Raw genomic sequence first — 72,089 nt, forward strand, 5'->3', positions numbered from 1 at the left:
GCCTGACGTACGATTTTATGGACGACATTTCAGACACGGTTATATGTTTCAATGTTACGAATGCGATTTTCTGAACTAGTAGTTCAAGATATGCCTGAATTGAATGAATTTTTGATATACTACTTTAGGGTTAGGAGTGGTCAATGTGTGTGTGTGTTGAGTTTCCCTCTTCATATTTTTTTCGTCGCGTGCGAAAAACGTAATTCATAAATTTTTCAAACTGCGGAGTTTGTACCAAGAAAACTATGCTATTGTGGCTCCTTTTTTTTAAGTTTTCCGCATGTTTTTAGCTCATGAATATCAAAGTGAATTGTATTATCATATTTTGTAAGCAACTAGTTCTAACATGCTTCAGTTTTAATCCCCCGCGGTAAAATTTTTCAAAGCGCCGAACAAATGAGTCGCGTAATTCGTGCAGTCAATCCAAAACAAATAGCCAAGAGACCGAAATCATAGGTTGCTTAGCGTTGTGATCTCGTCTTCAGCTTATCAGAAATTTAACAGCTTTTTCATCGCCCGCTATAGTTTCATTTGAAGAATTAATCAGTCGATTACTTGTAGCTGTCTGTGTGATATATCATGAGAATCATCTTTTCTATTCCCTCCAAGATGTGAAGTTGTTCTTTAAGTCTTTCCGTTTGTACTTGGAACTCAGTGGACCTAACGGAAGGGGCCTTGGTGGAATTGTGTTTTGGTAAGTTGCCTTTAAGTATTGCCTTTAGCTTCTTTAACTTTCGCCACATATAAAAACCGAGTGTTAGCATCTGTTCTAAAATGTGTGAAGTCCTGACATTGGTGTTTTATAGCATAGCAGTTTTTGTTTCCATTATATTGGTTTTCACTGAAAAATGGATCTTACCTGGGAAATGTATTTCCGACTTCATTAGTTTGCTTATGTTAAATATTTCGTGGAACGTAATCACTTGCTTGGGATAGAAATATTATTTTTTCATCGACTGGATCAGTATCGTATTACTTGGAGATTCTCTTGAAGTGGTTACATAATTTTTACCTCTACTTGAGGTTTATGCACTCATAGAATGGTAGGATTATCACGTTTTCTTCGATGTAAGCCTACAATTTCGATAAAAATCTTCATTTATGTCTCATTTCGAACACTCAGTCTTTTTGTTAACCATTAAAATTTTGTACATCTGCCGTCATCTGATGAAAGGCCTAGAATATGTTGGTTTTGAAAGTTTAGGAATACTTCCTTGAATTGAACAATACTCCAACAGCAATTTTTTGTCAATTTTTAAGAAACGACGCGCGGGTCTTACATTACAAGATTGTTTTCGACATTCGTCCGGAAGTGGACTCTCAGTGGACTGGATTGGAAATGTCATTGATAGCGAGAATATTCTTTTTGTTTTGTGACGCTGTTAAATACTTATTTGATTTAAAATTATTCATGATATAATAATACAATATTTATTGCAACTTATTTTTTTACAATAACATAGATACAAATACAGACTTGATGATAAGCTGACCCGAGAGGCTTTTGGCTGATCGTGGGATCACTTTCGGAAAATAATCGTTATGCTCTGGTGATTTTTGCTTGATAAACCATTATTACCCAAGTAATAAACTTCAATCATACTTTTAAGGAAAAATAACGGAATAGAAATTAATATAACAAAGGAATATAGTTTAAATATTTTGAATAAAAGAATATACCTTGACCGTTAAAAACGAATATAGTTTGAATATACCACTGAAATATTCCATATAATACTTTTGTGGGTTAATAGCCAAATTTAACCTGATGTAAAGTAAGCTTCCATTGAACAAATTAACATTTGGTTAGGGCAATACTTGAGAATCACTTGTTCGTGTGGACATTACATGTCATGATCATCATTAAAATATCCCGCTATGGGCAAGGAATTATTGACACCCCTAATATATGATCGATATGGCAGACATTGAAAACTGTAAATATCAACAATCATACTAAAATGCTCCTCAGTTACAGATTGAAGTCCTAATTGAGACGGAATGTGTACCTCCGTCCAAATTCTGTGATGGTATTTTAACTTCTCTTATTCATATCAGGTCTATGTTAACATTTGTCAGTGCATATGTGATTCCCTTTAGTATCAACCATTCTTAAAAAAAACTTTCTTTGCTCCTTCTTGTATCAACCATCCGAAGATGATGGGGACCCTCGAAACATCCGACTCATCGGAACATGTCCCTTAGGCGCAGTAACTAAACCAGATATCACGTCATTTACTAGACCCTTGTCCGCAGCCCTACTGGGTAGCGCCTCCGTAAGCTAGTAAACGAATAACCTAATTCTGTCAAATGGAGAGTTAGTGTGAGGGTGTTTTAATCCAAGGGTGCAAGTGCTTTTTAAAAACGGAGCTAGAAATTAGGTAATGAAAACAAACGAGATCAACTAAATATTTAGTATTGCATTTGATTTTCCACTCAATATCAGCAAATAACGGAGACTCAATCCTATCCCTTGCCCACCAAGTTTTTGAATATTGCCTTTTTCAATTTCGGTACCTAACTATGTTTATAAAAAAATCACTTGTATCCCTCGGTTTCTCACCCCCTCACTTTATTTTCTGCAACTATTTTCATCATTTTTGGTAATGACAGAAGACTTCCGTTTGATATGACCGATGAATCTGAGCAAATTAATAAGCAATTTGAATGGCTGGTGAGAGAATGAACAATATATTACCTTTATTTTCATTCCATATGTTATTTTGCTTGTTCTCGTCATCGAATATTCGGTTGCGGCCTGGATAGCTGACAAAATTCGAGTCACTAGATCTGCTTGAAAGCTTTTCAGTGTTATGAGCATCAGTTACGTGTATCGCCGCATTGCCTTGCGGAATTTCCCAGGGGAAGAAAGTTTCATCGAAGACCCCAAGTCGAACACGTGGATGGACGTGCACGTTATTATGCCCTCCCAGATGAGAACGGCGATCCAAGAAACTTCGCTCGTGTTTGTAGTGAGTGGACGTCACTTCACGCCATCCTAACCTGTCTTTTTGTCGTGTCAACAACGCGTGTAACCAGGGTGACCAGTGTTGAGGTAGGCGTCAGCCGCTCGAAAAACGAGTAAAAGCCGCGCTACGGTGCCGCAGCCAACTCAGCTGATAAAGACCAGTCAAATTTTTATCACAATTTCATTGTTACAAACAATGTACTTTTTAAATAGCTTTTCTACTTAATTCTGTTAATTATAAGGCACTTAACATATCGAAGAACTAGCTTTTCTATTCCGGCGTCTTAGAAAAATGCCGCCTGTGTTGACAGCCACTGCAAAACTGTCGTTTTTATGCTTTCATCGTCATCATGATGCTGACCTCCTAAGTGTTTCTTCGGATGAAAAAAAAGCGTTGCAGTCATTTGGCGAAAATAAGTTCGTTTTTGAAGAATGGAAAAGGAAGCTGGATCCTGAGGGAATATTGAAGAGTATACATTGACAAATGAAAAAAAAGATATCATACTGTCCACTTATTTATTTCTCAGCTCTACTGGAATGCAATTATTAGGTTCTTTGGTGGACAATACGATAGCTTTTGTTTTCATTTGATGTGGTGTTCCATAGAAAGTTAGCAATATTCATTGGCGTCTGGTTTGCTTGTTAGGATCAACAGTTATAGGAACCTGTGAGTAAGCTGTCTTTTCGTTGCTTCTCCTTATTACTGCTGAAGATTTTATGTAAGTAGCTCTCATTTTGTCCAGGTGGTCAAGGTTGTCCTTTTTTATTGAGTTGACTCGGAACAGGTGAGTATGAAGGTGTTTTCTTTGTAAACCTCCTCTAGGTCTCGTGGGATTTCTTGAATGGCTGCTCGCAGCAATTACATAATGGATTGCCGGAGGATCCTAGAGGTACTATGATAATGAAGATGAATTTTGAGATCATTTGATATGATTTTCCCGTCTCCATCGCTTGGCAGGAAGGCAAGTTGAGAGAGAAGGGATGACTTTGTGCAGCGTAGGTGGTCCAATTTCTCCGGTCCGCGACGGTAATTCCTTCAGTAGATACTATTGCATCATTTGGTAAAAGGTTACGCATGTTATCATCTTTAACCAATAAGTGATTCATCCTACCTTTAACCCAGCTGTAACCTATTAAAGCTAAACAGATGAGTTTTGTATGAACTAAAGAGAATTCATAAGAACTTAATGGCTACTATAAACTCAGTGTTGCACAGGTTATGACGTGGATCATTAGCCACAACAATCAGATATAGTCTCTGTTTATGTGACCTCATCTCTTGAGAATATCCCTAGTCAACAATCGACGGAACTGTTCGGAAGAAAAGGTTCGGCATAATCAATCTCGGCTTCGTTGTCAGTGGCTGTATCGCATTCACGTTTTCCCTCTTGGTCAGTCATTGCATCGTTATTAGCTCATGATCATTCTGATCAATGTTTGATTCCTTAGTTATATTCACCTGTTGATTCTTGGATAGCTCCTAAATTGTGATTTTGCATCTGATACTTGCTCAATTACGTCAGTTAGTCTAAATGTGCTGACGTCTTCAGCCATGGAGGCCCCTCTCTGACGCTCAATCGCAATGAAACAGGCTAATTATTTGTAAATTACAATTTTGATGTTATATCTCTTCCTTCAGATCATCTCTGTGCAGATTTCTTTTATCACCGAAATCTGCATCACTTTTAAGTAGTATTACTACCTGGTTGCTCTCATTAAGTGAGCACATCTTGAAAATAATTTGTCGCACTTTTGGTGGCAGTTTCAGAATAAATAGAGGAGGATAGAAGAGAGTAACGAGGAAACATTTATTGCACGGAAAATACACTTCGAAATTCACATGGTCAAAAGTCACTTGTTCAAGGAAGTTTTTCCCGCAGTAGCCCGCAGACACTTGCATGTACATATGTTAGTCACAGTTTAAGGGCTGGATAGGAGACTCTTGATCGCAGAGGATCTCTTTCTCCCTCCACTAGGTGGCAGCATCGACGCCACACTAAGTAGACCGTCGAATGACGCAAACGCCACAGATCGCCGCGATGGCTTTAAGGGGACTACGGGTCTGAGGCGCAGTAATGTAGCACGTTCTGCGGCGATGACAGGAGAATTCAATTACACCTTTTTGGCAGCCACAGCCATCCCTTAAATCTACACACCATACACACCCTCTTTCCTCTGGACCCCAATCGCCACAGCAACCCTCTCTCGTGTGGACCCTGTTAGCCACAACAATATCCTCCAACGCTAGTTAATTATTTGGTCCCTTCCCTAGATTCATCGCCCACTCAGCGCCCGGAGTTTCAACGCTCTCGTACGAGAATATATGGAGGAATCATTGCGGTGTTGCTCTTTCACTCTCAAACTCGCAATCATTAGGAATAAATTAAAAATGTTTCAGGTTTAGCAAAACATACTCCGAAGGCAAATCGTACAAATAGCGATTCTTTACCCTATCCCATTTCCCGCACAACTGTTTACCAAAATCTATTTCAAATTACAGCATCTCAATTCGGTAACTTTGTCCCTGCAAGGTTTCAGCATGTTTGCTCTATCCACGCACTTAAAAATCTACTATACGTGAGTCAATGAGGAACAAAATAAAACTTGCTGTGCTCAATAAGACACAGCCTGCAATTTTAAGCTATTTAAAAAATTTGTATTTTTTCTTTGATATCCTCTCTTAGTTTTTCATCGTTAATGCTGTATCTATTCTTTTGTTTCCATGTGCATGTACATGGTTACATTTTCATGCGCATATCATTACATATACGCTTTTTATTCTCATACGATTCCAAAGTGTCTACCTATCCCATAGTCTATTCCCGTAAGCCTTTGCAGCCATTAATTTGGTTTTCAATCCCTCTCAAGACCTCGTATATCTTTAGTTTCCGTGAGCCCTCATTGGGCATTGCGCTCCGTCGGTTGCAGTCACTAGTCCGTAAAGTCATCAATGTATATCTAGCGAGTACCTATCGAACGCACAATGATAAGGGCTGCAAAACTAGGTACAATAGCACGTTTGCAATGATCAATTTGCTGTAAGGCAGGATGATTATCTTGTAACTTACTGCCTACCGCGAAAATGATGCCATTCGTAAACAAAAGACGATTTACCGTTTTCATCATTTTGGATGTCATAGAAACTGAGAGACGTGCTGTGAAAAGCAATAGCTGCACGTGTAAATCGTGAGGAAAGTCAATGAAATGAAAATTGACCTCCTCAGTTTATGTACCTCATTGAAATTTAATCTTCCATGTTGTGTTTAACTAAATATCATCGTGAATCTCCCAAGAATTACGGCCTAAATTAATAAAGTCGAACTAGGGATAAACAGGCCTTTTTGCGTATGCTATGTTTAAATAAGATGCTATGTATGTCACAGCGAGTATGTGCAGCTATGATTATTACATGCTACCCAGTTAATCCTCCACCTTCTTTTAATGGGCTTGGAAACGCAATTATATAGGGTAGAATGGTGAACGTAGTGTTTCGGAAAAGGACATTAGGGTTGAGGAAGGGATCCTCAGTTGGCACCTTTAGTTCCAACTGCGGCTCCAATTAAATTGACGCGCACCGACGATTTCGGCTCCCTCGCTCGGAAAATATTTGAGAAGGACAAAAAAATAAAAGACAGGCGCCCGTTTGGAATAGAGAGCCCCAGCGGATGATTCGTAAAAAATGCGAAACGTTGGCCTCGGGGATGACGTGACCTGATAAAATGAGCAAGGATACAATAACAAAAGACGATCGGAGAAAAGTCATGCAATCGCATGCAATCGAACAAAGCCGTCCATAGCCATCGGGATAGCCACGAGAACACGCACGTAGTTTCTCAATTAATACCCTTGTTCTTTCTGAGCGATTTCAGAGATATCTTGTATGATGTTGGGCATGATATGGTGGAAGTTCTTAATATTATTAAAATAAGACATGCAATATTTCCACTGAGTTTTATTTTTACACAACGTGTTTCGTCGTTGCCAGCAACACACACTTGATCACACTCGACACACGTCGTCACACTTGATAATGTTGTTTGTAACGACGAAACGCGTTGTGTAATAATAAAACTCATTGGAAATATTGCTATGCCTTATTTTAATAACATTTCAAAGGTACTTACGGAAAAAGATTGAATTCTGGATTCATTTACTGCCCTTGTTATTTCTTAGGGATTTAAGTGATATTTACGGAAAAAATAGTTATGTCATGAATAGCAGAATAAATTTATTTTTATTAGTAATATTTGAGCCTCACAAATTGAGGTTTTCTCTAAATGTGGAGTCATTTATTTTGTTCGACATTATTAGAAAGAAAATATTTTAGCGTAGGTTAGTACAAAAATTGGAAGCCTTGAAAAGCGCCTTAAACTTTTAACGTCGATTTAAATTCACTACAGCGTCTTTAAATCAATGTAGACGTTTATTTTTTTTTCTATTTTTTCCATTTCATTATGAAGTTACCCGTTAAAGCCTGAGGCCTTGTTTTAAGGAAAATATCCGGATAAGATTGAAACCATGTCCTATGCCTCGATCCTTCCAATGCCGGAAACACCTGAGGACTGCATGTTTTTGGACCAAGTGCCGCGGGTTGCCGTCCCTTCAGCGAGGAAAGAACTGAGTAATCAATCGTAACTACTGTTATGATAATTAACAGAGGCGACCGACAACTAGGGTCAATAACCACATGAAGTAAGGGTGGAGAGCAGTGGCAGATCTATGATCCCCTTGGTTATTCAGTCTACACTAGATGGAATGGTAATTTTTTCCGACCCCCACTACTGCTGGAATTTTTAACCCCCCCTCTTGTCCCTATCCTGGATCCGCCACTGGTGAAGAGGAACACGACGTCGGCATTAGCCTGCTCCTAATGGCAAGCGCTTCGGGGTTCCCGGCAAAAAGGTAGTAAATAAGGACTTCGTAGATCAAATATATTTTTGTTCCCTCCTGCCGAGTTATTTAGCTTCTTTAGAAATGAAACGTAAATATTCAATGAAATTGTTTAATTCTACTTCTCCATCAAATAGTATTGTAATACATGCTAACAATACAGTTGAAGGTATAGGTGATATATAAAACGTCGGAGGACGTTTTATATATTCTTTTATATATTATTGAGCCTACAGCAGAAAAAAACGCCATTAAAATTAAATCAGGTACGGCGATCATAGATACAATTTAAAATTCCCAAATTATGGAATATGAATATTTAGCACTCTAGAATGAAAAAAGTTAGTCCTGGACTAGTATTAGCATTTGTATTTAGTGCTTAAAAATTGTATTTGAAACTGGCAGATCGTTTATTGAGTTTTTGACTACACAACGATGACTAATTTGTAGGAAAAGGATATCTCTTCAAAAAAGAATTACATTGCTAACGGGTACCATTCAATTATCACCTTTAGAAAATATATAGTTCGTAAAATACTTAGGGGTCACCATCACTCCTTTCGTGGGGAAAACACACAACGAAGTTTGCGGGAAAGCCAAGCGTAAAATGGAGTCCGTAAAAATATTTCTCGGTTTAAGCCACAGAAAGGTGAAAGAGTAGGGAATATCTGGCTTTAGTAAGCCCTAACATGGAATGTGCTGCTAGCCTGTGGGACCTTTATGAAATAGGACTCATAGCTGAAATCAATAGGGTACAGTGCAGGCCGGACAGATTAGTGATGCTACTATAAAAAGTGCAGCCATTCCAGTATGATAGGCGAGTTAGGAATGCAATCTTTACAAGAGAGCAGAGTTAAGGGTAGGCTATATGCATATTCGGAGAAGATTTTTTCTCAGGCGGCGTGAAAGATATCATTCGTTTACCACAGACGATGGGATCGAGAAGAAAATAAATGAAATAGACTGCAAAATAGAGAGACTTGAAATTTCATTCTTTCTTCGCAATATTAAGGATAGTAACGGTGTGCGGATGATAGAATAATGCCACTGAGTCGAACTGGCGATTGACACCATGGTGTCAATCGTCAGTTCGACTCAGTGGCGTAGCCAGGGGGGTCCGGGGATTCTGGACCCCTCCCGAAATATTATTTTCCTTCATAAAACAAAACGAAGTACTGAAAAATCATAAATTTTAATAATATATTTATTTAACAAATAATGTATTTTCTATTATAAAACGTGTTAAAATTAGTTAAAAACTCTCTACTTACAATAAGTACCCTGTTTTTTTTTAATCCCTCCCCCCTGGTTTTGGACCCCCCCCGAACCATAGTTCTGGCTACGCCACTGGACATCGACTCATCGCTTGTTTTTATTCTTTCCATTGTTCTAACCTTGCATGGATTTGATTAAGAAATTAGTAACCATTGGCAAGTTTTTCCTTTTCGTTAACGTGCACTTATTTTTAAAATATGAATTGTATTTTTACGGCTGTGTGGTGTACAGTGGCGGCCCTCTTAAATACTGACTATTAGTGATTGATCACCCCCTGCCAAACACCCTAGGGTTGGCTCGAGGCGTATTAAGTAGATATAAATTCAGTATATTTTGTCCCCAAATAAAGAAAGGAAATGCTTTCATAACATTAATATTGGTTTATGCAACGCTTACTTGCATTCGTTTTTCATTACATTAGTACTTAGTATTAGCACTCTCATGTACTCGCCTTATTGCCGCTTATGATGCATAACAATTTTAACGGTACTGGAAGTTAAGATGTTATCTTAAACATCGTTGGACGCGTAACGAGTCCCTATCAAAATTAAAAAAACTGCATGTGAATAAATTATAGCAACGACATTGATCAGAGTAGCACTTAGAATTTCGCAAATTTAGAGCAAATATTCAATAATGTGAAATCACTATAGGCATTTATTGATTAGAAGAAGAATTTTAGTTGATTATAAATAGATTTTAAATATACCGACGAGTTTATGAAATACCTTTAGGATCATAAAGAAATATATACGTTACATAACGTTTTTTTTTGTGTACACGTGACATAATTGACTTATCTCTTGAATTATATTAAAAAACGTAATATGTGCTCGGCATATTCTCATATCTGACGTAAAATCTTTTTAAAACTTTACCTTTACCATATATCCATGAGTGAATGGCAATGATGTGAGGTCAAAAAATAGCGGAATCGAGTTTTCATCATATTTTTTGATATAATCAGACGGATATAAAATAATTATACTCCACATGTTAATATCTGTAAGTGATTCGTGTCATTTTTTCTCGTATTATAAAGGATAGCAACGATGTCTCGATTTATAGATTTAACGGCGCCAGAATCATTTTTGATATCACCCCTTGGAACAATTAGGCTCCTCTAAAATTTTTTTGGAAGGATCAGCTGAATGAGACGCTTTCTTGACGATCGACGCCGTGCCTTTTCGATTTATTGCCCTTAGAAAGAAGTCACGAAGTCTCTCACTCAGGACGGATGATTTCATCATAGGCCGGCAATGACGATGTTGAGTGCAAGACTACTGCAAACCTAAAAATCTCTAACTGATTCCTATCAGCCGTGATTTATTGAACTTGCTGATGTTTTTAATTTTGGCGACTTGAAGAGAAGAATTCAGGTGGTAGCCATTTTAGAGCTACGAAAAGCCCCAACTCTCAAGTTCCTGAATCAGAAATACATTGACAGTAGAGTCCCATTCCTTTTCTCTCCTCGGCGTCTAAAAAAAACAGACTGGCGCTACCTGGCGCCACTTGGCACTCAATCAAACATCTGATAAATGAATTCCACCCTGAATGCAAAGAATGAGAAGGAGCGGGTCCCATTTCCTTCCAAAAATAAAGCTGCTGCAAAGCGTTCGAAGTCCGCCTCTTGAAGGTCTGTTTCTCAGGAAGAAAGGAAATGTTTTCATGAGAAGGAAAATAAATGTATACACACGAAGTTTCGCCCGTTCAGACACGTTCACGCGTGCATACATCACATTTAAAAACATAAGGAAAGGCTGGGAGATGGATGGGTATTGTAGCATCGTAGTCGGAAGACAGCTGTCAAAGGGAAATGGAATAAAATAACTCGATTTCATTCTGAAAGGCGACGGAAGAAAAGCAAGGGTGAGAACTTTCCTTTGTGCGTGCTCTGTGAATTATTACACACCGGTTACTTCCGTCTATAGTTCCCAGTGCACGGAGAACTTGGAAAGATCGAAGACCGAGTCAACTCCGCCAAACAAATACGGAATATTTCTATCCTGTCAACGGACCTGAACTACTGAAATCCATGGAGTGAAGAACGGAAGTTTATCTCAGAAAATACACGGCAGCTTGTTTCTCATTACAGTTTCTAAATAACTCTATTCTTAGCTCTAATTTTTCCCTAAATACTTAAAGAGAAAACTTATTTCAATCGTTCTTTTTTGCTCTCGCTTTTTGTCCATAATACATAAATTACCATACAGGACAAAAACAAACTTTCAAAGAAAATTTGTCATCTCTTAGCCAATTGAAAAATTATAAATCAAATCTGCAATTAACCACTAATGCTTCATAATGAAAGATAAATAAAAATTAAATTCTCCCAAATATTTTTTGAAAGCAAAGCCTTTAAAGAACACTGTGTTGCAGTAGGTGGAGTGGGAATTTATGTATAATATGACTTCAAATATTTGGAAGTAACCTCAATTCCAATATGCGGTCACTTAAGGTGAAAGATTACACTTGGGGGTCCTTCCATGTCTTTCCAACGGTCACGCAGCGCAATCATAATGCCTTTTTTCCACGGTCGATGAGGGACTTTAATGGCAGCGTTAGTTCTTAGAAATAGGTTAGTTGACTCTTAGTGTAGTTTACGGACTTCTTTACTCCTTAATGCCAGTTTCTGAAATTTCACAGCATTTTTAACCGATTTTTTTGCATGTAATAGCTTCATAGGCGGATTGACTTCGTAACTAGAGTATTAATTAATCCCATAGCTTATGTGTCATATATACATACACACAACACCTTGCCAGCCACCTCTAGGGTGTTTGGCAGGATGATCAATCACCAGCATGCAGGATGCCAGAGGTTACCCACATGTACACCAAGTCAGAAAATTAGTACGCATGCTTGCAAATTATACTTCTTAATTCATGCGACAGCAAAACCTACCAACTACTTGTATGTAGCGTATATGTTGCGTAGTACGTGCTCATAAAGGTAAGTTTGAATTCTATAGTGCATTTTGCTGTTCTTTCATTCCCTTCCAAACACCTCTGTAAGTGGCTTGCAGGGTAATGTGCAGGTTTAGATACTCTATTTACGTAAATTAAATTAGTTAACATAAATATTGGCCTGGGTTATTATTGAATATCTAAATATTGGCTTGGGCTATCTCATTGTATATCTTAAATATATATCTTCTTCGCGGAATCTCATATTACGTTGGTCAATGTCTTACCTAATTATATGAAATTATCATTGAGTATCTTAAAGATCTATTTTTCGTGGAATCTGTGCTTACGTTGGTCAATTTCCTCCTTAATTATATGAAATCATTATCCACTTGTTTTAGCTCTATTCACGAAGTTAATTTTCGGATCGCGATGAATTCCGCTCTTCGTTTTCAGCCTCGCTCATTTCACTGCCTTCCTTTCTCTTATTTTAATCTTTCTAACCACCCCTGGGAACCCTTCAGAATCTCTCTTTGTTTTTTGCACCGCGTTTACTTGGTATATTTCGAAATTTTCTCTAGTTTATAAAAAAAAACACAAATATGAGTGCCTCTTTTCGTGGGCTTGCAATGCGCTGAATTAAGTTAACCGTTCTCATGGGGTTTTCAAAGCGGCGTTGCACCGCCCCAAATTGACTAGTTTTTCATTTATGTTGTCATCCGTCGTTAATTTGCGGCTTCCTCCTTCGTATCCCTCTTTCCTTCTCACTATTAGCTAGAGAAGGACCTGGAGAATAGGTTATGTTGTAAGATGTAGCAATTACACGTATAATATAATGATGGATAAAAATGAGCTGAAAATCGAGTCAATTTACAAAAACTCTAACGACGTCAACAACTCGGCAAGATTGGGCGGCCACTTTCACTGGTTCTTGATGGAGACTAATCGGAGAATGGCTGGTTGGGATACTTTTTCTTTATCGCCATAGACATTGTTTCCCCTCAATGCACCGAAGTCTTCGAATTTTTTACGATTTATGGTCTGAATGAACAACCCTATTGCTATCTAGGGTGTTCGAAAATGGAAAACAGATCAAAACAATCTGAAACTAAAGATATGAACTGTAATTGAAAAATTATTCCCACTTCGGTGTTTATTTCGACATAAGTTTATTGGATATTATTCAACTTTGTGCAATATTTTCTGCCATTGATTAGGACCAAATTTTTTCGACACAATAATTTCCACGTATAGTGGCACCTATATGATTAACTGATCTGCCCAATACTTCATCCATTAAAAAAAATGTAGGTTATTTTGTAACTTTTGTAGCGCAAAGTTGAGCATAACGGTACCGTAATAGAGAAACACGATGTCAACTGGGCATACATTTTTTTGCGAACGTCTACAAATCATTTTCTCAAGGTAAACTCAGTTGCTTAAGTACCTTGTTCCCGTTTAACTTAATTCTTCCTCGAAATATTCTGTTATAGGAAAGAATGTGTCATTTGATGTCTGATACAAAATGAAAGCACTAGATTCAGCAAAAGAAAAGTTATTGGAATACCTCAAGTTGAAAATAATCAACCTTTGCCGTTTGCCCGAAGCGACGGGAAAACAAAGGCGAGTAGAAAGTTGGCCGAGGCTGAGATGAGGCAGTTCAGCGGCGCTTTGCATGACGGAGAGGAAAAAAGGACGATCGCACTCGAAGCAAACATTTGAACTGGTACTGTGGGGGAGGACAACTTCTCCGTAAGTGCTTTGGGCTTTGCTGAGGTCAACCGCGCGCATTTTCTGCCTTCATTCTCCTCCATGATTGTTTTGCACTCTTTTTCCTGTGTGAGGAGAAAATTTTGAAATTGCGCAAAGTTAATTACTGAGGAACGGGAAATTCTCGGAAAAGTATGACTTTGGCCACTCTCCTTTGCGCCAAAATGTTTCCCTCTTTGTGACCTCAAGTACTCTAAAAAAAGGATAAATAGGGCAGGGTTGAGTTTTGGTCCTTGTCCTATATTCTCGCGTTGGGTATTTTTTTCCTTGTACCTTCCCACGTCTTCTGATTTCCATGGACCGTCACTTCACTCGTAAATGACGTCATCTCGTACCACACTTGCTATTCCTTGATTGCTCAGTTTGTATTGATTGGCGGTAACTACAGAGAAATTTCGTATTAGCAGATTCTAATGATAAAAATTTCACATTTTATTTACTAGAAACATAAAAATTGGTTCCTCGGATTGGTATTATCCAATTTTTAAAAAGGTGTGCATTTCCATTTGTTGAAAATATGTATAGACTTTTTCCCTTTTGATTTAGCAGGAATTAAATTCTTATTGTGCTATTGTATCAAACATATATCACCAAAAAACGACTTATTTTCAATAAATCACAACCCCTTAATAAACCAAAATCATACTTGGAGCCTATAATGTTCAGTTTTGTGCTAAATTATTTTCTGAAATTTAATTTGTTTTTTTTTAATGATAGAGGGAAGATTTATAGGGAAAGATGTTAGATACCCCTACTCTCTCACAATCTACGGCTTACCTTAGTTTAATCGCTACTATCTCCATTCTAAACCAGTTTTAGAGATGAAACTTTGAGTGATTTTAGAGTCCCTTTAATTGCAATTAAGGGAAATACGCTTGATAACTCTACTCTGAACCCTGAAGCTTTTGAGATGAAACTATGAGTGAGGTAGCCAAAGACGTGAACAAACCCAAGTGGGTTCTCCTGACCCACGACTCGTACTTTCTTAGTTGTGTGGGAAAATTGTTTTCCCCACGAGATTTTGTTTCTTCGATTAAACCTTCTGTGTGCCCTTCATCCTCTCACAATAATTCTTTCGATCGTTTAATCGAAACCGTCTTCATATTCATATTTCCGCCAGTCCTTGCAATACATCCGAGGACGTGATCAGACTACTGCCGCTTTCCCGAATGGAACCTTCGAAAAGTGGCTGCCGATAAATTCGATTGTTGATAGTGGTATTTACGCAAGTACACAATCAATTTAATTTTTATTTATTGGCGCCCTTATTTCGAGAGCATTCCCTTGCTGGAGAGGGAATCTTGGATGGTGGAATAAGGCTTACATTCCTTCAAAATGGGTTAAAATCATAAATTATATTTCTTTCCGATTAATTTTCAAAGTATTAATTCCTGCATTAATCATGACGTGGAAGGTATGAAACGATCTATTGAGTTAACTTACGAATTTCAGTTTGATATCATACCATTAAGTTGAAGAACATATCAGGAGTCTCATCACTCGAAATCAAAATTGAAGTAATTTGGTATCCATCATATCAGGAATATTTGCAAAATATCAATTGATAAGCTGATACTTTTATGCAAATATGGGGCTAATACACAGAATATTACCCTAATAAGTAGTTATATATGCTCGGTATTCCAGAGTTTGGGCGTTATTAGAGTTCACAACGCCCATAGTAAAGGTATCTCCATTGCGATGTTTTGATCGCAAAATCTAAATTATCTTCAAATTTAATTTGAAATTCTTTATCACCTCGATCTTAAAAATGCTTTTGTCCCAGGAGGACAAAATGGTTTTATCCTTTGTGTAGCAATCAGTAATCTGTGTTGATCAATTATCCCCATTCATTATAGATTCTGATGGTTTTAGTTCCATTCGTCCTTATACCTGCTATCCATCTCTTAGTATTACTGATGGAATCTTCCTCCTCACTCGTCACTCACTCCACATAAATAAGTTTACGTGGTCCAAAGAACCTATAGAATTTCGTCAAGCAGATATTGGATCTTCAATATTTGTCATTCCTGACCTTGCTGTATGAGGCTTTTGCATATCAACGAGTATCCGTGAATTGAAGGTCAAGGGTCGTGTGAATCAGATTCAGAGTGCTGTAAATTCTGCAAGCATTCTATACTCTGTTCATTTTATCACTGCGGGTGGGCTGGTGTGGCCAAAGCAAGTGGGGATGAGGGGAGGGAAAGTTTCTCGACATGTGACTTGGCCATAGCCAATCAGCAAACAGTAGGCGTGTCCAAAGTGAGTCGCTCTTATACCTTCGCCCAGTTAACTTCGTGAATCTGCTCGTGGAACAGTGTTGCCAAACCTCACGTGTTCTCCTTGTATGTTACAAAGTATGCCTTGCACCAACGGCGTTCAATTCAGCGCGGTAGCTGACTATGTCATGGGCTTCTGTGAAAGGATTATCCCCAATGCCTTCCAAATGTGTATGTATATTGTCTCGGGGCCGGGGCCAAAAAACCTGAGGCCACCTATGACTCACACGTTTTCAGTGACAAAGTAGGGCGGCTATGTACATTTGGCAACGTTATGTTCGCTCCTCCTCTCTTTCTCGGTACTACCCCTCCCACATCAGCGCAGTCTTCCGAGAGTGTCCGGACTCTCACAAAAGCTCACCCGCAGACATAAAGTGAATAGACAATAGCTAGCGTGATTGTCCTCATCAATTGCATGGTATTCGGAGGAGGCGACCGACAACTTCGGTCATTTTCGCCATAGGGAAGGGTAGAGAATGAAGCGTGGATAGAAATCTGGCGACAGCAATAGATGACTTCTAACAAAGTACTCCAAGGGGATCACGGCGCAACATCCCATCTGACGGACGGTGTAAAGTGACGGAGTGAGCTCTTAAAGCATGCTCCACACAGTACTCAAGCAGGAATTGAATTTGAATCCTTTGAAAAGTCTCTGCCTCCGCCGGGATTTAAACTGGGGCCGACATTGTGGAAAGCCACCACCCCTACCTGATCTTCTATCGAAAATGGTGCTAGTTTCTTCATTTTCTTGCAATTAAAGGCTATAACTTATTTTCCTCTTTTTATGTTTGCAATGCGGTCTTCAATTTTTTGCCTTAAAACAATGTGATACATTTTAGTGAGACATATCCTGTGTCTCTATTTTATCACATTTTCACCTTCCAATATCTTCGTGACTTTTGCGCGGAAAACAAGGCTTTTCATGGTAACATAACAAACAAATATGTCCAAAACTTATTTTATCACATTTTAATCTTTCGTATATCATCGTCTCTGTTTCTCCAAAGTTATAGCTTCACATGGTAACGTAACAAACGCAAACGAACCTTCTGCAATTCCTGGTAAAGTTCGATATTCAGGTATTATATTCTTTGTTTTCTTTTTTGGTCCAGGGCAGGTGCATTGAAGCGTAAGTCGTTAACCCTCTCCGGAACGTCTCTTTCGGACTGCCTTTAAATTGAAACGCAGGAGTAACTGGCCTTTTGCGCGTGTCCTATCACACTTTCCTCTCCATCGCACCTTCCCTCCCATTTCCTCTCCTCACACTTCGTCCGTCCAAGATTAGATTCTCATCCCTTTCGAGATTGAGCGCTGATCATGTCGGCCCTCCTTTCTCCACTTCCCCGTCCTCTCGTCCCCAAGAAGTTCTTGTTTTATTCCTCCCTAACGACAGGAATCACCGGAGTCATCTCTTCCGTGCCTCCTTTCCACGAAATTGGCCGATTCAGGAACCCAACACACTCTCCGTCCACCCGAATCTCCTCTAGTCTCTCCGTCTCTTAAAGAGGCACCCTTCCCATGTTTTATTGTACCCCTTGAGTTTCTCCTCAGAGGTTCTTCTCATATTTCCTCTGTCCCATCCCCTTCTATATTCTATTCATTTCCTTTTCTCCTTCCTCCTGCGAGTGTCTCTGGTGTCCCTTGGGTGTGCCCTGGCAATGAGTGGGGAAATCTTCGTCTCAGGAGAAGGTAAACGGCCGCATAGAATGCGAAGGCTGGGAAGTGGCTGAGCCGTGGGTCAGAGGTCAAAAGAGAGAATCTGGGGACAGTGCTAGGTCCCAGAAAGAGGCACCTGTCTAAAAAAATATGGGTACGAGGGAGTAAAATTTCCTTCACCTTACATGAAATGTACCGTTTGTGGCGTAATTCGGTGGAAATATTTGATAAATAACATGATTAAATCATTGGTGTATTTCCACACTTCTTTATTTCTAACGACCCTGGTTTCCGGCATAATCCCATTTTTAAGGCATGATGCCATTTTCATCTTGAAAATGGCATTATATCGAGAACCTGGGTCAAGCACATGATACCATTTTCAAGGTGAAAATAGCATCATGTGCCGGAAAACTGAGTCGGTAGAAATAAAGAAGTGTGAAAATTGATAAATGCTTTCATCCTAATCCCTCACCTTAGTTCTTGCTCCATGTTTCTAAACTGCGGTGAGCGTATATAGGTAAGGTTAGGATCACCCTAGACTAAACCACATGTATATAAATACCACATATTCTCATCGCTTTCGAGATTAAGGAAAGTGGTGGGGATAAGTTCCTTTCCCTGGGGCCTTTAATAAAGGGAGGAGGATTTTATAATATATGTCGTACAAAATAGTGAAGCTAGGGATATCGTTTTCATATACTGTGTAACGTAATTTATCCGTATGCTGCATATTTTCAATTAACTGTGGTATGACAAGAATCTGTGAGGTATTTTTTAAAAGTGTTTTTGAAAAAATCCTCAGAATATTTTTACGTTTAAGTATCAAAGGCCAGGGTACGATGGAAGAAATACCTAATGATGCTGGCATAGTCAAGTTCCTTGGGCGCGGAATCCTGCACATAAAATGATTACTAACATGTATTTTGCCTCAGTTGCTAGTGATGAAACTAATACAGTTTGGAGGAACTGCTACGATGGGTATGATTCGATGTATACGAGTTGAAAGTAGAAGATTTTAATTATTTTATTGTGACATTTTTTTTATTATCTACTCTGATATAAACTGCGGTTGGTCCTTCTCAATATCCGTACTTCTATTTACAGCGTTTCAAATTTACAGTTATTGGCCTAATAGATTTTTCTAATTTCAATAAACGCAATACTGCCATGATTTTGTGCTCAGTCTGCTTTTCATCGAACTTTTATTCCTTTTCGAATTATGTCCTGCGAGGTGTAAATATAACGATATACCTTCCTAAAATGATTACTAGTCTCAGCAGTTAGAGCAGGTAGCATTAATCATAATGGCACTTTTTTACTGTTTTGTAGGTTATGCAAGTGGTGGATTAGTTCTTTTCTATGGCCAATATTCATTCACTACGCCATGGCTGATGCCACTTATTGGCTATTCGAGGCATAAGCTGCTAATCGCCAAATAAAGAAATGGTTATGCTTCATTATCTTTCTACACAATCTCCGTCAAATTATTGCGAAATCAAATCAAATTGCACTCATCTCCCAGTGACGAAACTTCTAATAGTGATTGGTTCGCAGAGGTTGCAAATGTGATTCGGGGGAAAATATGCCGGCTTGCAGCAAAGATGGTGAATGTGGAACTACTTCCTGAGGGAGAGGAGCAATATCGTTTAAAAAAAATCTTATATATACCCTTTTCAGTCGCCGGAGCAGGAGGAATTTCCAAGAGTGGTGATGCGAAATTTAAATAGGTATCTCTTAATTAAAGTTGAGTTTCATTGAATGAAGAGGGATAACTTAGGTGCGGTAACATGGGGTTACTTTATCCCACACTCCAAAACGAGATTTCACTTTTTAAAACCCTTTTTGCAGTCAGCATATTGTCATAGAATATACTGTTACCCTTTGGTGGCAGCACTAACTAGAGAATCCTACAGTTTTCTAGGCTTCAAGGTATGGAAGTGTGAACTGATGACTTCCTTCTTGGGGTAGCATTGACCCGTAAGGAAATAAAAGCATCATAGCCATGAAATATCATGCATGGGACAAAGTAATCCCAAGTTGTGGCAGCACTGGCCCAACTTTAAAAAGCCATCACAAGGGAATCTCTGTATCATTGCTGCATGTGAAATTCATATTAAACAAAGTTAGAGCCCCAAAAAGTAATATGGAAAATACTTTACATCGCATTTCATCAAATTTACGGATTTTAACATATTTTTCGTACGCAGAAATAGTTAAGTGGGCCAAAATAACCCCATCTTACGGTACCTACGTTGACATTTACATTTATTTCGGACGTTTTATCACAATAACGCTCTTTTATGCCATACATAATTTTTTAATAGTGCGCGCTCTGAGCCATAAGTAATTTCTTTCCTTTCATAATATTCATGAGCTTGTTTCAATACCAAAGAAAAAATTCATCAATCCCTATTTGTCTCGAAATTGGTGTATAATCTTTATCCTGGACCACGTACATGATAAAAATGGCCCACATGTCTGCAAGTTCCTTTTTGCTTTGGCAGTCATATCGAATTATGCCCTTAGGAGGCACTGTCTGCAGCAATATCTCTGCTGTTAGGGGCTATAAACCACATGCACGGATTAGAGCTGCATGCACGTCCCAGACTCATTGATACACACAAACGTGAGACTGCGCAAGGGGTGGCAATTACACACTTGACCAGGGGTGGCAAGGAGATACGTATTGCTGTGTAAGAAGGAGCCCCCGGGGAGCAATATCCGAGGCTAGTTGTGAGTGCTCTAGTTTCCACGGCTACGCGCCACTGGCTAATCGGCTAGCGGTGTTATTACCTATCACGGGTATCAGGCTTGATCTTCGTAACTAGATATTGCTGATCCGAGTATGGTAGGAAAGAGCGGAAACAGAATCAATAGCATAAAGGAGTCAAACTATATAGTTTTCTTCTCCAAGCAATCTATAAACAAGCGAAAAAAATCTCGAGAGAATACTACACGTGATCTATATTGAAATAAATACTTGAAAATTTCCAAGATTGTAAAATTTGTTACGACCTAAGTTTTAATGTCACTACATAATCTTCTAGGCAGCATTGGTGAGGATGAGTAGCATTGTTAAGATCGGTAATAAGGTGAATACTGTTTTAAGGATGTAGTAACATTGAAATCTAGGTCGTAATAATTTTTATAATCGTAGAAAATTGCAAGTATTTATTTAAGTGTGGAACATTTCCACAGTCCATCACGCATGAATCCTCGGATTTTATTCCATACGTGATAGGCTACTATATGTATTGACACCTGAACATTAAGTATGGGGACTCTGTGTACTGATACTCTATGCTCAGGAGAGGAAGAAAAATGTTTTCTTTTTCCCTCATAGGCTTTTGAAGGTGGAAAAAAATTTGGAAGAGGGTCTTCAATTACAGTAATGTAGGTTGTTTTGAATGATACTTTTCCCTAAGGCTACTTGTTGTTATGGTTGAAACTTTTCATTTTGGAAGCATGTTTTTTTAGCAATCAAAGCTTACGGTAAGCAATCAAAGGAGCGGTTTACGCTACTGTTGGCGCTAATTCATGAAAAGTTACTACGCTGAATACTTTTTCGCGCCATGAATTTCACAACCTTCACAGTGAAACTCGGTTTCTCTGGTGAAGTGAATGCAAATGAATGAAAATGTATGCATAATTTTGATATATAAACTAGAATTTTGATACATACCTTTTCTGCAATGTCCATAATTTATTATGGTAAAGCTTATACAATTTATATTCCTGTCAATTTGCTCTTATGTTCCCTTACGCTAAATTTAAAAATGTGCCGTCAAAACTGCACTTTTTTCAACTCCTACAATCAAAGATAGCGATGCAAATGTATAAATGTATAATGAAAAATAATGATACAAATTTTCATTGATATTGGCCCATATGAAAAAATGTTACCTTCAAGTTCACTCATTGGCTATCTTCAACCTAATATTTTATATCCACTAAAGATTCAAGTATGTTTAAATGTTTTCTTGGATCATTGATTGGCAAATCTAAATAGACTGGTCAATGTTTATTTGAAATTGCGGTATTGGTGCCGTCTTTCATCATGGATTTTGCAATACTTATATTTGTTTTCTGCTTTATATCCTCTTCTTTAGAAGACTACCTTTGGACCAAAAGGATAGTCGATGCGATATCTCGAACGTGTATGCATGTGAATTAAACCAGAGGCTGGAACTTGAATCTTCTCGGAAAAGGGGTTGGTTCTATAGTATTCGGTCTAGAGTCTAAATGAGAGAAAGAGAATCAGGTCAACCCTTTTCGAAATTTAATCTACCGAGTTCCGGACACGGGAAGAGGCCTTTCCCATCCTACCCTGCCTGAAAGATCGGACAATGCACATAAACACACCGCAGCGCACTTCCTCGCCCGCCATAAAATACCCAATTACTTTCACTCTTTACTACTTACTCGTCTGTGCGTTTATTCTGGTGTGGAAGACTTACAGAGGAAAGCGAATAGATAAAAGACTAAAGGAAGATCAGTGGTAAAAAGAAAAGGTCGAGTACGGATGTGTAACGCAGAGAAGAGAAGCCTTTGTTCTTGAATGATTTTGGGTCTTCGGGAGAAAGCATGGAATTCTGGGAAAGCTTCCTCGACCTCTATTATTTTTCTTACTTTTTCCACCTTGTGTCCGACCTTTAGGGGGTCAGCGGAATCATTTTTGCTCCCCTCGCCTGAAAACAACTCTTTGGCCAAACATGCGCGCAGCAGTTCCGCACAAATATCCGCAGGGTATTGGGTATCGACGCATGAGAGATAGCCAAAGTTTTTTTTATTGGAAATAGGATATCCTGACTGGCGGAAACTCTTTCTATCCACCGAGAATTGCGTCGGGTTCTTGCCCCATCAGGACGAAATGCCAACAAAACGGTAGTAAACGACGGTAAGTGGAGAAATACGAGGTGTGTTTTTTTAGTAAAAGCCATTTCGAGATATATGAAATAAACAGTCAAAGTTTAAAAAATATTACTACATAAAAACTCACGCTCAAAAGAACTTTCTTTCATAATTTCCGTTAATATTGAGGCACTTTTGGTTTCAAACGACAAGCCGCCTTAGTTGACAGCCATTGCTAAACGGCTGTCCTTACTTTTTCGTTAATAGTAAGGGAAATTATGAGGAAAATTAAAGCGTGAAATTTTATGCAAATAAAATTGTTTCAGATTAGTAGGTAAATACTTAAAAAACGCGCCTAGCAGTTGGGAAATGAGTGATAGCAAAACTGAAACCCAATCCTTAAGTGCCTGAAAATTTGGGTCTGAAAGAAATTAAATGCAGCTAGGGTTAGATTCAGTTAATGAAAACATCATTGGAAATTAGTGTCTTTCCTGAAAAATTAAAAATTTCTTAATTAATTTTTTTAAATCGAGTTGCACTGACCTAACCATAAGCCCCAATTCACAACAAAATATTTCCCAAAACCTGTCCGCGATCTTATTGAAACCTTAATGCAATATCCCTATGTCAGATTGGACTAGGAAATAAATTACACACGACCTTGCATGTTTCATAAGAAACGTGTGTGCTCATTTCAATATTGTATCAGTGAAGGAAAAACAAATCTTTATTAAAGCCAACATGATATTTCGGCAATAAATGAAGAACAGCAACAAAAAGTACCCAAAATCCCTTACCTTTGACAAATATCTTCTAGAAATGCCAAAACCTCGCGTAAATGTGAAATGAAAGCAATTTTATGCATTGGGAATGGTAATTGAATTTATTGGGGAATATCAAAGGGAAAATAAAAGAGCAAAACACTTACCAGCTTAAACGCAACGATTGCGACAGTTGCTATTTAAGGGAAACTGGTCGGGGTTTCCAAAATGGAGAGCTGGGGAAACAGAAAATTAGACTGTTTTCTTTCGCTTCCTGTTGGCTTTCAAATCGACATTTTGTCGTTGAAAGCATGTGCTGAAATGCGAGTGTTTATGTGATCATGAAATAAGAGAGCTTCAAAGAATACGAGTGATGCGTAGTTTCCTGTTTCACGATTTAATGCACGTTTCTTTGTAGATTTTATTGTGAATATTACTCGAAATCGTAGTAAAATTAAAAGGTACTTCCTTACTTACTTAATTTATCTGATTTTTTTGTGGGAATTACTTAATTGGGACGATGATTGGGTAGCAATGTCGATTCTTTCACCAAGTAATCATATCGAATTAGGTTTTCATCGCAAACTCTTGAAAAAATTTAGGCAAGACCTCTCACCTATAAAAATGTAATGAACTTATCATTTAAGCCTCATCCAAGATTTAAGGATGTTTCTTGAAATAAAAAGTAGTTCAGAAGTCTTAAAATTTTATTTTATTTTTCATTGAGAAAAATATCTTTTGGAAGTTTCCCCTGTGGCTGAAAGACACCGAAACTTTCATTTTTTTAAATGTCAATGGAGAGAGGCTTTGATCATAAATTCGAGATTTGAGGGAGATTATTTTCGCCACATATACAGTATCAGTATTTTTTTTCATTAATAGAGTGGTGTTACCCGTGCTAAAACTTGAGCCGCCACTCCTTCGGCTTAATTTTATCCCCTCCTCTTGTCCAGCATCCTGAAATTAATTATCAAAGTTACCAAACTCTCCGCTTTCTTCATCCAACTAGTGTGCGGAAGGAAAGAGAAGCCGACTACCGAGTAGATACCACGCAGCCCCCCTTCTCCCAATAACATCCCCTCCTCTCGGGGGTTGGAAAGTGCGTTTGGGGTACTCACAGACAGGTGTAAGGGCACTGCTTGGTCAGACACTACATGCGTTTGAGAAAGATCCATGAAAGAGCAGTGTTGAGGTCGGTAGTAACACTTGCGTTGTTCCTTGGATGGAAAACGAGACGGCTGTGGGACTGACGGCCTTATATGTGAGTGATTACGTACAATCACCGATCTGGGAGGGAGAGTTGAGAACTAATAATCAAATTGAGGTTGTTTGCTGATGCGTAAAACTTTGAATGACCGATATAGTAGCGCACATCTCTTTCGACGAAAAACACATTTTGAATTTCGCCTAATCGTCCTCATATTAATCACCAGCGTTCCAGAAGGGATCTCCTCGTTTCTTAAACAGCATTCCACTCTCCCCATCTAATATATAGGGTATAGAAGACATTTTCAGGAAATTTTAACCCTAACCAGATATCTAAATCCACTGTAATGATTAGATAGAAAACGTTCCATTTTTAAACTACAGAAACTTTGAGCCGAGCGCTCCAATTCGCCACGAGTTTTCCCTGTTGCCGGATGCTCTGAAATTCTAATTACTTCGAATGCTTTACCTGAAGGAGATCGCGATGAATTCCGACAACAGGGCAAACTCGCGGCCAATCGGAGCGGTCGGCTCAAAGTTTCCGTATTTAAATAATGGTGCCTTTTCGACCTAAAAATCGCCAGTAATTTTGGTTCCTACTGACATCAGCTATCATCTAACGATTTGATCGTTGGATTATTCTTCCCCATAGAATAATCCTCCAAGGTCGTTAGTATATTAATTGCGTATGCTTGGTTTCGCTTATAGTAGGGCCCGCCCGCCTTTGTGACGGTGCGGGAATCCTCGTCCCCTCCCTTCCTTTCCTATCCTTCCCCTGGAGGCGTCGTCGGGCTCTCATCGCGGCGGCGCCTCCTTCCTAGTTCCTTCCCGTCCTTCCCCTTCTGGGTGCAGAGGAGAAATGTTCGCGCATATAGTCCCTGCCCCAGGAGTGTATCCCCGCGAACCCGCCCTAGGGTTTCGTTTCCATTGACATCAGCTATCCTGGGTTAACATTTCATGGTACAACTTTTCTCCACTCAATATTTTTTTAAGGAAATAGAAAGGAGACAACGCAGGAAAATCAGAGCAATCTTCTTCTTACTTATTATTTATTTATTCTCATTTAATCTTCCACAGTACTGGGGTAGTTATCCCCATTGGAATGGTTGGAATATGTTGTCGTGGTAAATATTGGCCGGTGTAATAGCGCAGCTTGGTTAGACAAAAGGTATAATTGATTTGTTCTGTTTAATGGAAATAGTTTTTTCAGCATACATCACCAAAATTTGGGCAGAATTATAGGCTTTTGCCTAGCTTTAGGGCTACTGACTCACTCATGTACAAGTACTACATTAAAAACTTTCTCTGCTGCATTCATTTTCTTTAGCTGGCACGTCATTGTGGGATTGAAAAATAAACCTAAAATTAGACACGTGCAATTAATAAAAACAATTCATTGTCGAAAAAGCATCTTATACAAAAAAGGAAAAGGTACAACACTTAATACTATCCCGGCGTCAATCTTCTTACGTTGACGAGGGCTCATATTTTTCCGTAAGTGAAAAAAATCTTAACGTCACCAGCCTTTCAAGCAACCAATGTCTGACACAGTTGCGTAGTGGAAAGTTTGATGAGGATAGATAGTTATCACACAGGTCGTAACGATTTTTGAAAGTATTATCATATCTTATTTCATTCCAGTGTTTTAACAGGTGTCTCCAAAGTAATCGGACCAATTAAATTTCACCTGTATTATTTTATCACTATCTTATGGAGAGGAACTGTCGATTAATACGGCAAGTTTCAATGATGATACATTATTGTAAATTTATTAAAACATCTTCCTGGGTAACTTTTTGTAGCTGTTTAAATACTATTAATACTATTGTATAAACTCAGAAAATATCATATCTAAGATAGGAGAAAGGGTGCCTGAAAAAAACGACGCGTTAGCAATTCCGAATGCGGAGTGGAACGGTCAAACGCGTCTCCGAAACCTAATGTTCGACGGTAATCTTGTCAACTTCGACCTAACATTTGTGCTATTATTGATATTATGAATTTTCTTTGGAGTAAAAACCTTCTAGATTACTATAAGCAAGCTATACAAAAATAATGATCTTTTGCAACGCAAGTTTTTCTCTTTCTTCATGGAAGTGTTGAAAAATGGAAAAAGAAAGAATATTGTTGCAGTTAGCCAATAGATATTGTTGACGATCCCCTTTTGCTTATTTTATGCAAAAATGACCTCACCTCTTGAATAAGTCGTGAAATACGTTCCATTGCTGACTACGCGGTCAGCCATCCCGAAATTGCTGAAGACCTGTTCCCCTCACACCGGTCCTAAAGGACGTTCATTCGTGAAGCCAATGATGGTGGCTGGGAACATATCTCAGCAAACGCATAGAAGTATAACTACTGCGTACGACGTCCAAACAGCGTCGTGCATACTTTGTCCATGGAGTTGTTGGAAATATGCGAAGGTAAATTCAAATAACTGAGACTGACGTAACCATGAAATATATATCGCGGAGAACACTTACAAGAAACATTTTTGGCAGTGTGAGGTAGTCTAATTCACCACTACTGTATATCACCATTCCAGCCACGTACTTCGGCCATTTTATTGCCAAATGGATTTACACATAGTATATGCAGTGGTGCCCCCACAGCCAATGGTGGAACATCCTATCCACATTTTCCAAATCTTGTGCGTTAGCCAGAAAAAATATCGGATAGGTTTACGTATCGAGAAAGAATGGGGTGGCATGTGCCGGCCGTTTTACTTTTGTTTACATCCGATTTAAGCTTAAGCCGATAGATATATCAACCTATCCTCATCGTTTTCATCTTGTTGGTGCATAATACGTTCACGTTAGAGGCGAGAATGAAATTCTCTTTCCTTCTCCTCTGACATACTTCTGCTTGGAAGAGGGCACTTAATCCCTTCCTTTCCTTATCTACCTTCCCTGTACTCTATTAATCTCAATTGCTGCACTGACCTTCCCTTCTTTCCTTATTTCCCGACTCTTTTGGTTACTTCGCTAAAACCCTTTCCTTTCTACGCTAAACACGCCCCCTTTATCATCATTCCCTCTTTTCTGATAGCAACGCCAATTTTTTTCAATTTGCGTCTCTTCCGCCATCTTCCTATACATCTTTCCTTCCCATAATCCTCTTCGGCTCTTCTTCCCACCCCTTCATTCCTCCCCTCCTTTACCTGTCGTGCATATTACGCTGCATAAAAAATTCAACTACTCTTTCGTCCATCTTATTGTTTTTGCTTTTATTACTAAAATCCGGAACGCTGATTTTGTAGGAATGAACAGACTTTATTTGACAGCAATTCTTTGAAAATCAGGAAAAAAGGTGTGTTTAACTTATTCTGATCAAATGAGATAATTCTGATTCTTTGAAAAAGTGTGAAATGGCAATTATGGACGTTGTTACTTAAAGTAAAAGGAAACACAAACATGCGTCTGCTTTAAACACCAATTGAAAGCATTTGGTGACAAATGTCGATATATAGCATATAGCATTTGTATGTACAAGACTCACTGTTTTCACTTGTTTGAAAATAATTGTATGTATTTGACCATCGCAGCTGTTTATTATTTAAGTTATCATATTGTTGAAGGTGAAAGTACAGGTATGATCATCTGAAATTCCTAAGACTGTCTGACAGTGAGATAAAAGCCATTTCATTAGCTTTTCTTTTCGTTTTAGTATTCGACTTTCAAATACTTTGCCTGTTATTTAAGTGGAAGGCTTCAGAGGCTATCAGAAGGCGTAAAACGGGAAATTTATAACATTTTACTTGACATTACTGATATTTCTACAATCAATCAAGCAAATTGCAATAATATTAACTTCTCCTTAGAATTTCTATTATTTGCGGGGAAGACCATAAAATATCTTCAGTGAGGTCTTTACACTCCTTTATTTCTCTATGTAGGAAGTATTTCTTTTGACCGTTTTCCGCTTCTTAGACTTTATTTTCAATCTGTGATCGTTCCTTCCTATATCACGGTTTATTTCACACGAAGATTTAATTTTATTTCACACCGCAAACTATTTCTTTTGAAATATTTTATCCATCGCGTCAACCAGCAACATTGTATTAACAACAGTGTCCTGTTGTCAGGGAATTTTTTATCCATGCGGTACTGGAAATTGACTTGTGACCCCTCGGTCAGTAGGAGAAAACTCTGCGAAATATGCTCCCACACTCCGCTATCACGCTGAACCCACCTTTCTTTAGTTAGCCTTTTCGGCCACCTCTGCTTACCTTCGAAGCAGTTTCGAAGTCTATGTATATGGTGGGCAGGAACAAGTGAAAGGCGTTCCCTTCGGAACTTCAGCGATTAATCTCTTCTACCTCCGGAACAACCCACCTTCAGTTCTATTCTCTCTGCGCCCATTCGTGGAGGGTGGCCAAGCCGGATAGAGGAACTAGTTGTACATGCGTGCCATAAACTGCAGTGACAGGAAAGAGAAGTACATGCTTCAGTCGTGGGCAAACCCATTAGGTCTCCTTAGAAACTGTTGGAGCCTGTAAGGAGCCTAACGATACATTTGGTGTGGTACTCGCGAAACTTACGCATTCAAAGAATTTTGAGGGTAAAGTACTTATAGTTATGGTAACGTCTGACACAGAAGATACTGTAAGAATTAGTGCCAACACTGTCGTCATCAGTCGTCAATCAACGCGGTGGAATCCCGGAAGCCGTGGCAGTATAAAGGGTGAAGTGTGTAAGGTAAGGCGGTCCAAATATAATTTTATTAAAAATTGAAAAAGCTGCTGTTTTTTTGGCGTAGTATAATTGGATATCAACACACTGAAAATACCAGATTTATCGCACAGTATTTGACCCTGCCTATTCGAATGCCCACGTATGCCTGAATTTTGACCTATGCCTTATCAAAAGTAGCCCACTTTACAGTGGCAATTCTCGGGTTTTTCGGGTTTCTTCGGCAGACACTGCGGTTATCAGTAACAGAAGTTACTTTAGATGATAATTGATATATACCGTTCCGTTAAAAATAATTGAATTAGTTAAAAATTTTCTTTAGCCTCGACCTTTCAACTTGAACCTCACCTTTTCCCTTCTCTTAGTTTCCCTTAGTTTTTTAGCTTCTTAAAATGTAACTCTTTTGTTCTATTGACTTTTTGTGTTGATTCATTTCTCACATGGAGTTAGTGAATTGTTATTATGATTTTTTTGTATTTTCAAATGCTTTTGTTCTTAGAGGACATCCGTACGTACGTACATCCCAGAGAAATTCTAGAATACCTAGAATATGTAAAGGTCAACATTAGTAACCACCCTCTTTCACGTTCTTTACTAGCATTTGTTGTATTCAGTCCTAAGAGTCTAGTCTAGTTCGAAGGTCCTTTACAAAAGCATATTATAATACCGTTTAGATGAACATACATCCTCGAGATTAGAGTTATAACTTCCGGCACTAATATTTCGCCTATGTAAGTGTGTGAGACTGGTGAAGATTCATCTCACCACGAGTAGTATTTGGGCGAGCGGAGCGAGGGTAACCGGAGGAAATACGCCCGTTGCCTCTGCAGAGATTACATTATAATTCCTCATTGTGTTGTAGATAGATTTTACGTGGTTCAAGGCTGGGCAGCTATAAAAAGGTGCGGAAAGCATAATCACGGAGTGCAGAAGGATTGAGTTTTCGGCTGCTGACTGAAGGGCCACGGGTTCGAATCCTGTGTGATTATGTCCAGTTAGGAAAAAATAGGAAGCGTTTCGAATATTCAAAGCGAGTGAAGTTGGTAATTTTTACACCTCTGCAGATATGAAATTGGTGGTCATTGTTTTGTAGATAGATTTTTTGAGGTGAAAGGTATTCGGCGGTTCTTCTACACGGCCCGGAGCAATCGGTGTGGCTCGCTCAAGAGCACACGAACCCCAAAAATTCACAATGAACTGAGATATTATACAACCAAATCCCCTCCATACCTCATTGCTGGGAAAAAAACGGAGGAATTGTAATTAATTCAAAACATACGATAACTTTCTTAAACCACACAATCAAGACTTTTCTGTGAGGACACATAAGTTACAATAAGGTTATCCTTGGAATATTTGAAATTAATGACTTAATTTAAATTAGTTCAATCTGAGAACCGAAACCTCTTTCTCCAGCCTCTCCAGCCATCCCCTTTCCCTATTTTACTCTCGTCTCTCTTTCGTTCACTTTCATTTTTAGATTTCCCCCATCTCTATCCCCTAACTTCCTCCCATTCCAGTCAAAATATTATATAAATGGAATGCACTACACACCGTTGTCACCTAGAAGATGATGTAGCGACATCGAAACCTAGGTCGTAATTAATTTTATAACCTTGGAAAATTGCAATTATTGATTTTGATATGGAAAAATTCCACTGCATCACCCTTAAATCCTCGGTGTTTATGATTAAATGTATTATGTCCCACTCATGAATCCATCATCGACCTAGTGTGACTCATGAAAGCACTCCGTTTTTGCCAATTTTCAGTCCGCCATTTTTTCTGTATACTCGACGTACTTTAGTGTCGGGGTCGGAAGGCAACGCAGAGCAACAGGTGGCCTCTATCGTCTTGAAGTTAATCTCTAAACTGATAAAGAAGACAGAATGGGCATTTGAGGTGATTATACGAAGATAACTTTTGTAATAAAAGATTTCTCTTTTTTTTATCCCCACACATTGCCATATTTTTAAGTAAGAATCAGGTAGTCTGCCCACATGTGAATTTAATAGTATCAGATAACTGAAAATTATTTAAAATTTTGTGTGATTATTTTATGATTTAAGAATAAAAGAATAATGATAGTCTCTCGGGTGATAAATGCCAAGTATTCCTTACAATATGTCCTTGATGATAGTCGGTGAGTATTTCCCAAGAGTTTTAAACCCACCTGAATTGCTACACCCCTTTCAATTTATTAAAATGTCCGATAGCGACATTTTTTCTGGTCCAATCATTTAAATAAATAGGAAGGGCATTTAGAGAGATTCGATGAGGATAGTTCTCGCTAAAAAAAAATGAATTTCATTTTACTGCCCACAACTTTTTCAATATTCAGTAAAACAAGACTTAGTATGTGCTCTCTAATATATATAAAGGTCTTTTATTTTTAATTTCCCATCATAATTTGAGTTTTTCAGAATAAAGGAAGCAATATCAAAGCAATGCTAACTCCGTTCTATTAATCACCTTTATTCTTTTCAGTTAATCATTTATGATCTTCCGGGAGTATTTCTTATCAGTTCCACAGTATTATATTCATCCTCAATATATCCACCTCAACTCTAAAATTGCCGTGCCACACTCCTTGCGCTTTTATTGGGACACCAATACTGGCTGTCCGCATAGTAGGAATGATATTGAAGTGCTACTCCTGAATTCAATCTATCGCGCTGTTGTCGCCATGGTTTCCGATACATGCAATCCTGGACCTCGTGAATTATTGATGTCGCCAACTGCGGACCATCGTGCTGAGAGTGCTGCATTTGATGATAACCAGCGGTCGATTTGTAAACCATGTTTTTGGGATTCACAGTGGAAATTAAGGGAGTAGCTGCTCTACCGGTTAGAATTAAAGTCCCATATTTAGCTTGCATGTTAGAAAATGTTAATAACTCGAAGTTTTTGGTTTAATTAGAATTTGTACTCCAGGATCCTTATTATATTAATATTTTTAATGAAGATGATTACAAGCGGGCAAATTTATTGGTGGTGACGGAAAAAATGTGATTAAGAAAAGAGGCGTTAAGCCCGTCTGGTTCCTTAAAGTTTTCTTTGGAATATTGACATATTTTCGGAAGGCCTCGAAAAGTCTGGTGTATTGTATCAGTCCATTAAAGAAAGTTTTAGCTTTTGTTCTTGGTGACCAACATTTAATTTCGAGCTTGTTTCTTTCGATCAGTTTTTTCCCACTAAGTTTGATTTCGCTATTTACTCCCTTACTTCTACCCCGTTCACTATTCCATAGTTTCTTTTCCCACATAGTCTGCTAAGTTTCCTGATAATTATTAAGATTTCTTATCCTATCGCGTTATGAATTTAAGGGTTTTGTGCGCCAAATCTTAAGAGTCTTTTTTCTCACTTACGTTATTCCTCAATACCTAATTCAGAGTTTTAAATTCCTTCTCAACGTTGAATCCCCGTCAACGAGATTTCGGATTTTAATTACCAATAACATGTAGATCTTTCTTCGGTGAAGATTTCATTCTGGTACTAATGTATGAGCATTTTCTTTCATTTATATCATTTCCATTCGATGATGCTATTAGTATGAATCTCTTGTAGTTGAATTCATGGTAAACGGCCAAGTTGGAATGAAAATCGTATAAAAGTAGCCTTGAAAATGTTTTTATAACGTTAAATTATTCAAGAATGGCAGTCTTCAATGCATATAAAATGTTTTATGTCCGCCGTATGTTAACGCTCCTGTTGACTATAAATAGGAATCAACACTATGGAACTGGGTAGCTTTACTTTATTTTGCGATGGCTTATAGATAATTTAGAGTTTACATTTTTGGCGATGGTTGGATGTAAGAGATGCGTAGGAGCACTGAAAAACTTAACATGTCTAGACAATTAATAGTATATTACAAAATAAATCCTCGAGGTTATAAACTGCCGGCAATAAAATTTCTCCCATTTACAGGTGAATTCCAAAATAGACAAATTGTAATGGAAATTTTCTCCTATTGTCTCATAGTCTGAAACTTGAAAACATATATTAAGTTTGTGTCGTTTTCTATAAAGTGTTATATCGCTTAGCGAAATTCTTATTCCGTGTCATTAATTACGAAAGTATTTATAATTGAGATGAGGATTATCATAAAATTGCTTCATGACCTTTTCACCTTTGCCAACGCCGCTCATAGAATACTAATCAAATTATGACGCTGGATTAAGAAGTTCCCATGCAGACTCAACCACCAGGATCACATTCTCGTGGGATGTGGACGCATCAATCCCTGTCATTGTTTCAAGATTGCCTTAATACTCATTCCATATGATGGCGTCGAGACTGTCTTCCCACGCATGTTAGCATGACTGATTTGATCCCCTTATAATTTCTGAATAAGTGACGCAGCTGATTGTAGCTTTTGAAGAGATGAAATTTGTTGTTTCCATCACGAATCAGGCTAAAGATATCGTTATAATGATATTAATGGTTAGATAAGGTAGTGACATTTTCACTTTAATAAATACTACAAATAGCACAAATAAATATTTATGTAGAAAATTTCAAAGCTCATCATTACTTCATATCTAACAATGAATTACCGCGATGTGTCAGCCTCCAACATTCATTTCATAAGAATGGTGGTTTGAAAAATAAGGACTTTGGATATATTTCTGAAAGCTTGCTCTCTGTGGCAAATATACGTGACAAATGCCTAAAATTTGAATGCCAATAAAATGAGAAAGGATATGAACTTTTATGTCGCCCAGTTTCTTTGTTTCTTTTTTCCTTAGGTGTTTACGGTTGTTTTCAAAAGCAGAAATTTACGTGGTTACGTTAAGCATCATCTTTATTTGTTACGTCTCGTCATTGCTATCATAACCGAAAATCCGACCCCAGTCTGGTCCTACAAGGCGTTCTGGGGAAACTAATTTTAGAAAGCCTTATTTAGATCCTACTTACTTCATGTAGTTTCCACCTTAGCAAACTTATTCATTAAATATACCCTTCGGTTTTTTTAATTTATATATACTGTAATTTCCATTCTTAAGGAATAGATTATCGTTTTATTTAGATCACATATACACAAGTCACGTTATATAATTATTTCTAAATATCATAGCAACTCGCGATGGGAGGTGACCCAAAGAATGGAACTGGCTTTTTACATTACGTAAGCAATCTGAAGATTGGTTTCTCTTCTCCGCTTTCTAGTCAGATGCCATTTTATATTTCCGTAATTCTCTCTTCATATTCTTAATAACCTGCGTATGTGCAATTGCCTTACGACAATTGCCCTCATCACACCACATTATTTTATTATGTGGCCAAATATGGGGTCCTGTTTTCCTGTCTGTATTTTTAAAAGACGTGTCTTTCCATAAATATTTCAAAGAATTCCTTATCGCTTGCCCGGTCGATCCATTTTATCTTCATCATTCTTCTGCAACAGCATATTTCGATTTCTTCATCTCTTGACTTCTCTGCTTAAGTCAACGGCCCTGACTTGCTGTAATGAAGACATTTGATGAATTCTTACCTGCTGAATATGTGAATATTTTCCACCCATAAAGGTTAACATTATGTTACCCTTACCCTCTGAAGTCACGTCTCCATATTTTATCGGAACCTTGATAGCGAGTGATAGGGGAAAAGTTAAGCAGTGAATCAGGAAGGAGCAATTGGAATCCGCTCGCAGCCAAATGCGCGATTTGATAATTGGACTTATTCGAAATGTCGCTGCTCCAGCGCCCCTGGCGGTCGAAACGGGAGTTTTTTTATTCACATCCTTATCGGAGCACGGTTAAAATGGAGAACAGCCGTTTCCCCCCTCCACTGCAAGGACCACGTTACACCAGAAGGGCTCTGGGATGGGGAGAATATGGTTAAGGGTGTGAAAGGCATTGATATCTGACTCGTTTTCTCTCATCATCGCTTGGCTTCATTATTCCAGGCTGTGGGAAGGAGATGAATGTTGGGGCAAGGATAATTGATTTCTCATTAAGCGCCGATGCATGGATGAATACGCCATCAATACAATAAGACTAATGCGTATTTAAATTTGAGATCGATTTTCTGATTTATTCGTGGCTGAACGTACCCGTAAAAAAAGCTAAAGAATGACAAAATAGGTAGCAAGTATTTCGTTTTTCATTACGAATATTGCAAAAGAGGATCCTCAAGTCGGACTTAAAATATGTTTTCAGCCACCGCTCATTGAAATGTGTTTACAAATGTCGCCACTCGCGTCGCTGACGTTCGAATTGATCCGAGTTTCGCGGGTAAAATAGATGTTACCAAACTATCAACGGTTTTAACCTAAATTTAAATATATGATGATGATATCTATCAAGTGCATAAAAGCTCAATGCTATGCCACGCAAATACAAACATTGTGCTGAAAATATTGGAAAAGTGGATCGCATTGCACTCATCACTGCCCCGCGAACATTTTTGTAAACCGATGAAAATGAGACCGAAGTGGCAACAGAATTCAGCCTTCTGCGGGATGGAACTGGGCCTCCTCTATTCAGTTCCCTTGTTTTCGTACTCAACAACTGAATTATCTAATGAATATTCTTCTGAGCTTATGATTAGAGATTTCTTTACCGCTGCCCAGTTTTCTGAAATTTACTCTTGAAGGAACGGAGGAGCATCGAGGAACGTTTGAATCGCTCGATTATTTATCTCGAACAAATTCATGGGTGGCATCATATACCTTCTTAATAATTTAACTGACTTGGATCAATATGAGCTTAAATTGGACGTAAAGTTCATGTACGAGCCGCTTCAGATAGCAAAGCTTACCAATAAACACAGAATATAACGACACAAAAGGCGATATCATCAGTTAGATATTGGTGTTCATACGGGTTGTCTGCAGATGAGCCTTTAATGCCAAAATCTCCAAGATCGACCTCGCGTGATAGTGACGGTTAATATAGATTAGATTGTGTTTCTATTGGGAACAGAAAGAAGATGGAGTTGTTCGCAGATCGTATCATTACGCCTGCGTCTTATTTTTTTCCGACTACTTTCTCCAATACTTAACTCGTGAAAGGTCTCGAAAGCTTATTCTCAAAGTTTTGTCTACCTGTAACTGACTGCAACACAAATGTACTCCTATGTGAAGCCGATGTTTTATAACTGCTAATAATTAATTTAGTTTATCCATAAAAGTTTTGAATAATGCAAATTCTTGAGCGTCGTTAACAATCGAGAAAAAAGCAATTTCAATTTGAGTTGATTTTTCTTCTCAAACAACCTCTTTTCTCACCACAATGCCGAGTAATTTGTTTTGGAGACGATTGGCTGTTAATGAGAATGCGGTAAGTTTTTTAATTAAGACTTTTAATTCTATGCAATCGATTTCTAATATATTTACTTATAATAAGATTAAAGAGAAAGAGGATTCGAATAACGTGGCATACCGGCAGATCTTCGAGAACAGGAGACTTTTATTTGTATTAGTCTATCATCAAGACGAAAGCTGTAACCGTGGGGATATGATTCATCTGCGTAACGGACTAATATAGCTCCAAGGATTTCACTTAATTAAAAGGGTAATCCATGTATCTCACCCTAACAAGGGTAGTTCTCCAGGGATGGCTTCTTACCTATGTTTAATTCGTTAGAGTGTGGAGTGCATATATACCCCTCAATTTGTGGACGGTAAATCTCAGAAAAACCATATCAGGTGATTCGTATCCGCATAGGGAATAAATTAGTATTTTTCGGGGTAGCAATTAGCGCTGTCTTCCTTCTTAATCAGTCACATCAGGGATTGGAGAAGGTCTTTTGCGTCCCGTTTATTATCTCTCTCACCCTTTTCCCCACATTTCAGTCGGGGGAAGCGATGAATTCCGTGCAATGGCCTCCCAACAACACTTTCCTTCTCTCGGAGTCCTTCCTTTCACACATCCTTCTTCCAATTAATCCCCTCTTCCGTCTTCGGCTCATCCTGTAAGCTGCCATCTTTCGGCTCTCCGAAGGACCAAATTCGGGCAGCCTCAGCCCATAATCATGTACGTTTTACCCATTTATGTAATCCTTAGGAAATGATGTTACTTGGAATGTTTTATAGTGACATTAAGGTAAAAATTTCAACAGTATCAATTTCAATGAATACGCCGATAAAATAATTAAGCTAAAAATAGTGTTTATCAGATTTACATGTTTATGCAATGATCAATAACATGATACGCCGGTATACAAGACATTTGCTAATTAATGACATTTTTGACATTTTATTGCATGATTATTTGCGAATTTATTAATTAAATTAAGTACCTAATGAGATGCTTTTTGAAAAGATATATGTATCCAACGGAACTTATTTTTCCCGTTGATTCGGAGGTGGTGAAGGAAATTATCGCCTTTCGAAGATGCAATTGGCACGCCTGACATCTCCGCATTTTGTTATGTTGCCGCTGCAAAATGATGTATGTACGTCCATAAACTGATGGAGAATAATGTGCAACATGAGTATGGGGAAGAATATGAATATTAGTTAAGTTAATTAAGTGTTGCAAATATATCCATTGATACCATATGACCATTAATGGGTAAAAGATTAATACTGATTGCAGGGAACAGAAGAAAAAAAGTTTAAAAGTTTTGCCAAGCACGGAAACCTTGGCTGGAATAGCTAGACGTTAAAACTTCTGATTGCACTGTGGATAGTCGTGCGAAACTTAATTTTTTTTGTTAGCTTTCTCATTATTAGCATTACTTGATGCTTTTTGTCTAAGTATCTTTCATCATTTTCTGCAATGTCTGCCAACTCAGAATTTATTGTTGTTTTCCTGTACTTTTTCACATATGTTCAATTTTTAGCAAATATTTATCCCCCATGGCATTGAACACTTCACTGTTTCCGGTACGCCTTCCACTAATGTTGCAAATACTATTGTAGAAAATATGTTTTTCCGTTGCAAATCATATATAAATGATTTCCAATTTTCGTTGCACCAACTTAAGCCTTAATTCTATCGGCGTTGTACAAGAACGAATTTAAACTAAGTATTTGGTGTGAGAAAACTTAAAATGTGTCTTTAAATGAAATATGCTAGGCATTAAATAACTTGGACAGTGATAATAATGTAATTAGACACATTGATGTAACTGATACATCTCCTTTGGTTTCGATATTGGAATTTTTTCAAAACTTCTGCTTTCTTTTTCTATATCTCAGATATGAGCTTCGAGAAGACCAACTCTGACCAGCCAGGCATCAGGGTTACCAATTGATTGGGCCATTAATTTGGGACCGTATCTAGACGTAATGAATAAGGCAAAGAGGAATTAAAGAAGAACGATTGCCGCCAAATGATTTCGAGTGAGTAAATAAAGAAGTTGAGTTTTACTAAGAAGGTCAACCAGAGGGTCTAATCCAGCTTTTCCTCACTCATTTTAGCCTCAACCTACGACCATATTATCATAAAGGTGACCACTTAAAGCTATATCTATGCTATTAATAGAACTCTGAAGACATTGTTTTGCGTGCATCCTCTCAATCTGACGAGGTGACCTAATGTATTCCACTCGGAAATGTGTCAAATTACGCTAACATCCGTTTACACTTGCTACTTTATTGAGAAATGATCATGACAAAGGTTGGTGAGGAGTTCTTAGCTCAGCATTGAGCGTGGAATCCTAAGGCCAAATTGAGATAGATCTATTGAAGTTTCATTACGTTTTGCAAATCTTATTCATCCATTAAAATTACATCTCATTTATAATCAGTGGTATAGCCTTTCGCATTTTAAGGAAGCATCTTTTCTAGTTTCTAAAGCCGAGAAATCTGAGGCTCTCTCTCGAACGACAATTAAAAGTGGTGATGAGGAATAAGATATCTTGACAGACATGGAGAACATCAATTTAGAACCTCACTTTACTTCTTGGTCCTTCTGAAATAATATGATGAAAATATATGTTTTTTTCCGCACGGATAGGTGCAGAAATTCGTTTATCCCCCTAAATTTTATAAGCGCGCGAAAACGCGACGGCTAAGTATGAATGCTGGGAAAACCCCGTGTGACGTCATTCTAGTTCCCGCTGTCGCCATGTGAGGTGACCTTGGGGCGAGGCTTTGAGCGCTGATACGATGCAGGCTACTAGCAGGTAGCAGAGTACCCTTCAAGAAGCGCTTGGCTTAAATAAGGATTATTATTACCCTACCAAACGAAGAAAACTTTCCAAAATTAGGCAGTTTTAATAGGTGATTATTAAGACATGTTTCCCTGAGCTCTGTGCCTCACGCATGCATTGGTAATCTCAAACGATTTAAAAATGCTATCTACCTGTATAGAAACTAGGTCCCTGTGACGTCACGTGGAGTGGCATCGCATACGCGCCAATCTGGATTTTTTCAAATAAGGTTAAAATTGATCATTGCCTTTTGAGGCGGCTTATTAGGTAATATGCTGGTATTTTCTCTGACAATATGTTTGTGAAGACAGTTCCTCAGGGTAAATTATTTCCCTTTTCCGACCAGTATCACTACCTAATTAATTTTGTGATGCGCCTTTAAAAAAGCTTTTTGAATGAAGTTGGAAACACGAGGGATACATGCCTGAAGTCTTCTCAGCATTACTTACGACTAAGTTCGTTATATTTCACCAGCGTTTCAATGAACAACTCGTTCATCGTTGGGACTGAGGGACCAAACCGTGACTTTAAAAGACCTCGTAGGCCTGGCACATATCGTCCATCAGATATTCTGCGAATTCGGACAAATCTATGGAACTAGTAGAACGATAGCCACCAGGATTAGGGAAAATCGGAGTCTTGAATAGCTCCCTCGATAAGTCTGCTGTGGCAGAAATTTGCATCGATAGAGAACATGAGATAAAATGGAATGGCACCAAATTAATCTGCAGTTCGAACAATATACGGGACAGGATTTCTAAAGAAGCCTTTGAGATCAGGATTGATAAAATACTTTCAATTGAGAACCGGAGTATAAACTTAGCAATTTGTGGTATTCCATTGAAAGAAAATAAAAAAATAATATAAATTGTCTTTTTATCCGAACTACCTAGATATTTCTGGGCCATCAGGAGTTACCTCATTGCTGTATTTGTTTATAGTTTCATCTAATCGTTGTTTGCTCATTAAAATTATTATTTCACCCTGATGGCGATGGTCGAGCCGTCTGTTGAGACTCTGGTGAAATGCAAATCTGAACTAAAACAAAAACTTTTATGAACTTCGCACTAATAATTCTCCGGGAAGGAGTTGCATAATATTTTACGTGGTATATATCCTAAACTCGCACTCGCTTAAGCGATAAGGCTGCTTTTGAATATATACGGAGGGGAGAGGAGAAATCCCAGCTGACGACGGCACACGAAGGGACCGTAGCAGCGTGAGTGAAATCTGCGGACAGATAGATGTGTTCCCCGGGAGGGCCTCAATTGTGACCACAGCGCCACCCGAAGGAGATACGGCCGTCAGAGGAAGCCAGAAGGGTTGGAGAAGAAAAGTAAATGGCGCTGTGGAGGATGAATGAGTGAAGGGAGATTCTAAGGGAGAAGAAGATTGTCCGGAGGGTGGTGGAAAAGAGCCGTAAAAAGAGGAGGATTGCGATACATTCGCCTCACTGCGTGTATAAAAGAGTAGTGGAAGCCGGAGCTCTACGCTCTTCTCCGCTAATGTGCGTCCGTTTACTTTTGCGTGGAAAATAAAAAGAGGCAGAATTCAGTAAGGGGCGTGACCCTTCTCCTACGTCCAACCCCCTAAATCCTAGTCAATGGAGTAAGAGGGGAAGGGAAGGTGTCTGTCAGCACCATAAAGGTTCCTTGCGAAGGCGTTATTGCTATAAAGTGACCCTAGGCATACTTATCTCAAAGGCCTATGAATTTTTGCTTCACCCCACCGAAATGAGAAAAATGATAGGTATTCTGTTACTTTCATTCCATAGAAAACCTAGGAATTTCGCAAATGACTACAATGTAGAATGCCTTCATAATTTCGCTCCTTCGAAATGCATAAAAAGTCTCGTAACTTTTATTTTTTTCTCAGTTCGTACATGAAAGATAAGGTTGGGAATTGGAAGATTGTGTTCAGTGTTTCACCTATTGTAGAAGAACAAGGCGGACAGGTATTTCGTCAACCCATCTGACTTCACCTGCCAACAGTGGGGGGAAATGATATTTTCCTGTTCAGTACCCTCTTTGGCCAGCATAGCTACTGCACAATTGTTATGTGCCCGAGGGGTAGTAACATTATTCTACCTCTTCCATTATTCGTCACTTGGTACGGTGGCATTAAGGACAATAAGTTAATTTTCTAATTTAGTTCGGCCCTTTTAACTCCACTTGTTTATTTTAAATTCACATATCAATAACATTTAACTTTTTTACACTCAACGTATTTGTATTGCCATAAAAAACATAATTAAAAAAGTAAAAATAAAATTCTCTTGTTTCGATATTAAAAGAACGCGGACAAGGCCGCCAAGGCTGCCATGTATATAGAGCCCAAATAGGCTGGAAGAATCCACAATGTATCGTAATTACGACTCCCTCCTCAAAATCCCTATGCGTCATTCAAATGCTTATTTCACGGATCGATTAAAGTTGTTTTATGGATGAGTTTTTTTCTTCCTTTCATTGTGAATATTGTTTCTTTTGCATGTAAATCACTGTAAACATATGCGCTACCAAGTCCACCTTTAGAATAAGTCGAAAAGAAAATTGCCCATGTGTTCTGTTCAAATTGTGTATATTAATTATTATTATGCTTATTTTATTAATTATTTAATAACTAGTGTGGATAGAAATTAGGAAACACTCGAGCTTAATGTAATTTTTAATGTCTAATAAGCTTAAATTTGACATACATACCAACTCTCAATGATAATTCTAGAATGTGTCATTCACTACGCACTAAAAATGTGAAATGTAAACTGTCAAGGGTTTTTAGAGCACCTAAGGAACCCAAAATTGCTCCAGAGGAGCGTAATCATACAGATCAAAGGAGACGAGGATGAGTTCAAATTTTATCTTGACCTTACTACAAACAAAGTTTATTTTTAGGATTAGTTAGATAGGTAATTATCTCTATGTCAACGCCAATAAAACCTTAGAAATGCATGAAACGCGCGGCATGCCCTTGTGTGTTCAAGATAGTTCAAACTTTCACTTTTAACTACACAATTATTCTATGTGCTTCAACCTAAATGTTCTGGTTCTTTTCCAAGGATCACCTGGCGCTACAAGAAAAATTGATAATTCTTTTTCAAGCTTCAAAATGGAAAAAAATGTTTAAACTAAATCGCCAATTATTAATTTAAAAACTTAATGTATCCCATTGGTGAAAAGAAAACTAGTAAATACACCGTGTTTTGTTTAATTTTTAAATTTATTTATTGACAAAAATATCGCATATTTGACTTCCCAGCGGCAACCTTGAAGAGGATATTTATATGAAAAACATTGGAAAAGGTGCAGATACTACGTTACACATGCGCAAATTTAAGTAGGGATGATTCAGTGATTGGATATATTAAAGGATTGAATTATTCCTTTATGACATTTGTTCACTCCATCACTTGACACATTAATTCTAATGGAAATGTGATCTGACCCGGCTTTCCTTTAAATTAGTTTATCATCGCTTTAAAAGAAAGCTGCAAAGTTTTTTAAAGACAGTGCTTTTAAGTTATTCGGATGCCTAATTGGTAAAGTCATTTCTGGTATTAAGTTCGCTATGGTTCCGAAACTCTGATTCATTGCGACGCCTATCTCGAATTTGATAATACAATTACACGTTTGAGAAAGCTGTCCTTTCTATCCCAAAACGACTTCCTTCTGAGGCGTTTGGGTTTTCCTGTCACGTGTGAAGATGGAACGCACTGCAGGACCCTCTTGAGGAATCCAATTATGCCCTCGTCCCCTATTCCTACCCAACCTTCTCAACTCACTATTCCGAGCCTCTCTGGAATAATGTTAACTGCAAATTGAGACGGACGCCTCCTGATTGGCTGTTGAGAATTGCCCGCACAAGTCACTTCTCTTGAGCAATTTACATGAAGTCAGGCGTCGATAAACTTATTTCCATGGGATCATCGTGATGTGCTTGAGCAAAGGTGTCTTGAATTGCCAAAGCTTTACGTGTCAGACAGCTTGGGGAAGGTTCGCGCTGTCTCTTGATTTGAAAACAATTCGTGGTGAAGTTAATGCGAATTTTCTTGCCTGGAAAGTTGTCCTATGAGGGAAAGTTGTATAATTATATGTGATTCTTATTTGCGATTTATTTTCAAAATCGCATGGTAATAACCACAGCCACCTGAGCCGTAAAGTTAAAACTTTTTTAAAAATTAAGGCTGATTTCGGTGACTAACACCTATGGAAAAGAATATTCAATTAAGCCCATTTTGGAAATAACCTATGATCATTCTAACTTTTAGCATTGAATTTGTGTATTTAAAAGTTAATCTTAGGAATGTTATGGTTTCGCAATGGGTGTAAACGACCAAAACATTTCGAGTGCATGCAATCCAAATTTAAGCCTAAAAGACTGGCTGCGTGTGGCATTATTTTACATTTTGCATCTTGGCAGCTGAATTATTGGGAAATCACCAACTATCATTGATCAATTGATTGACCTTAACTAGGTCTTAGAATGGCATTGAAAAACTTCGCAGTCATCTCGTCTAATGACTGTTTATAGAATAAAACTAACGTAGCAAGAGGATGATTCCGTCATAATTTTCGAAATTAACTTTCAAATTTCGAGAAGCAGTAACCAATAAACCTGCAAAGTTCTTGCAACTATTATTTTCAGAATATTCTCTTCCTCTCTGAACTTATCTTTGAATATTTTTCAATATTCTGTAGCTTTGAACTTCGGTAAATGAGAGCATGAGTATATTTTGGATAAATAATTGAATTTATAAGCTATATTATTTCCCATAGTATAAAAATTATTAGTGGATGTCTGAAGAAATCAGGTATTTGCAATTCAGCAGTTGTCGCCCTGCAACGAGTCCGCAGGTTTTGTAAACCTAAATTTCATACCAATCGCAACACATAAAAGTGATGTAATTTGCATATGCCTCAGGATACTTCCGCTCTCACAAACTGCATATAACACAAGAATGTGCAGTGAATAAATACATTTAAACAAGTCGTATAATAATAACTGCACGTTGATAGAACAATTTTACTTGCTATACATTTTTGTTAGTCTTGCCTGAGTTATGTTTGATGCCCCTAAAAGATTCCTTAAAAGAAATAGTATTTAGTTGACCTGTCTTCCGGTACCTTTCAAAGTTTTAATTTTTTCTTCTTTTAGCAAGCTTTTGAACATTCTATTGCAAGAGAGCATGTATTTCCTGGATACAAGTGGAATGCTAACTCATCCTCTTTTGAAGTCTATTCATCAGCTCAACTTAAACTGATCCCTCCTACGAATTTTCTTCTCAGTTGAGCAGTTGGTGCGAGTAGACAACTTTGGCTGTGTTGAGGGAAGGGACTGAAACTAATTTTGTGATTGGCCCAAACCGCACACCTTCCATCCGTTTGACATTGGCTAATGTGGATTCTCGGAGCAAGTTTCTCTTGATCACTGAGTGCTTATTTAAGGCCCCCCGCCACCATCACGCCGTTCCTCCCTCACCCACCACCCTGCCCCGACGTCGAAAGCTGCTGAAGGTGAAGAACGCTCACCCAATTTGGCCCATCGTGCAATTTTTGTTCTGGCCAGATTTCGTGGGCTGCAATCATTTGTCCGTGATAGATTAAAAAAATAAACTTTTTTGCATTCAACGCAGTATTTAATTAAAAAAACTCAACCAATTTCAGGCTATTATGAAGATGTGACTTCTTAATAAAAACCTGAAAAGGTCAAAACCGGTTGATTTAAAAAAATAAATAATTTAGGAAATACAGCAATGCTTATTTTTGAATCCAAAAATGTCTCTTTAACTTTTACTGGCGCCCAAACAATTATCATCCTCGTTCGTCCCCAGTCCCTCTCCGCTAAGCACACTACAGCAGTGTTACAGCCTGGCTGGACAAAAATGTGTTAGGTGCCTGTATTGCACGCAGGGTCGCCGAATTTCTTTGGAAACTCTACAGTAGCAGTTAAATTATTTTATCCAATGACTTGAAATAGTTATCTTGTGGCCTGAGGCAAATATAATGGGGGAGTCTTTCCTGATTCTATTATACCGCGCGCCACACCAAGCCATAATGATTCGATGCTATAAAAATTGATCCGTTAACTTGATAGAATGCAGAGAAAAGGCGTGCGGCTCGGCAAAACATCATCATGTGAGCATAGAGCGTTGCGCTGAATTTACACGAATTATTCTCAGAGTCTCAGAGGGTAATTCTAGGCTTAGATCTCTTTAGCAACAGATATCTTTCAGCGCTTACAGATTTCAAGCTAGTTGGGCTATCTTTAGGAAATAGCTAAAACTCCCGCGCAAAAGACCCAAAATTCACATTTTTGAGAACCACCAAGTTGTGTACTGTTTGCGTAATTGTTGCTTGCTTTTTTCAAATGATTTTTAAACTTGATTTGAAAGGCCTATTATTACATTTTTCCATTTATAAGTTGATGTGCACAAGTTCCTTTGTTAAAGCAGTCCTTTCATGAGGTACTCCCGTTTATCTGAAGTTTTCTTGACATGAAGAGGTGTAAATACTGTGCTTGAAGGGTATACGTGTCTTTAGAAGGTTTCGTGTATCGGCTCAGCGTATCATTTTAAGCATCTAAATATGCAAAAACTCTTCGTACATGATAAGAAAATAAACCTTGCCATGCTGTTGAATAATATTCAAAGAGAGAGTGAAATAATTAGATTTTCCACTGCACAAAGAAAGACATCACAAGATCAAAGAGTTATAGTGGGAAAATAGAGTTTATATGAGTACGTATCTCTTTCAGCGTTTTACGACCAGATGCTCATGGCATTTCATCCGGTTTCTCGATCAGTGGCATCAGATCTGATAGTACTCTATTGCTCATAAATAAACTCAATAGATATCTTTTCTGAACTAGGATTTTATTTATTTCCCTCAGTTTATAGCGTCGGAAATTTATTTGATTGCATACTTCTTGTATGAGATGTTAATTAACGAGAAATTATCAAAGTGTGGATTGAAAATCGTTCTTAGCTTCTTCAAAACTAAAATTTTGTGGTAATATGAGTGTTACCGTTCACGACGTACATAAAATCTCATAATAAGTGGTGACTGGAAATTATCTTGTTTCCTACCTTGTTGATAGATTCCTTCACTCGCAACCTCTGTGTTGAAAATGAAGAGCGCAACGCGAATGGGGCGCTCTTGTACCACTCCATCTTTCCGTCAGTTGTTTACGGCATTTCTCAGATATCTGCATCCATTCTATCGGCACTGGCGGTTGAATTGAGAAATGAGGCCAGTTGAGGTATTTCTAATGGCAAGGATGGATGGAATGGAATAGAATTTGGTGACTAGTCTGTTTTATTCTTGGGGGAAATCGATTGCCTATTCGAGGCCTTCATTTTAGGGGAGGAATGTTCACAGACTGTCCACCTAAATAATCATGGTGGAATTTCGCTTGGTTCTTATAGTACATATATCCTTCTAATACTCTACTTATGTCTTCAGTTTAACTTATTGGTTATCATATCCCAATGAGGCATCACTCTAAAAAAACTTCTCATCTCTAATTTATATATGCATATCGTATTGATTTATTTTTTCGTTCCTTGTCAGGACTTCTAGCAGATCTTTATTATTAGAAATTTCTTCTCTCAGAAATAGTTACTCTGAGGTTTGACAATGCAAAAATAAATTTAACCATTTTTAAGGTTAAAAAAACCTCAGACCAGCATTGAGAAATTAAACAGCAACAATAATTATCCAGAATTTCTTATTTTCATTTACGGCGAAATGTCGGTCTTTATAAAATACGATTGAATGATATGGAAGACTTACAATGAAATAATATAAGAGAAGGAATGTTCGTGAAATTTTGGAGATACCCTTATACATATATTCAATAAAAGAATTAAGAAATAGTTTCTGGCTGTATTTTGTGAGCGTCATTATTTTCCCAGCGGGCAGCCTTCTTCTGACTGAAGAACGAAGATTACACAATGTTGCAGAAATACATATTCCAGTTATTTTTATTCGAAAAATACTGCCAAAGTCGTTCAAAGTATGTATTGCTAGACTCCTTCGCCTTTGCCCTTAAACCCTAACTGTCATTAATCCGAAATTTTTCTTTGACGTATGCAATGATCGAGGATCTTGTCTGGGGCTCGTCGAATTCCTCAGTCGAAGGTAACAACAAAAGAGAAAGGTAATCAGCGCCATGTGGACTTCCGAGAAAAAAGTACCCACCGTATTTCAGATTTTTCTAGAAACTATTTTATTTTTGGAAAGTTTTCTTAATGTCTCACGCCTTCATTTCACACCGATGTTTATCCCATTAAAAATATCTTTCTTGATCATCTTTCTGAAATTGTTTTTGTTGATCCATTGGTTTATCGTAAGGAATGCTAAGCACTTTTTCTTAAGAGTCATAAAAGTTTCTCAATGTACATCTCCCTGTAGCAAAAAATGTGCAACGTTAAGTTTATTATTTCCTGACAAGATGAAGAATTTTCGGAATCTTTCTCATGATATTCTGAAGAATCTCATGCCCACCTCTCCTCATGGATATAGTTCCAAACTTTTCTCTTCGCTCACACTCTCTCTTTCTTTTTTTCTTGCTTCCCGAGGGACACATTTTCACGTCATCCTCGTTGGTGTCAGCCCACGGGAAACGAAGGTCAAGAGACTCCTTCAGCTGTCTTCCATACTTCGCACAAACTCGCAATATTCTTTCTGGAGACCTGCGGCTTGCTTTCTGGCGAGATAAAACCCAGTTTGAAGGCCGTTTTACGCGATGCTTGGTTATGCAGTGAAATCTAGAGAACGGATGAATTGGAACAATCAATCGAAAAGTACAGGATGAGAATATACTCTTACCCAGATTATAAAAATTTATTTCAGAATAACCGTTTGACATAATAACATTTTTGGGGCTATATCAAGGACAGAGCAGTTGCACAGAACGAATTGCTGGCGTCGACGAACTGAATATTAGGATACAAGCTTCTGTGGGTACCGCGAGAGAACACATGTTAATAAACAATAGGTGGGAACTGGAATACCGCTTCGATATTCTCCCAGCTACCAAGGGGGCAAACGTTGAAGTTTACTAACGTAAGTGGTCCTATGAAAAATTAGTAGTACTGATCTATGTAACAGCATCAAATTTTATTAGTTATGCCAAACGGTTATTCTGTTATGAATTTTTATAATGAGGGCAAGACTTAATGATAACCTGCTTAGACAGAATTAAGAATCAGTGAACAGAAAGGCTGGTTTTCATGGTATGGTAAAATAAAAATATGTCGCAGTTTTTTTTACAAATTCATTGGCTCCCATTAAGAATTTCTTACGTGGAAATGCAAGGGCACATTTGTTTTAAAAACAGTCACATTGGTTGAAAATCAATTTCTTCGTTCTCTAATAATAAGGCCTATTATGGTGGCTCCAATATTTCACACTCGACGCTAATTGCAAACGCGTTTTACGCGACAGAAATAACTCTAATTGACGGTGTGTGGCCATTTTGTGTACTTAGCAACAACCAATAGTGCTGATTTATTGTGTTGACATAATTTGGTAATGTTATGGAATGGAGCAAGGGATGAGGAACATAATTGATTAATGTAGAACTCGCTGTGTGGATTTATTATTTATGGAATGGGAGATTCATTTCTTAGTGAAGATGAAATTAAAAATTTTCTTTTTAAGCTGTTAATCAAAAATGCCTTCTAACACAGCCACCGCCAAAAATAAAGTTAATCATCTCATCTAATTTGCCGAAACTGGTGGTCTCCCTCAAGTTTAGGTAGAAGGTAGTACCACAATTTCCTCTTGTCTATGCTGGTAGTTGAATTACATAATATTATTGTTTGCAAGGAAATGTTTTAGGCGTTAAAGTGCACTGGTATTTGCTGATTTTTATTCTGAAATGATCATCGAGTAAAATAGCCTCAATTTTTCCTCCAAAATTTCCTGTGAATCACATCCTTAAGCAAGTTGCATTGAATATATGTTTCCTATGCATCTAGCTGATATTATTTTCTTCGCCCTAGTATGTTAGGAGACTGCCTCTGGAAGCCTCCATTTGCATTTGGTGTTAACCGGGTCACAGTCCTTACCTTTGAGTGCCTTTCTTTCAATGTTATTTCCATCTCAAATATAATATGCTCATTTGACTGATGTCACTGCATGGTTTCTCTATTTTTACAGAAATCAATTCAAGTTGAATGATATATTGCCGGATTATATAGAACTCAGTCGCTATTAAGACCTTGGTTACAGTACTAGAAAAGGAAACATCATATTAATTTAATAATTACCAGGACTGGGGCTCCAGAATAGAGTTTGTTACTGTCCTATTTGGTCCTTTTGTTTTTAGGAAAACATTTTTTCTTTGCTCTTTCATGACCAACACTTAACCCTACACTGGTGACCTTTTTTTCCTCAAAATTTGGCATAGCTTTGTCATTCACCAGAAACTTTCTTCGCTCTTTTTCCCTGTTGGCTAAGTGCTTTTCAAATAGCCTCTTCTTTATTTCTTCCCTAGCTGTCCTGTCGTAATTTGATCATTTTTCCGTAACACAACCCTTTCAATCTGTTTTCATAGCGCATAACTAGTATATATTTTCTTTAAGCTTTCTTCTGGACGGCAATCTATTTGGCCTTTTTTGCTGACTTCTAGTAGGTTTGAAAAATAAAATTAATAAATTCATTACTCCAAAATGTCTAAAAATTACATCTTGGGTAACAAAAAACGAAGGAAGTTTAAGCTGCTTTAGTTGTTAGTACCAGTGTGGAAGCTACTATCTTCAAATTTAAATGCAATGGTAGCTACAGAATTTTTTTTTCATTAAAATATATCCATGAGCATGACACGTGGCAAAAACCATATCATGTGAAGAAAATGTAATTAAAGTAAGACAAAAAATAAGAAAATACAGAAGTATAACTTTTTAGAGCAAAAATGTAACTTATTTAACAAAAAAATGTAATGGTAAATTCATATGTCGCTATACCAGGACTTTTAGAAGGTTTATTTGGATTATTAATGCTTAGTTAGGCTATCATGGGTAGCCATGTTTTATATATACAACTTTTTAGATAAAATCTAACTTTTTGTGCACAAAAAACAAAGAATGGGAAAAAATATCCAGTTGTGATTGCCGTTTTTCCCATAACCCACCTCCATTTATAATCCCTTCGACGAACCCAAAAAGCCAAAGTTTTATTAGCGGTGGAAAGGAGCGGTGTTGGTTTCGATTTTCCCGAAAGCTCTGCCTTATTTCTCTTTATATATCTCCTTGCGCGGGGCAACTCTTTGTCACGCCATTGGGTCGTCCAGGGGTTGGTTGGATTGTTGCTCATTGGTTAGGAGGGAAAGGGTTGCTTGTGGCGTATTAATGGATTAGAGGAAGGCAGAGGAGGATGTGACCGGAACCGGAAATCGTACTTTTTGGATGGATGTGGGAGGAAAGGTTCGTCCAATAAACCTTCTCGCACTCTCATCTGCCTCTTTTCACCCTTCCCAATTCTCCCTCTTCCATTCACACTCTTATTCCTCTCATTCTTTCTTCGCGGTCTTTGTGTGCGAGATAAATGGTATAGGCAGCGAGTTTTGCTGCGATTCGTTTCTTAGAATGACTTAAGAGTGTGTTAAGGTTCATCTTATTGGTACACTTGGACAGATGAATACAGAAGATATGCCTACACGAGCAGAATACGCAAGGAAAAAACTCAATGGCCCTTCATTAATATATTTGTATGGAATGTATTCCGTTAAGATATAATTTTCACTCAGAAATTGATGAATATAACCTTTCTACTTTAAAATACTAACGCCCACCAAAATGACGGGTTAAGAGTTTCTAATTTATTTGTAACGGTAGCGTATGTTTTATTCAGGAAGTCATTAAACTGTATTGCGTTTGGTCATTTTGATTATTATATCAGCATATGTAAGTGTTTTACGTATCGTATTATATTTTGAATGCAAAATAAGCAGTATATCTGCCATTCCGAGAGGCCTGTGATAGACCAGGGTAGGGGAAGCAGGAGCAACGTGATCTGTGCTGATGTAATTTTTTTTTGTAAAATGTTTTGCAAAATAATATTCCGTTGAATCGTTAAATAAAGTAAGAGGTTTTGCTTATTAATCTATCAATCAATTTTATTGTAAATGAAGAAATATTTAAAATAATATCCATAAAAAACGGGTAAAGGTCCCTCTCACTAGCCATAGGACGCCGGTCCTTTTAGTGTTAACTGCATCTTAGATTCGATTGGAGTCGTTCTGAGATGGTCCAGGTATACTATAAAATGTAGAGTTTCGAAGCTATGCGTCTCTGAAGTTTCTCGGGGATCACTTACTCGCTGGCAGGTTGAGGGACTGGAGTGGGAGGGAGGCTGTGTTTATGACATTTTTGGGAATGAATGACTTCGCTCCGAGTGTGATGAAGTGCCTGTCTGCTCCCTCGCTGCCTACGGACGGGCCATCCAGAAAAAGTTCCCGAGGCTGCTTTGAACTTCAAACTCTTGAAATACTTGCCTGGAAATATGTGTTATGGAAAGGGACCGAGAATTCTCGTGGAGAGCGGCTCATAGTATTTTAGATGGTGCGTAATGGCCAATGAGGCTTTATATCAGCAAGAAAATATTCAAACGGGAAATATCGAAAACTATTTCATTAAAAATTGAATAAAATCATGATTTTTTAATGTTAAAAATTGATTTCAGAACATTATCATTGACAGGTTAATGCTTAAATCTTGATCAGAATTTTGGAACATTGATTCAATTCCATAAACAGTATCGTTCGTGCATGAATTACTGTGAAAATTTTCATTGCTAATTTTGTGCCGGAGGTAGGTATCTACTCGTATATGCCACTTCACAACTTTTTCAAAACTCTTAGGCCTTCGCATTGTAAAATGGAATTAGTAATATTTTTCATGGTTTCGTTCGGACTCATCTTATTGGTTTCACACTCGGTGAAAACTTTTTTTAATTTTCTATTCTTATTTTACGGCCATTTGATTCCCGTGAGAGATTTCTGTTGTGTATGTGAAGGGAGGATATTGGTCAGGAAACGCTGTTGTTTTTCCGTGAAAGGCAAGATATAAAGATAAATTAATGAATTATATGTAAAATTATAAAATGCGACCAGTGACATAGAATGCTCATGGCCTGTGCATGTTTTACCGTGGTGATATTGAACCCAAGGACGTCAATGCTATCACGGCCACCATCAAGACAAAGTGCACCATCCAGTTTGTGGATTGCTATCCCACTGGTTTCAAGGTCGGTGTCAACTACACGCCACCCACCGTGGGATAATGTCGCACAATTCTCGAATATTCACAAAAACAAATACGAAAAGAGGCAAAATTTAATGCCAGCTTTTAGAATAGGCTTTTGAGTCTTCTGCGGGGAGAATATTTGAAGGAGAATACCGATCAACCGTGCACTTAAAGATTTTCTCTTGGGACTAATAGCCTAAAAGGGGATGTTTCCAAACGGCGCACTCGTCAACTTGAAAGCCTGCCCCAAAGCGGTTTCTGCCGATGAATAAGACTATGATTAATTAGATTTTGGATAATCTCTCCCTATTAAGATAATTGTCAAATTCAAGCTTTGCGTTATTGGATACCAGTGGATTAAGTCCAAGCGGAATGACGCAGTTGTAAAAATTTGTTTGGTCCACAAATAATAAATTTCCATCGTGGACCAAAAATGTCTAACATATTTTGAAAATAGCTTTTTCAGCCAATTTATTATTTTATAAATTATTATATATTAAAGATTGAAGTTTTTTAATCGCTTAGTTGTTATCTCAACCTTTTTCCAAGGTGTTAATGATTGTCTCTGGTTGACAAACTTTGTAACACTGCAGAAAAAACTTGCATGTTTCAATCTAATCTGTTCCCCAATGCTCAGAAATTTTATTGAATTATAAAAATCGGTATACCTTATATGTGACACAAAATTATCTAAATGTAATTGGATTGCCTACAATTTTTACACGATTTTTCTTAATTTGCTTTGACTGTATGTTTCTTCGATGGGATCTAATTATTGATTTTAAGCCCATCTAGCTTCTCGCACGCTCCCTTCATTCTGATAGCAATGCAGTGTTCAACAATCAGAAATTTGAAATGCTATTCCATAGTGCTCTAATTGATAAACTCAATTCCAACTACGGAAATATTTTTATTTTTTCTCAACAGATTGCGTTCATTATGAATAGTTGGCCGAAATTTCTTTAACAGCGCTGGTGTAATCGATTACATGGTAACCACTGAAAAGTAGAAAATAAAAATAAAATGAAAAATATTTAAAAAAGACATTACTATTCCATGCCTATCTTCACATACGTACCTAACAGGCTCAAATTTAGTGGTACTGGCGGAAAAAGCCAGTTTAAATAATGAATTTTGTTGCACCTCATGAAAAAATTCAATGTGCTGCTCTCCTAGGTATCGATGTATTTTTATTATGCTAAAAGCATTGCATATTTTGTTACAATATTCTGATCCAATGTATAAAGGGTAAAACCAAATGCATTAACTTATTATGATTTCAAATATTATCTGCGCTTGAATCGATATATAGGCTCGTGGCTCTTGTTGCCCGCGTATCAAAAGTCGATATATCGGCCCTAGGCACTAAGAGGCCTAAGGAAATTTTTTGAGATTGCAGTTGTCGAAACTTATTTTTTCGTAAATATTTTGAGGAATCGTTTATTTTTATGTTTTATTCAGTGATTGCCGGGAAATGACATATTCGAGAGGAAAGGGAAGCAAACATGTGCGCGTTTCGGAAATTGCTAGGAGAAAGGGTGTTCAACAGAAAGGGTTGCATTTGAGGCGATTGGCCCCATTCAATCTCTCGTCCCATTCGATCGCTCTGGTCCCAGGTGCAACCTGTGCCGCAGAGTCCATTCGATTAAATTAAACCTCGGATTTCCTCTGCCTTTCAGAGCCCTCTATAAATAATCGATGCTGATGTATAAATTGATGCAATATCTACTCTTTATCCGATTTTACGGTGAACGCACGAAAATGGCCTATTGTGAATTTCAATTGTCAAATTCAAAGCCTCGGTATCACGATTGAAAACTTGATATTCCCCAGCATCAAAATACCCTACGCATGCTGATACTTCTCTGAGGCTATCTTGATAATTTACGCCTGTATCAGTCCCGTTTGAAATATCAGTTTAGCCTGAAGAATTATCACGTAAACGTTATCTTAACCCAGCGGCAGTGATATTCAAGCAAATATCATGCTCAATATTTATTTCTTGATTTTTACGGAATATTGGAACAATCAATGAAATTTTCCTGAAAGCTTTATTTGATTCCCATTTAGTAGATGATTTGTACGCGTTCCCGAACAAACATTAAGCACCTATATAGGAGCAACCTACCAAGGTGAGACTCGTATTCGCGACATCTTACTTGGCTGGGGAGGAATTTATTCCGCCGGATACAGGATATATCAATCATAATGCATATTCCAACTATACAATTAGGGCCACCCATGGCAAGCTGTGTACGAATTACAAAATGTATTGCAACGTTCGTTTGCGAATACCTTTGCTGTTGTTTCTGCGGACAGGCAAACGGGAACCGTATTGGTGGGAGTGAGATAAGGGGAGAGGAAGAGGGGGCAGATGTGAAGGTCGTTGGACGCATCTGTTGCCATGGCAGCCTCACACGCACACAGCTGCGCACGCACGCACGCACAGACTCACTCAGTCTTGCAGGGATTTCGGTTAAACCCTTTCATTCAGCACATTTCCTTCTCCCAAACCATTCCCCAATATACTAACCATTTCTCACCCTTTTTCCGAGTTTTCCAACCCTGCGGAAAAACCGCTCTTTCTTTCCGAATTAGATTTCAGCGAATTGGGAAATAATGATATAAACGTTAAAAGAAGATTAAAAAAGGAATAAAATAGTTTTCTCTTATTCTGTCTTGGAAATCCTCTCCTTCCTTTTTCTCTTCTCCATTTCTCTTGCTTGCATCGGCACGTGATGAAATAGATTGGGAAGTTAGGACTGGGGGGTTGAAAGGGGGATGTAGTATATGGATGGATTCCTCCACGGCGATCCGTTCCACCGTAAGTCTTATGTTCCTCCCCAATCTCACACGGAAGTTCGCCTCCCCGCTCGCAGATGGCGCCAGGCGCCAGAGAACCTAAGCTACTTTTGGTTTAGGTATTAAATGATGATCTGATTTCCTCTTCCACGAAAAAATGATTCACTAATAAACTAATTTCACATGCATGAAATAAATGTGTTGTTGGAAGGGGAGAAAGAAGTATTCGATTGGTCGTGAAAATATTTGCATGGCTATAAGCTCTAATAGTTTTTTTTTCTAGTAGCGTGCATTATGGCTATGTCAAACATTCATTACTCCGTGTGTTACTTTATTTCGTTCTAAACGCGATCACTGAGAGCCCGTTTTATGGATTCAGAATCAGAAGATTCGGCAACAAAATGGCGGTATTTTGACTGTGAGGAGCAGCTAAACGGGTCAAGATTCGGACAGAAGTACTCCAACACTGTATTTCGCCACCATATTTGCTCATTCTCTGTTCTGAGTATACCATGGAGAATTCTGGGAATGAAAAATGGAAGCTGACCTAAAATTCTTACCGGAGAAAACCTAAATCAGACTTGATTATTAACAGACTATAATTAGGCATTAGGTTTATTTGTAAATTTAATTTTGATAGTTTTATCGTTTTACTTTTGAATAATCCAGTTGCACGTATTCTGGAACCCGCCTTGAACAATCGCACCTTTTGCCCGATATTTCTTTTACGAGCTGAGCAAGAAAGATATCTGGAACTTTGGATGCATGTGTCTGGAGCCCCGCAAGCCGTAGCAGGTGCTCTGCCACCTTCGTCAATCCATACATTTGCATACGCAGATGTGCTTCGTGCTGCGAAACTTTAGATTCGCCTTTACTTTCTAGCCGGTGTTCTGTTTTGTTTATAACGTTGGAGAAGCAGAGGTATCGGAGTTGAAGTGAAGGAACAAGACTCCTTCAAATTGAAAATATGATTTGGTGTATCTGATGAAACACTTTCTCCCGCATTTGAGAAAAAATTCTCACTTTTTTATGATTAATAGCTCTAAAAACCCGTTAACTCCTTTTCTATGAATGATTGTACTCTTCGATTCAAATTTAATATTAACTTAGCTCAATTACGGCATTTCCTTCATGAGTTTTATTCTTTTCTTTCACTTCTCTCCTGGCCGTATTCCTCATTATAATGCCTAGGCCATAAGTTGTTATCGGCCTTTACCTTTTGCTATTATCTAATCCATTGCTACCAAGGTTTTTTATAAAACGGCTGTAAATAAAAATATAGGTGCCCAAATATAATTATCAAATAAATCTTTTGATACTCATATGTAAGGTGCGGCTGAATGCGATCAAAAAAGACAGATGAAAAATGGCACGAATGAATCATCCGTGTTTCGACCTCATTCTTAAGGAAAATTTAATAAAAATGAAAAAGGCATTTTTGAGTTACGCACTATGAAACAGTTTGGGACTGTTTTGGACTTTTTTAGTGAAAAAATAGCACTTTCAGAAAGAAATCCGACGAACAAAAAAAGAGGCTCATATAATGTGGACTCGACAGCGGATGATGAGAGAGATTTGAATAGAAAGCAACAAGAGATGAGAGGTCCAGAAGAATAAGGAATATACCTAAAAACGATGCTGGACATAATTTTATAAATGTAGAGTAAAAGGGTTGGCCATAATCTGATGGATAGGTAACATTGAAAACCGCGGATGGGAAGGCAGTAGAGGGAAGGAGTAGAATCTGTGTTGTTTGTGTTACTGACCTCTTAAAGCAATCCGGACGGGAATCAATTTAAGACCGTGGATTGAAAACTAGATTAAACCTATCATCTAAAGGTAGCGTTAGGACTTAAATTTTAATCCTGCGGTACATTTTGGTGATGGTTTATTCCCTGCCAAACACCTCTGTAGGTGGTTTGCAGGGTACTAGGTAGATGAAATATGTTATGGACGCTTTTATGTAGGATGAATTGAAGGAAGACATGGATAATATCCATTGGATATGACACTCTGAAGAGACTTCTTGTTGAGAATATTTAAGAGAGGGAGCACTTAGTGAAGCTTTCACTAAAAATATTTAAACTCAGTTCGAGTAAACACGTTTTACTGCTACCAAACATCATCTGTACTGAATACAGGACAGAGTTATCGTTGTTATGTGGGTTCCTTTTGGACTATCCATGGGAGGTCAAGCAGTTGGGAATAGAAAACTAACGTCATTGGAAATGGGCTAATTAATTTTTCTTTTAAGGCTGAAACTATTCATATTTGCTTTAAAATATACATCCCTGTCCCTTTCTTCTCCTTGCCTTCTCTGGTATAATGTCCTTCTGCCAGAAAGTGAGCTGCAAACTGTGAATTCCCTTACTCATTTTCATATTCCCTCCTGTCCTTTGTTGCCCAGAATCATAGGCTTCTTGTTTGCTCAAAAATAGGAGCTTAGATTAGTCTGCACTATGAAGTTAGTATGTACCGTTTATAAAGGTGCAGTGTCACATTAAATTTCCCCTATAAGAATTTCTGGAAAATATCAGCCTCCATCATCACTTTCGTCCGTTAATCTAGTCGTATCTCCAAACACTGCCCGAGAATTTAATATTACTGTGTTGATGCCCTGCCTTGATTACGGCTTCCGGCTCTACCTTTACGAAAGCACCTTCGGAAGTCCATTCTCCAAATGTCGCAATAATTCAACACTCTGTCCAAGTACCGCCACCATGCTTATACACCGAATCACAGGGAGGTGCGGCTGTTGCCTTGAATGATTAAACAGTGACAATCGCTTTACGTTCTGGTCACCGCCGAGTTGGTCGCTGTTCCGCACTGATGTACATGTCTCCAAAATCGGATGAAAGAGATTGATACACCGATGTTCCCTCATTCCCTCTTTCAATAAATCACAAGTAGAAGCATTTCATTGCGAAGGAAACCTAACCCATTTCCGATCAGGAAATTTTCTGCTTGTGATATTTAAAATATTCTAGTGCGTTTTTCCTACAGCCGCCTTTAGTAATCTAGCAATATAAATTGGTGATACTTCCACTTATTTCTTCAGAATGAGTCGCTGCCATATAGCTACACTGAGTAGTAAAGAGGTTAGAATCCAATATGTGACCGTATGTATATTCAGGGCAAGCATATTTTTGAATGAAGGAAACTTAATGAACTCTATACAATGCCATTTACTGTTTACTTTAATGTTACTTGCATATAATTTACAGACAATAGGTTTTCATATTGAATTTCGCTAAGGTACCTACTCGTCTTTTTCCTTCAGTGGGCTTATTTTGACCTGATTCAGAAATAAACTAACAAGTGAATTAAGATATTACGTGATTGAAAAAATATTTTTAAGACAATTCGACAGCAAAAAATGTTTGCAGATTTTCCTCAATAACCTCATAAGCTCTGAATGGTATGATATAGCCTTATGGCTACGGTGGGCGGAAATGGGTTAAAGTATTTTTCCTTAATTGGGTACCTCCGAAAAAATGTCCCATGTTGGCCTTCTACATTGGGCCTTGTAACTTTCTACCCGTTGGCTTTATACAATGCAATCCTTGTAGCAGAAATATCGTATCCAGGTGGGATTCTATACTACGACGTACATATTGTTAGACATTACTTTCGCCTACCATTAACCAGAACACCGTACCTCTATTGATTATGCTTCTGCTTCTCCTTCCACTATGGCATCCCCAGAGGACCAGTGCATTGCATTTGTATGACGCAATAATACAGTGGTCTCTGTCTCTCTCCTTGCAAATCCCTGCACTGCCTACACTCAGGCATCCACCCACGGAGAGGTGCGCCGATCTTTGCTAATATTAGAGTGAAAATCTCTCTCAACGGGAAAGGCAATCAGAAAACTTATTTCAAAGGGCGTTTTAAAGTAAAATTTATGATGATATAAGTCTTCTAACCTTTACATTGAAACGTTTTTATTTTGCTATCAATTAGGTTTCATTTTATACTTTGCACGGCGAAAATATTCAGTAAAATTTAAAGCTATTAAAAAAAGCTATTTCAATTGAATACAACTTTCGCTCCTGAGATGAATATGGCTAGACTCAAATCTATACTTTTTTGCTTTACGATAACTTTCTAATATTGGTTCGAAAGGATTTGTGCTTTTTTATCTACGTATAGTAATATCAAAAGCACCCTATTTGCAACTCTATTTGCTCTTGTATGTCAGCAGAACTAATATCCACTTATTCATAATATCAGCTGTAAGGCATTCAGTCTTCGATACGCTTTGCACATCCACCGCCAGGAGGCAGGGCATACGCTCTTCCCCTCCACTTCTCATGGAAATCTCTATCGCTCCCGGCATGCGTAGCGCCAAGTTGTGTAGATCACGTATTACATCCCTCGCTCTGTATCCATGAAATGGTTTCTTTTATCTGCCATTCATGTATACTACTTGTATTCTCTGCTCTTCCGAAAAATGCTTCATCCCAATGACGCAAAGCATGGCTGTGTAATCTGACCGACATAGTTTCTCCGTTTTCATTTTCCAGGGTGCAGCATTTTTTCACAAGAATGCCGTTTTCATAACTTATTATCACCTAGATGTTTTTAGCAAAAGAGATTTAGAACTGGTATTCATAAAAATCATACATATTCTACAACAAATAATTGTACTCAACAGGGATAATTTAGTGAGATCACGTATATTCTTCATGCTGTGATAAAATCAAAATGCGGAAATGTTCATACAGTGTCAGTATATGTCAATAAATCGTGCGTGAGAAAACATCCTAATACATATTTTTTGTGGCACTTGATTGTTAATGAGATTTTATATAAGTGCTTATGAGAGGTAGTCTCTTTGATAAAATATCGGCCGATACATCTTCAAGCCAACGTTCTCAGCATAGAAATCCATTTACCTAGTCAAAGAAGAATCAGCTTACATTATATATGGCTCTTGTTGGGAACTTCCGTCCTCTCATGAAAAGGTGATTGGTGTAAAACTCCCACTGGTAACTGGAAATTTTTTCAAAACAGTATGACATTTTGAGTGGAAAGTTTTTCGAATACTTTATGGAAAAGGATAGAGGAGCAATAAGAATCTGGATTTTAGGTGTACTCAGTGGACATGATGGGCCCTGAGTTCATATCAGAAAATTGTTAAAGTGTAGCCAAATTTTATTCTGTATCCAATTTCGCATACTAAATCCTCATGGTGTATGCAATGAAATATGACTGAGATTAACCTAACTACGTAACACGGAAAATAAAATATTATAAACTTACACTTACATAATTTTATTGGAGTCATATAAATAGTCCTAAGTTATGAGATTAAATACTAATATATAAGGTTTAAATTTAGCTGGTATATCATCAAAATTTTGTGCTCATAAATAATATTTTGAAAATCATGCAGCCTAAGAGGAAATCTAGACTCTACTGCATAGAGTTTAGCGTCTGGTTGCATAGCCTAGTTGAGCTTGGAAACTTGTTGGTTCCGCTCGATGAACCCTGCTTTTTATTCTGCCGTGAAATAAAAGTGTGTGTGTGTGTAGCTAAAATTGTTTTTGTAAAAACTCCGTGTATTAGGTCTGCAAAGAAGAATACTGATAAAAAATAACATTTTCTCTTGCATTATGCAATTGAAAAAACCGTAAGTCTCATTTTGACAATTTACCTCGTGTTTCACCTTGAAAACTATTCTTTTTCATTTTTTATTAAGTAAATTAAAGTCAGAGAACCAACATCTGTTATCAAGTAAGAGATATTTATGCTGGCTGCAGTACCAGCAAAGCTATTTTCTTCAGCACAGCAACCTACGTGGTACAACAGACAGAATAGGAAATGAAAATTTTCAACGCACACTGCGAAATCTCCGTTCTAATATTGGAATGAAAGGTGTTCAGTTAAGTTGTTTTTTGAGAAATTTTAAGCTCCAAATATCTTGGAGTAGGGTCACTTCAAATTACTCTTCCTAACTTTGCATTGACCTTGCCTCCCCTCCAACGAGGAAGGAGGATTGAAGGGAGAAGACGTGTGATGGAAGGAATAATAAGAGATTTCCCCATCTCCTCTGCCTGCCTTCTCAAATCGCCATAGCGACGGAGAAAAAAATGCGCTGCTCCTCGCCCCTTTCTGTTCCCTTCTCGAAGACGCAATCGGTTTGAGTGAATCTCTATCCTATTGTTTTGCCTTCGGGAATAGATCCCTTCCTCCTCTGCTATAAATCAGCCTCTGTTTCACCATTCCGGGAGTGTAGTCTTATCCCCAAAATTGAGTTTGATGTTTCCCTAGTCCGAACACGGTCCAGCGCTCAATACAACGGCTACACTCTCATCCTATCTGCAAATAACGTCCATAGGATAGAGACCCTTGCCAAATTATATCGTTATCCGATACCCACGTCGTGCAATCTCAATATTTTTACGATTTGATATAGCAATAGTGCGATTGTAATACCAGCGGAATCGTCTCTTTGAAATGAGCGGCAGCGGCTGGAATAACACTTTCTATCACTTGTGTGCACGTATCCAATTCTGTCCCAGAAGGAAGACCCTAGAAACATATATCTGATTCTGAAGATGCTTTTTTGGCATCTATACTCAGTTTGCCTTTCAATGGTGTCCTTATGGTTACCAAATTTTCTCCATTTTTTTACACTTCGTTCAATTTTGTATCCCTTTCCCTATGCCTGTGATGCATCTCTTCCAAAGATGATGGCTTTACACATACAGGAAAACACTTTTTTACGATAAATTTAATTTCTGCACTCATGACTGACGCATGGACTGCTGATGGAGGGGTCACGGGTTCAATACTCGGGTGAAGCTTTCGGACATCCCATATTAAAATCCTCTAAGTGCAAGATGGTCCAGGGAAACGAACTGGCCCCCATCTACCCTGAATAAGTGAAGTTCACACGCCTGTGCACTAGTCTGGGATGAGCTCTACCCTCACCTTACCAAACCAAAACTCGGGTTGAATCACTGAATATGTAAATACGCGTGAGTATTTAGCTTTTATAGTGAAGCAAAGATGGCCACATTCTACAGCGTTGGCGAAACGAGACTCCCAGGTTCAAAGGAGTTGAAGTGCCCAACACAAGAATAGGCTAGAGTTTACTATAAGTTTTCGTCAATTGGATATCTTTCTTAGGCCCAAAATCAAAATGCATAAAAATAATTAGAGGATAAAAGAAAAATATAAGTTACGGCGAAGAAATAACCTACCTATTCAGCCATTCTCTCATAAAGTCGCAGAAGTTGCCGCCAATTTTTCATGAGTTGGTGACGTAGTTGCTACTACACCTCATTTACACTTTAAGGGAAAACTAATTAATTTATTATCGCAATATCTTACAAGACTGCAAAAAAGGAACCACGTGAGGATGTAAAGTAACTAAGAAACGGTGACTCACTAGTCATGAGTTTGTGGCGTCATCAACTTATTTTGGAAAAGATAAGGCCGTCAATTTCTCGTCACAGATAACTCCATTAATCAACTAAGGATCGAAAACAAAAAGAATTGAATCTCATTAATTTTTATTACTTTCAATTTCAATAATTAAAAAAGTTAATGAGCATACCCATTTTTATTTTGCATGAAGAAATGTGATGGCTGAAATGAATGTGGTAGACATTTAGGGTATTAATGTAAAAATGCTGAGTTGTTTCAGGGATTGACTTGATAACTGCGTCACAAATTAAGGAGAGTGGTAAAATTCTAACATGTTGCGTGATATTCGGTGAAACGGCGGTGCAAATTCCATTAAATACCTCGAGAAAAAACTCTTCAGGAACGGGTATCGAACCACGAACCTTTATATTTCCGGGCCACAATGCAGACCAGAACACTATTCAGCTTCTTTACTCACATTGCCATTTCACCGACTTTCAACGGAGCTATGTGTTTTGTCCTTGCGGTGTTACCAGAATGGCAATGCGAGAGAAATCCAAAGGTTGTTTGATTTCCGGTTTAAGGGATTTTTCTCTCGTTGCCATTTATGTGGGTAATAAAAAAGGTTGTGCTTTTTAGCAAATGATATATTAAAAGACTTTTAATATTAATGCGGGTTTTGGTGAAGAAAAAGGAATCACGAAAACCCAAAGGAATATCAACCAATGGCTGGGGTTAAAGTCTTGAATAAATCCTAAAATACGCAACATATATATAAGAAAACTTCACCGATTGAAGAGTCCCGGAATCAGGACCTGAATTCCTGAAATTTGTACGCCTGTGGTCCAGCCTGATATGGTTGCTACTCTCGAATATCCAAACTTGAAGCACTTAGGCAGAGAATTAAAGCTTAGTGCCTAATGCTGTAGTTGAGGGTGACCATCAAGCAAAACTAGACTGGCAAAAACAGTTGAAAGCACAACAATATTTTACTGGAAAATGGGAATCCATTTTTAATCTACAGCATCGACGAAATAGTAATGGAATGCATTAGCAGGCGCTTTTGATCCGTCGTGGCGTATAATTGGAAATGTTTTGTTCCAATTATCCAGACTCCGTGAAACAGCATTTCCAGTTTCTGTGGAGCATGTCACTCTCTGAGTGTTGATGTCAAATCGATATCCTAGGATTCCTATCTCCCGAAGAAAAGAATAACATACGCCCAACTACTTGACTTCTAATACTATTTATTGACTATGAGCGTCTCGTAATTTGAATGTATTTTAAATCCATCAACATGTCATGCATATTAATGTCCGACTTCAAAATTATATCGTTAATTAATTGCATGTCCTTGGAACTTGCAGTAAGTAAAGATATTATTTTTTTAAATATTCGATTAATTGCAGTTTTTAATGAAATGTATGATCATTTCTTTCATTTTTTGTTGCAGATTTTATACCATTCCTTGGAAAAGAAAGCTGTAGTGCGTATCAAGTGATAATTCATCAATGCTCTTGTATTTGAACAAATTGTGTATTGTGATTTTTGTTTTGTTAGAGATTTTTAGCTACTTTACTCAATCCACTCTCATTAATGACCTGCATGCAATCTTTTGTATCTACTTTTTATGCTGGGCACTTTCCAGACATTTTCTTGCAGGAATTTCAATTTATCGTTAAAATTAATGTTCTAAATACGCAAGCTCACAATGAGTTACCGTTGCAGTCTAATACTAGCAAAACATGTCGGTGGAACAGTAATTAGAGATTAGGTTAGTTTGGGCTCAATGTATTTTCTGATTTTTCTTAAAACTTATTGAACAACATTTCTTGCTCGTGAAATATCCTAAATTACCTTTTTTTCAAATTTTAAAATGATGCGTAGCGAAATACATTCCGTGTTTATAATATTGTTAGGTTTGCCTTTAGGCCGTCAAAGAAAATTGAGAGAAAATTTTTGATAACTTTGGAATATTTTTCCTTTGACTGCAGGATCAACTCAGGGTCAAGAGCCAAGTCGCATTATCATGGAGATAACTGGGTGGGAATAGGGGATGCTATAAGCTGTAATCATGAAAAAGAAACAAAAATCATAATGAGAGTAAAAATTATTCCGAGTCACAAGTGGGAAGGTCTTTTGTCGAAGGTATCAATAATTTTACTATAGAATCTTTTCATCTTTTGAAAGAGTCACGAGACCCGTTTTTGATATCGTGCACTACTTTTCTTACAATTTTTTTGCATAAGTTTTGAGCCGTATGACCTTTTGAATGCCATAAAGCCCCGGATGCGGATTTAGATCAAAGAGTTAGGTTCTTCCTTCCTTCTTCAGCGATTAATCTATTCCTTCGATAATGATCCATGCGTATCCCTCTCCATCTTATCCTCTGATTGGATGAAAGCTGTGAAAACATCATGGTTCTTGCACACAGCCTTAATAAAGAGCACATATTCCATGAATGGCCCTGATACTTGAGGTGGCGGTTTCGATTCAGTTAGACGATTTTAAATCCATGTTGTCAGCCATTTGTTTCAGGCGGTTGAATGTTTTTACGAAATTGAAATCTGTATGTAAACTATGCCCAAGGTAAGGCAATTTGAGCCTTCAATGGTCAAAATGGTTGTATTTTGAGTGACATTTCGGAGCCTTTTCACTACTGTCGTGAAAAAAGGTTCTGGGATGTGAAATAGAAATCGGGATGATATGTCAAAATCAATTTTCATCAATTTTCTCATAACAGCTTTGAGGTAAAAAATTAACCTTAGCAAATTAACCAATTAAATTGGATGCACCTTATTTACGATAGTTTAAGTTAAAATTCTATAGCATGTTCTAAATAATATTATTTAGGGAGATGAAACCACGCTCTACTCTTTTATAGTTGTCTGCGTTACATATTAGAAGTCGGTAACCTTATGATCACTATACTCTGCATGTAATCATGTGGCATAAACCAAGAAATAAGGTGAGACCATGAAAATGGTGAGATTTTCGAGCACATTGGTCCGGGTAACAACCAATAACGGCCTCTTTATCATCAAACCTCCTCTTTCGTAGTCTTTCTCTGCGTCTATTCCCTCCTGGAGTGCCAACGAAAACCTTTTAGATTTGCCCTTCTTTCCTCAACTGTATATGACCATCGAAACGATGTATTTATTGCTTCTTCCCTTGTCTCAGAGGCATGAGAGGTAACAGGTTAAAGCACTATCTAAAGGTATTGTGCGCCGTAAACGATCAAGTGTGGAGTAATATCTAAATGGATGGAAAGTACTTCCAAATATATCGTATTACCACCATAATTGTGCGATTAAATGAACAGAAAGTAGAACTTGTTCTATTGTTTTATGTAACTATGCATTCTTCTGGTCCTCAAAAATCGTTCACATATTTAAGCATAAATTTGCACACGTTGATCACACACTGCCTATCGTTTAACCAGGCCTTTAAAGAGGATAATTTTAGTGCTTCTCGAATTATCATTTGACCAATGCATAGGATGCACAAATTATATGTGAGCTGAAATCTAGGTATCTGAGGAATCAAATTTAATTACGTAGCTTTTACATCTTAGGGTTGTAGAACAGGCGAAACGGATAGCCTCTCCTCTGGCCGTTGTCTCAGAGGGTCTCCGCTCCGAAGCCGGATGAAACCTTTGGACCTCCTGGACAAGAACTTCCTCAGTGCGAGATTGTTCATCGTAAGGGTAATGGAACCCTGACGATGAATGCATGAAACCCTCTAAACTATGGTTTTTCTGGTTACCTTATCCTCACCTGCCCAAAATTGTCTTCAACTAGAAGCCCTGTGTATTGTTGTGAAGTAGGATGAAACTAATTGGCACTATTATGCAGATATTAAGATCTATATTTCCCTCGTGAATTTTAAAATAGATTCTGGGGTTTTGTTATCCATAGTCCATTCTATAATAATCCTAATTTAGATCGACGAAATGTTTGAACTAAGGATGATTTGCATGATGAAATGCAAGAAAATTTATGATTCTGTATAAAGTTAATACTCTACGACCTAGATTTCGACGTGAAACGTCATCATCGTCCATCAGACAATGACGTGAAACGATGGAGCCAAGCTCGTACAATAATATCTACATTTTTGTGGAATTGTAAATTTTTTCACATTTAATTATGTTAAGTTGATTCAATGTATCCACACTCGAGATAACGAACTATAAAGAGAATTAGTTTGGGGTCGATGACAAGTAACTTTCAAGTTAAAGATGAAGACCAGCGCAGAGATGTAATCTACTCATTCAACTCTCTTAGACGTTTTTCTGCAGAAATTAGACGGTTTTTACAGAGGGAATGATTACGCACACCGCATGTGAGAGAGTAAGATGGAAGAGATGAGTGGTTCATCCGGAGGACAATTAAAGAACGGGAAAAATCTAAGCTATCACACCTTGTGAAAGATGTGTGTAGGATAGATCACGAGGGATTGCTGAAAACTAGATTGAATTGTGAAGGAAATAAATATGAATCGTAGCTAGGGCATGAGTCCTCATTAAGGGAGAGTCAAGGAAAATAATATTACGATAAGAATGTGATATTGTGAAAATTGTCCATTAGAGGATGTGTTTCGATAAATTTTCTAGTCTCAGAAAATTGTCTAGATTATGTTCCATGATAATTTTAATGCCCAACCAATCTCAGCACTGTTTATCATTCTCAACCGACGAATTTATTCTTTTTATCTCTGATCCTGTTTATTTTATCTATATAGTGCAACAAAGTGTTAGTTTTAGTTCAATATTTAAAATTTTCATTTACATCTATATACTACCCCTCAAGCCGCCTAAAATGCGTGTGGCTGGTAATACTAGTACATATGCCGTTTACACATAAAGATAAATTGCAAAATTACGATTAGCATTTATTAAAGTCATTCATGATTCGGGGAAAAAATTAATCCCCGCATCTATCCGTTCGGCTAAATGTCTCTCTTAATATATCACTTCGGTCGGACCTGGAAATATATTGGGGGTCTAATATTATGTTCGTGTCGGTCTTAAAAGATATCTATTTTCAAATTTTAAAGCTATATAAGCCTGTCGCGCAGCTTCCGATTCTCCAGCCTAATCCGTTTAAAATCTGGGTAAAGCTGTCTGTACGCTCGTAGGAGTTTTTAGCGAGCCGTGCAGCTTTCCATTTTCTTTTATTAGGTTCACGGATCTCATATACTCGCTGTATTTATGCTGAGACACGACATAATACCGAATTTAGTGTTGTGAAATCATCATCATTAGTCAACAACCCTAAGATTGGTTTGACGCAGCTCTCCATTTCTCTCTCCTATCCGCTAATCTCTTCATAGCTACATATTTATTCTCTTTTACATCCTTTATAACATGTCCGATATAACTCATTCGGGGCCGTCCCTTGCCCTTTTTCCCTTCCACTTGTCCTTCAACGATTGTCTTCATCAGACCATCGTGCCTCAAAATGTGGCCAACTCAGTTGTCCCTTCTTCTGCTTAATGTTTTTAGGAGGCTTCTCTTTTCTCCTACTCTCCTTAGCACTTCATGGTTACTCACACGGTCAATCCATTTTATCTTCATCATTCTTCGGTAGCACCACATTTCGAATGCTTCCACTCTTGACTTCTCTGCTGCTGTCAACGTCCAAGCCTCGCTTCCATAGAGAAACATACGCCATATGTAGCATCTGATGAATTGTTTCTTTACTTCTATGCTGGTATTTTCAGCTGTAAGAAGATTCTTCTTTTTGTAGAAAGCCCTCTTCGCCTGCGCTATTCTACTGTTGTGAAATATTGGTTTTAATTCAATATTTAAAATGTGCAGAGACAAGAAAGAATACCGAAGGCTACAGTCATCCTAAGAGATTTTCCTTCCTGTGAAATTCTAAAAATAGCAGAGGGTTTCTCAGTCCGCGTAGCTCCTTCTCATTCTCTTTGTCTTGTGTTTCGTATGAGATGGGAAACTGAGGGCGAGAAAAAGAGTTGTTCTGGGAGATACGCTGTTATTTCTCGCTGCTGCGAAGGTACGCCTCGGTTATGCTCCAAGACTCCTCGGCATATGTGCGTGTTTTTTTTTGTATCCGAGGATCCCTATTCTCTGGTGATGAGGGAGCCACCATCATTCTTATTGCTGGAAGGCGGAAAGGACGTTACTTTAGGAAGTGTGGGGATAGCAGAGGAAACAATTATCACATGTAAAAAATTGAAGAAATCATTATGATGAAAGAACCGGAATAAAATAACATCGGGAGTGAGGAGGTGGAGGACTCTAGCGGACGATACGTGAGTGAATCTCCCTGGTGATCGGAAGAGAATGAAAAAAATGGATCGCTGCTCAATTATTATGGGGTGAACGTAAGTAAAAAAGGAAGAGCAGATGAAGGGTAGAGACGCTGTAATAGGTTAGAGTGTCTGTGGATGGCATCGAAGAATCTCACTTAATTATATGTGGAATACGTGTGGAAAAGACGCGGCTAAGAGTGCCTAGAACTCGTAATACGGCAGTTATCTCATTTCGTGTGGCTCCTTAAATTACTCCCACAGTGTTTTCATCACTTCGCGGCGTGACTTATATAAAGGTTTCGGAATTATTTCTAAACTAAGAAGTCCTTCTAATCTGTTATAAGTTCTACTAGGTAACATTGTATAATATGAATTGTAAATGAAACAGTTGATATCGAAATTAATAGGAAGAGGAAATATGTTGATCACATTATTTGATTAATATTTAATAGCCTTAAAAAATATAATCAGATGACGGATGTAAAGTGTAGTATTCTAAGTGAGAGCTGGCCTTCTTTACATATAAAAAAAATGAGAAGTTTACGACTTTTTTCCAGTCTTAGAAATTTTGGATGAATTGCAATTTATGCATAAATTGTCTCTCCTAAACGCTTAAATAGTTTGTAATATGCGGACGGCATCGACTTTGCGAATAAATATTTTGACTATAGTTCTTTGTAAGCTAAGGTTTTCTATTCATTACATTAATTGTCACCTGAGATTTGTTGTACTAGTATAATATGTATAGTAAATTTAATGGTCAATGTTGAATACAATTTAAATATGTGAAATGACGAAATATGAAGTTCATGGTTTTTTTATATGCAAAGATCTCAATAGAATTGGAATTTATGATGGAATTTTCTTTCAGGAATACTTCGAAATGGTTTATGATTTGCGGATAGGATTGTTTTGGAGAACGAAACTTTTTACCTTAGAAAAATGATTAGCCCAACATATTAATAAGAAGGACCGTGTTGCTTAGCAGCTATTTGGAGGTTTTAAGCCGGTTCCACTCCATTGCCTCTAGCTTTCTGGCTCCTTATCTAGGTATCGTCATCAAAAAATGGGTGAGGAGGGTGATTTTTGGGCCGATATTGTGAAAGGCCGTGTTAGCCAGGTGCTGCGTTATTATCTATAGTTTCATTTGGCATAATAGAATTTTAACGCTAATAATAAATAATCATTGTTGGTCAAAAAATCCTAAGATTGGTTTAACGCAGCGCTCCGGTCAATTCTCCCATCAGCTAATATTTTCGCAACAAAGTATTTCTTATCTTTCAAGTACTTCTTTACTAGGCCAATGTATGTCACGTTCTTTCTGTTCCGTTTTTGCCTTCTTTGCCTCTGGACAATTTTCTTCATCATACCATCATGTCTCAAGATGTTGCCTATAAGGTTGTTCCGTCTTCTTATCAAATTTTCATGAAGCTTCTCTTCTCTCGCAATCTCCTTAGGAATTCCACATTACTTACTCGGTTTATCAATTTGATACTCTTTATTGTGCCTATAGTGAACACGTTGTGTCACGTTGTGTGACTGTGAGTATAGTGTACCATGTGTCAATATTGAACACGCTGTCAGAGAGACAGGTAAGATTTGGAAATTGTCAAAAGTGAACTTTGTGTTGTGCTGCATGCCACAGCATTTCTAGGATTAACCCTTTTAAGAATTTTAATGGAGCTGTGGGAACATAGAAAGAGAAATGTAGTGTAAATTTTTGTTTGATAAATTTTTCAGTGAACTTAATGTGAACAAATTTTTCGTTATGAAACTCTTATCATTCTCGTTCTTTTAAATGATCGCAGCGCTCCCATCAGATAATGGCGGCTATTTTCTGAACTTATCTTCACTTTTAATTTTAAATTCGTAATAGCAATCGAGATACCGTTAAAATCATAATAAAAATAATTAAATATGGAATTTTCATCTAGTTCGGAGTTTTCCTGAAAATTTCAGCGTGGTAACTAATAGAAAAGTGAATAAAAATTTACTTGCAGGTTTTGACCGAGGCAAGATGAAAAATAACAAAGGGAGTTTATAAAAACGCTATGGAAAAGGAAGAAGGACTTCAGGGGACTGAAGGATATAGCTAGTCAGAGGAAGAAACGAAAGGCTACAGTATACCAATCATACGAATGTAGTACTATAAAGAAGGTAACGGCTATGTGCTATTGGAAAACCGGCCCTGGTGGAGCACCATGCATTAGATAAGGACCCTCTGGATTGTTTATGACATAAGGCGCACTGATTACGTGTGGGATATAATGAAGGGCGAACATCGAGGTAAAAGTTACCCGAGGAAGTATTAGAGATGAGTAGTCAAAGGACAGTTGAGGAATGAAAATAGGAACAAGGAAATCAAGGGACTGAGAATCTAGCTTGGTAAAGGGAGGAATGCATTGTACGATAACAATCATAGGAATGCCGAATTAAATAGAGGTTAACGACTGAGGTGCTGACATATCTTACCGCAAGCAACGGTTTGCGACATAATATGAAAATATATGCTGGTAGATTTGCAATAGCGCGAGCTTTGCTGATGCTAAGAAATTGTATGATTCTTATATGTTGTCAGTACTGAAGGGAAAGTAACATCCGCTACATTAACTGGACGTGGATTCATCACCAGAGTAATGAGAAAGGGATTTGGCGGCACAGAGCGTCTACATCGAGACGGAAACTTATCTTATCCCTTGTTTTTCAAAGCAAGTGCTCGCAGATCCCCCCGCTTGATAATGCCATCTGCTCTGTTCTCTCGCTCCAGGCGAAAACAGTCTATCCTCTTCCAGAAAGCAAGGTATTGTAGCGCAGTCATTTGGAAAAATGAGAAAAACTCGACAGCTGATGCCGCACTGTTGCTCCGCGTAAGGAAGAAGGAATGCTTTTCCACCCTCGCATACGTATACCTCCACGCCGACCGCAGATGGTGACTCCAACTCCTATCCTCAGAACCCTCTTTCTCATGGAAAAATATGTGTTTCATGATCAGGAAATGAAAAGCATTTGCCTATTACCTCGC

The sequence above is a fragment of the Ischnura elegans genome, chromosome 10, assembly GCF_921293095.1.
Source record: "Ischnura elegans chromosome 10, ioIscEleg1.1, whole genome shotgun sequence".
NCBI lineage: Eukaryota > Metazoa > Arthropoda > Insecta > Odonata > Coenagrionidae > Ischnura > Ischnura elegans.